This window comes from Staurois parvus, unplaced genomic scaffold (assembly GCF_062004578.1).
Source record: "Staurois parvus isolate SC_StPar_1 unplaced genomic scaffold, SC_StPar_1.0 ptg000175l, whole genome shotgun sequence".
NCBI classification, from domain to species: Eukaryota; Metazoa; Chordata; class Amphibia; order Anura; family Ranidae; genus Staurois; species Staurois parvus.
The window spans coordinates 7,257,941-7,330,029 of record NW_028317971.1 but is presented as its reverse complement, the minus strand read 5'-3'; the positions used below and the strand labels follow the sequence as shown (position 1 = coordinate 7,330,029).

The following is a 72,089-nucleotide window of genomic DNA, read 5'->3' as shown; positions in this document are numbered from 1 at the left end:
TGAAAAAGGGGGGATCAGGGGGCCACAGACAAAATGTCAGGCATGCAACAATAGAACCCATGGTGCTCAGCACATCACCAGTGGGAAGCAAATGCTCCAGGCTGGACTACACTACACGATGGCGCAGGACTCCTACAGCTAAAAGGCAAGAGGGTGCCTTGATGTGTGCTCCAGAGTGGAGCGCACTGCAAGTAAGCACATGCGTCTGAATCAACAAAGCTGGAGCCAGGTAGCTTGTGCACTGATGCCCTCTCTCCTATCTAGAGCACATTGGTTTTTTTCTTGTCATTGACCTGTTATTTTGATATAGTGTGGAGTGTAATAGAGTACAGAGCTATTTTTAGCCCATTGTATGCTGTTTTTCACTTTTTAATATATCCTCTTTCGAAGAGCTGGGCCTGTAACTTCCTCCCTTCTAGCTCAAACTTAGCCTTGTCTGTACAGAGTTTCCTGCTGTCTCTTTTCTAAAAAGCGTCACACTGATTTTACCATCCCTATACATCCAGGAAGGGTAGCTCGGTATTACTATGATTTACCGTAAAGGACAAATTACATTTATTCCTATTGATGAAAACATAGAACTCCATGAAATTTTGACTACTACTAAACTAAAAAAATTAAAATGTCATCGATATACCTGTGCCACCCTAGCACGTAATATATATGTAGATATATATTATATCCCTATGCAATTTTGTAAGCTGTTTATTTCTGATGTTATGTTTTGCCAACTGTGCCACCCTAGCACATGGCACAGGTACATTGATGCTTTTATGTTGGATATGAGGGAAAAGTTCTATATTTTTGTTGTAAATATTTTATCCCTAGGCAATTTTGTAAACTATTTATTGCTGATGTTATGTTTTACTTTTGTGAACTGGTGTTTTCTTGTATGGTCTTATTATTTATTTATTTTTAAATTGTACATGCACAGGTCCTCTGAAGGTTGCTTTGGTGGTTTTTGAGGCAAATGGGGAGTGGACCTCCGGTCTTTAACTCCAGGAGGAGAGGGGAGATTGCATGTGGAGGGTTGGGGGAGGTTTATTCTTTTTCTTCCCCACTTTTATTTGTTCCTCCTTTGCCTCCCATAGCCTCCTGGTCCCCCCTTTTTTTTGGCAGGACAGGAAGTCTGGATATGTAGTGGGCTAGGCGATTGCCCACAGATATGATTCCACTTGGTCCTGGACCTGGTGCTAAGAAGATGGTGCTGGCGGCAAGCGCTCCAGGCTGGACCACACTATACAATGGCACAGGACTCCCACAGCTGGGAGGAAAGATGGTTCCTTGGTACGTGCTTCAGGGTGGAGAGCATTGCACGTAGTCACATGCGCCCTGAAATTGCAAAATAGTAGCTGGTGCACTGACACCCTTCTCCCTGATTTAGGGCATGTTATTAATCAAAGAAGGATAGCTCCGTATTACTATGAAAAGTAAAAAAACTAGTAACGGACAAATTATTTTTCTTCCTATTGTTGAAGTCACAGAACTCAACTGCCAGACCAAAAAATCTAAATGTTGTAGATGTACCTGTGCCACCCCAGCATGTGGCACAGGTACATCAATTTTTTTTATGGCATATATGAGGATTAGGTTCTATTGTTTCTGTTTTATATATTATACCCCCATTCAGTTTTGAAAGCTATTTAGTGCTGATTATAAAGAAATTAATAAGAGTCTTTATAGGGTGAGAAACACAGAGACTCATCTAATACCACAACAAGGGGGTACCACATCCCATGTTACATACAGAGACAAAACTAGAATAGTTGAACTATTGGCATCTCAAGGATTCAATTTCCTTACCTGGCTGAGTTCCTTTTTTTATTAGGTACCTTAGCTGTGCTACTGATTCCATCTACCTGGAAAGTTAATCTTGAAACCACTGAAGGTTGCTTTGGTTTTTTTGGGGGCACGGGGGGGGGGTGGACCTTTGGTCCCCAACTCTAGAGCCTATTTAAGGGGGGGAGGGAGGATTGTGTGTGGCTGGTTGGAGAGATGTTCTCTTTTCCACTCCCTCCCTTTTATTTCTTCCTTTTTTGCCTCCCATTGTGGGTCCCGGTGATGTGCTGGGCACCTCACCATAGGGTGTGTTGTCACCTGTCTCGCATTTTGTCTGTGGTTCCCTGGTCCACCCTTTTTCAGCAGGACAGGAGGTTCAGATATGCTGTGGGCTAGGCAATTCCCAGTGAATGTAACACCACCTTTTCCCGGGAAGATGGCACAGGCGGTGTGCTAGGTGATGGCACAGGATTCCCACAGCTGAAAGGCAAGATGGTGTCTTGAATCGGGGGGAGGGGTATCAGCTCATGAGCTACATGGCTCCAATTTTGGAGCTATAGGTGGGAACCAGAGGCCATAGTGGCTTTTCCACACTGGATGGTCAATTATGAAAAATTATTTTTATTTTATTCAATTTTTTTCCTTTCCTCATTCCATGTTATATGCTTTAACAGACTATTTCACCTCCCATTCTTCTACTTGTAACATCTTATACGTGTTCCCCACTCTATGCTTACCAATGGATAGATCTGTACATTGTGTAGCCATAGTTTATTGAAATTAATTTGCTGAATTTTAATGGTATGTATTTCAAGAGCTTTGTGACATATTTTCAGAATATGTATCTCAATCTGATGTGTTTCTATGTTGTATGGATATATATATATAAGTCACATATTTATGTCCAGATCTCTGGATACTATTGTACTGCATATAAGCTTATTAATTGAATCACCTTCACAAATCAGTATGCTGATTTCCCTTGCCCTGAGGAAAGAGGAGAAACCTGATAAATATGTAAATGTATGGGATAACAGGAAGCTCATTCTCATGAGATTGTGATTATCTTATGTTTAGTTGTTTGCACAACCAAGCTTAAGTGCTATATATTTTATTTAGTTGCATAAATTGTGATTTATTAATGTATCCAGGGCGATACCAGATGGGTTTTAAAACAATTTGGATTTTTTATTGATAAGGTGGAAAACCTCATGACATTTTTTGGTAGTAGATATTTACGCTAAAAAAATAATGAAAACCAATACAGCCAACAACCTAACTAACCACCTTAGGACTGGTGCATCGTAGCTTTACTTCTAAAATTCAGCTGCTCTGCACAGGATCATGTGAAGGGGGTGCTGCCATTCACTACAGCACATGTCAATCAGCAGATCCAAGCCAAATGATTCATGACCGGGATCCAATGATCAGCGAAGCAAATTCCAAAGAGAGATCTGTGTTGGTAACAACCCAGATCTCTCTGCTTACAGCTGTGATGTGCTGTTTTTTGTCTCCCTGCAAAGCAGGGAATAAAAATCAGTACATTGCTTAGAAAAAGCACCACACAGTTAACATATTAACACTTTTTAGGCCCATATTTGCCTCAAATGTTATCCCCTTCCTACCCAGTGTCATTAATACAGTGTCAGTGCATTTTATTACCAGTATTCACTGTATTAGTGTTACTGGTGATGTCTGTGTTAGTTAACCAGTGTCAGATTGCCCACCATACTATCACAATCCCACTATAAGTTGCTGATCGCCACCATTACTAGTATATATATATTAAAATAATTACAATATACAGTATATATATTGTAGATGCTAAAACTTTCACGCATCAATTAATATACACTTATTGAGATTTTTTTTACCAAAGACGTAGCAGAATACAATTTGACCTAAATTTCTGAAGACATTTTTTTTTATTGGCTATGTTTTATAGCATAAAGTAGAAAATATTGTTTTTTTCTAAAAAATTTTCAGTCTTTTTTCGTTTATAGCACAATAGATAAAAAACCCAGTGGTGATCAAATACCACCAAAAGAGAGCTCTATTTGTGTGAAAAAATTATATAAATTTCATTTGGGTACAGCATTGCATGACCTTGCAATTGACTTATTGTGGGTGCAATACTTTGCAGTCTCCTGTGTAAAAAAAAAACAATAAATGCATATTTTTGTATCTGCAAAGGTGAACTTAGCTTTTATTGTTCAGATCTGCAGGACAAGGGAGGTGAAAGGTAATATATTGGTCACTGCGGAGACAGAGATCTAAGATATACAGGAGAGGATGGTGGTGAAAATGTAAAAAATATTCACAACTTTCAATGTTTGCTGCAGCTGCTGCTGATGTTTATCTGGCACTAATGAATGATTGAGTCATTCATTTATTAGTTCCTACATTGTTTCCATTTGTGGTTGTGATATTCACAGGGTACAGAGCCACCCAGATCAGCCCTGTAAACTTGCGTCTGACCTGTATGAGGACAGCTCAGCTTGCAGCTTTTAATAGGCACATTGACCATCTGAGGGTGATTTATGCAGTGCCATTTCTAAATGGCACTACAGACATAAGTGCCCTATCACTTTGCCATTTGTAGATAAGTGTTTAAAGATGAATTCCAGGTATGGACATTTTATACATAGTTATATTGGTGCAGCTTTGACCTAACTATGCATATACCATACCTGGCTGATCTCTCTGATGGCTAAAAATCACTGACATCACAGGCCCACCTCTCCATCTCATCCACTCAGTGAATGCTTAATAAGTTATATTTAACAAAAAAATAAAAACATTATATATACAGTGTATATATATATATATATATATATATACACACTGTATATACATACAGTTGTGGCCAAAATTATTCAACCCCCACTGAAATTGAGTGTTTTGGCCAGTTTGACATTGCTTTTGATCATTCAGTCATCTTGCTTACATTTACATTAAAGAGGCACTTGTAGGTCAGACAAATATAACATAACAGTTATAATGAAATAACCACAAATGTCTTTTCTGTGCTCACAGCATTATCAGTTTTATTCAACCCCCAAGTGACATTCAATCTTAGTACTTAGTACAGCATCCTTTTACAGTTATAACAGCTTTTAAACGTGAAGCATAGCTTGACACAAGTGTCTTGCAGCGATCTACGGGTATCTTCGCCCATTCTTCATGGGCAAAGGCCTCCAGTTCAGTCACATTCTTAGGCTTGCGCACTGCAACTGCTTTCTTTAAGTCCCACCAGAGGTTCTCAATCGGATTTAAGTCTGGTGACTGCGATGGCCACTCCAAAATGTTCCAGCCTTTCCTCTGCAACCATGCTCTAGTGGACTTGGAGGTATGCTTGGGATCATTGTCCTGTTGAAAAATCCAACGTCTCCCAAGCCTCAGGTGTGTGACGGACTGCATCACGTTTCCATCCAATATCTCCTGGTACTGAAGAGAATTCATGGTACCTTGCACACGCTGAAGCTTCCCTGTACCTGCAGAAGCAAAACAGCCCCAAAGCATGATTGACCCTCCACCATGCTTCACAGTAGGCAAGGTGTTCTTTTCATCATAGGCCTTGTTCTTCCTCCTCCAAACATAGCGTTGATCCATGGGCCCAAACAGTTCTAATTTTGTTTCATCAGTCCACAGAACACTATCCCACAACTTTTGTGGTTTGTCCACATGGCTTTTGGCATACTGCAGTCGACTCTTCTTATTCTTTGGAGACAGCAAGGGGGTACGCCTGGGAGTTCTGGCACGGAGGCCTTCATTACGCAGTGTGCGTCTTATTGTCTGGGCTGAAACTTCTGTACCCACATCTGACAAATCTTTTCTCAGTTCCTCAGCAGTCACACGGGGACTTCTCTCCACTCTACGCTTCAGGTAGCGCACAGCAGTCGAAGTCAGCATCTTCTTTCTGCCACGACCAGGTAGCGTTTCAACAGTGCCCTTTGCCTTGAATTTGCGAATGATGCTTCCTAAGGTGTCTCTTGGTATGTTTAACATCTTTGCAATCTTCTTATAGCCATTGCCCTTCCTGTGAAGAGAAATCACCTCTTCTCTTGTCTTCCTGGACCATTCTCTTGCCTTCACCATGTTTGTAACCACACCAGTAAATGTCTAGAAGGAGCTGAGTATCACAGTCATTTTAAAGCTGCCTAATTGGTGCTTATTATGCTTGATTGCTGCTCGGTGACATCCACAGGTGTTTTCAATACCTGATGGAAAGCACCTGTATGAACCTCTGTTCTTCAGAGTGGTAGTCTTTAAGGGGTTGAATAATTGTGGCAATGAAGAAACCACATAAGAACCATTTACTACTGTATTACATAAACAATTGATGTCATTTTAGTTGCATTTGGGTAGTTACAACGTCCTTGTAGGATTTGATTCTGAATACAATTCCAAATGTACACTATAGTCCCTAAACCCCTTTACAGCATTGGGGGTTGAATAATTTTGGCCACAACTGTACATACATACACTTACCTGTTCTGTGCAATGATACTGGCCTCTTACCTTCTCTTCGGCAGTCCCCTGCTGGCTCTATCAGCTCCTTCTTCCTCCGGCTGCCCCCTCAGCAAACGTGTTGCTAAGGTGGACGTGTTTAGGTTGGGGGGGAAAGGAGAGCAAGTAGTGGGGTGATTTTTACTTTGCATACAATATTCTTACTGCTGTGATTGTATTATAGATCTGGTATATCCCTCTCTCTTTCCGAAATACGTCGGGATTTGTCCTGATGATCATACCACGACTGACCAAGTTTAATGGTTGTTGGCAGTTTCCTTAGGTATATCTCAGACAAGAAGAGCATCCCTGATTATGCACTGCAATATATTGTACTTTTATGTAATAATTTTCTATCTTTTGGCATAATTTTATTGATCTCATTCTGTGCTCAGTCCTCCCCCCCCCCCCCCCATTCACAGCTGTGTCATAGCCCCTTAACTCTCCTCCCTCACAGGGACACACAGTGGAGGAGGGTGGGAGGCACAGCAGCACTGGATGGATGGAGGGAGCTGGAGCTAACTTTTCATATTAGCCATCTGGTAATTGGTTGCTAGGACTGCCCTGCGTCAATGCAACCAATCACCTGTCAGTTAACTTGAAAAGAAAGCTTAGGCAGCTCCCGCTTCCACCCTCCTTCCAATACTGCTGTCCCTCCTGCCTCAGCTCTGCTGTGAAAATGACAGCGATGGAGGGTGGGAGAAAGAGCTGGCTCCTACTACACAACCACCCTGGTCCAGATGGGACAGTGACATGGTCCAAATCTGGACCATGGTCTGACATTTAATGATGCCTGATCTAGAGCCTAGGATGGACAATGCCATATCAGTAATAGACTCCCACAAACAGGACATTAATACACTAAAACTGGTTCAATAGACCATCTTATCTAAACTTGCAGACTTAAAAAATCGTAGTATGAAAGGAAATGTTAGAATTCATGGCCTTCCCTAGTCGATAATGGACTTAACTTCTACCGTAACAGCTCTTCTACAGGATTCCTTCCAGGGGGTTCCAATTAGAAGACTCAAGTTTAACAACGTACACAGAGCATTGAGCTCCAAAAAATCTGATGGCCATCCATGAGATATTATACCCACAATCTGCAGAAGCTGTCATGCAAGCACTCTGGACCACAAGAGGTCTAACTTTTAAATCCAATAAATATCGCCAATTAATCTCAAATCACCATTGTAAACCGGCAACAGATGAAGCCCTACAGCTCAGCCATGCTGGCTCACTGGATCAGATAGCGTTGGGGCTCCCCATTCAAGCTCTCCTTTTATTACAAAGGCTGCAGCCATGTGTTATCTACCTCAGATTAAACCCAATTGTGCTGTCTTTGCTCTGTCTGCTTTCCATGGGAGAGACACAGCAGAGCCTGGCGGGCTCTAACACCTCAAGATCTCCTGCCCCGCTGTCTGCCCCTTCCTCTCCCCAGCACTCCATCTGCGACTGGCTCTCCTCGCTCTGACTCTGGCTGAATGGGGCCTCTGCAGGCTGTAAGTACTCTCTCCCTGGCCTTTCTGGGGTCCTTTCCTGCTTGATTTCAAGCCCTGTCCCAGTTCCAGGGATACTGGTTTTGGACACTTTCCATTACATTGTGAACACTCACCTGAGCCCCGTCCATCTTTCTCCCCCCCTCAAACACCTGTCCCCTCCTTCCCTTCTCCCTCATTTCCCCACCTCTGCTCCTGTACCTCCCATCCTTCACTGGACCACAGGCCACCTAACCCTCCGCGGGGTCAACACAGCTGGACCAAATGGCCCTCTCCACGTTTCTGGACGCACCTGAACCTAATATCCATCCTGGATGTGAGGCCTTCCAACGAGCCTACCATCACTGCTAGGCCTTGGGACTGTTCCCACACTTGCTTAGTCTTGCCTTCCACACCCCCAATCTTCTGGAAACCTGGCTCCAGGACTGTGGTCTCTGACCCATCACCCTTTTCCTGGTCCCCCTTTACTACCTTCCAACAGCCCCCCCATACTCCCATCAGAGGACCCTAATGTTATGGCTACATTCTCAGCTGTCCATACCATGAACATTTTACTTTGTATAACCAGTGCTGAAATGTTTGGGGGGTCATGAGTCCAGCCACTGGGGTTGGCCGGCTGGGGCAGGAGGCGGCCTGCCCGGTCCCTGGGCACTGGTTTGGGGTTTTGCATGGAGCCCCTGCGGGCCTTGCCTGGTCCCAACCCCATTTTAATGTTGTTCATAGTGTTGTACAGTACTTATTTTGCTATCTACTTGTTTAATGTTTTTGTTGGCCCCTCTATTACTGGCTTTCTCACCGCCCCCTCTAGGGGACCCCTTCCCCACCTGAACTGTGGGGCTAGGCCTCTCCAGTGGAGGCGCTGATTTAAACCCTCCAGCTAACCCTCATTCAAAGGGCGGCCAAGCTATTTACTATTCACTGGAGACATTGTTTCACACTTACCATATTTATTACCATGGTGGCTTGTTCCCCTCCTGTACTGAAAATCCTTTTTGATGCTGTTCTTTACCCCTGCATTTGCCCTTTTATTGATCCTCTATCCATATGTTTCCTCAGTCTCCCCTCCTAGGAGGTGGGAGACCAGGAACATCGCTTTGGTACCCCACCTATCCCCCCTTCCCCTATTTTTTTTTCTCTTCCTCACCCCTTCTGTGACCCTCCTACTCACCAGACGGCCATACTGGCATAGTATCCTTATCTGGGAGGTGGTCCAGTCCTGTAGTGGCAGTTGATTGTGTCCTCTCCCCCCCTCTCCTTCTCTCTTCACTTTCCTTTCTCTCTATTGCTTCTCTATTTCTTACTCTGGTCCCTGTGAGTCATCCTCATCCTGTTGTGGCCGTCTTCTGCTGTGGGACAATGAGGCCCCTACGTTGGACACTGACAGTGCGGCTTACCTTCATCTCTACACTATGACTGCTAAAGGTGTACTCTCACAACGTTCATGGGTTCAACTCCCTAGTTAAACGGTCTAAAGTATTTCACTCCTAATTTTTCTCCTTCAGGGTAACCTCAATGGGCAAGAAGTTACCTTAGTCACATACTACGGCCCTAACTACTTCCACCACAAATTTTTCGCTCATCTTTTATAGGTTATTTTCCATCACAGCTCTGGGACCCTCCTCCTTACGAGGGACTCCAATGTGGCACTAGACTCCATGGTGGAGAGATGGTATGCCCCAGGGACTACCCCGTCACACGACCAAATGGTCGAACCCAAGAAAATTATAGAGTCCTTTGCTGCTTCCTAATTTCTCTCTACTGATCTGACTGATGCCTTTTTTCAAGACTTCCACCTTCCAACGTTACCCACGGCACCCCGAGATACGCTGAATGTCCCCGAACTGGAAGTGACACTAGCCATCAAATCCACCCACCCTTCGAAAGATCCAGGCTCTGATGGCTTCCTTGGCCTATACTACCACAAATTCTCCAAACCACTGATTCCCTATCTAACAGCTTACTTTAACGCTTTGTGTGAGGGCGAGAAGCCCTCCCCCGATGCATTACGGACGGACATCTCTATGATACCAAAATCTGAGTTTGAAGCCCACGACCCCCAGGCTTTCCGCCTGATTTCCCTACTAAATGAGGACATGAAACTCTAGGGCAAAATCTTGAGCACCCACTTCAACAGGTATTTGCGCCAGCTGATCCACAGGAACCAGGCTGGATTCATCCCTGGTCGCCAGGTAGCAAACAATTTTCGTAAAGTGGTGTATCTTATTTTCCTAATGAACCAACGCATGATCCCGGGGTTCCTCCTTTCATTTGACACCCTCTCCTGAGACTACCTCAGATATGTGCTACACTGGGGCTTTGGGGACTGATTTTCAACCTGGCTCCCAGCCCTATGTTTCTCCCCTGAAGCTTCGGTTTGCTATGCAGGCTTCTCCACTGCCCCTTTCTTCATTTCCCAGGGACCCCATCAAGGGTGCCCTCTCTCCCTGGTCCTCTTCATCCTTGCCTTAGAACCCCTGGTGGCAGCCCTCCACGCCGAACCCAACACCACGGGGATTCCCTATGCTGGGGTGTCCTAAAAAAGTGTATTTGTTTGTGGATGATGCCCTCCTAGCTCTTTCCAATCCTAGCACCATGTTCCATAATCTGCATGCCCTACTGACCAGCTTTGCACCCATTTCCGGCCTCCAAATCAACCCCCATAAAACAATAGCCCTGAACATCTCCCTTCCAGATTCTATGGTCTCTCATCTTCAGTCTTCCTTCCCTTATTGCTGGGCAACCTCATCTCTGGACTACCCAGGCATCTGGCTGACCCCTTCCTATCCTTCTTTTTATTGCAGCCAACAATTATCCCATCATTCACTCCATCTCTTCCCTCATGACCTCCTGGCACTTTCCCTCATTGTCCTGGATAGGGCATATACACGCAATTAGGATGACTGTGCTCTCTAGACTCCTGTTTTTCTTCCAGACCTTCCCGATTAGAGTCCTGGCCTTTTTTCTGTGCTCCCTCCAGAACAAGATCCTGGCCTTTATTTGGGCCCACAAATGCCCCAGAGTGGCCCGCACCACCCTTTTTGCCCACACGTTGAAGAGGGTCTCAGGGTCCCAAATGTAGCTACATGCGACTTCAACTTTGGACATTCTCCTGTGGGTGCTTTTGGAAATTCCTAATTGTGCCCCTGTCCTGGTCTTGACTATCCTTTGGCCCCCCCCGCCTCATGCCCTTCCCCCTTAGCCCTCTTATGCCCCACAGCTTGCGCCTTTGGGACTCGGTCCACTACTCAGCCAACCTGATGTCCCCCTTCCTCCCGCTCCCCCCTTTTGCCTGATGGCCTGCCCACAGATTCTCCCAGGTTTGCCACTTCTTAGGGTCCCTTTCTTTTCCTTATTGGGCTTTTATCTCTGAACATCACAATGAACCTCCAGCAAAGTTGTACCGCTATCTTTAGCTGTGATACTGGATTTCCACTCTCCGTCGCAATTCTTATTTCCCTTTCCAGAACATGGCCTTTGAGCCCATCTGCCTACATTCTCCAGGGACCCAAGGCACTATTTCCTACATTTATGCCTCTCTATCTGCGGGGAACTCATCTCACTCCCACCCGTACATCTCGAAATGAGAACATGACCTCACAACCTCCATAGATTTAGAGGACTGGAACAGGGCCTGGTCTGCTGTAAGCAAATGCTCTTTCGACACAGTCACCATGGAGGCGGCCTATAAAGTCCTCCTCCGCTTGTACTGGGTCCCAACTCATATAGCTCACTCGAACCAGTCATGTAGTGATAGATGCTTCAGGGGCTGTGGCCAACATGGAGTTGAGATCCATATATGGTGGTCCTGCCCCCGCCTGGTGGGCTTCTGGTCATGGGGGTATGGCCTCTTTTCGACCCTATTTCACACATCCTTTCGCAAGGACCTCCAGCATGCACTTCTCCATTGCCCACTCCCTGCCCTCTTCTCCTATAAGCAGATGTTGGCCACATACCTCTTCATAGCGACATAACGCACCATTGCCAGGGCTTGGACGAAGCCCTCTGTTGGGATCGGGGAGGTGCAGAACATATTGGCCACTCTTACAGTTCATGAAAAAATTACTATAATACTTCAAGACACCCTCTCCAAAATTTCTAAAGTGTGGAATCCATGGTAGTCTTATACTCTCCCCACTCTTCCCTAAACTAGCCTGAGTATCCCAGGCTGCTAGGGGATGTTTTAACTCATAGATATTGCTTCTAGTTTTTACCTGACTTTCCTTTTTCTCTTTTCCCCCTGCTCCCTCTCTTCCTCTCGTCTTTTTCCCTTCCCCCCCACCCCTCCCCCCTTTTTTTTTTTTCCTTTCCTTATTAGATCACCTTCCCCCCTACCTAGGACAGGGAATACCCATCCCCTCCACTTTGTCAAGCCCTGGGTCCTTGCACTCAGTCTTATGTTGTCACTTCCGGTACTGTTTGCTGGATGCTTTTGCTTCCCTTTCCTTGGGATCTCCCTGAAAATAGGCTTGTTTGTTATCACATTTTTATTCTTGTTTTGAACCTGCCCCCTGCGTGGGACTTCATCACTCAGTTTGTACTTTTGATATTACTCATTAAAAATCATTGTACCAGAAAGGTCAAAACATTGCCCTCCTGACCACTACTAGCCAACCAAGTGCTCAAACATCACCTCACAGATCTTCACACTTCACTCTGCTGTGGCTACCCTGCAGACTACACGGAACTAAGAGCAAACCTTGTCTGACATCCAAAAAGACACAGCTGGAGGAAATCTAACTCTAAGCACTACATTTCCCATCCTTACAGGACCTTCATGATACCATTTAGGGGAATAAATCTTTATATAACATCTATTTAATTTCTCATTTTCAATTTAGGAATCCCATGTGACCTTATCCTACACACTTACCCTGATTCAACCTCACTCTAATTGTTATCATGGTAACCTAGAATGCTCAACTTGTTCCTTATTACATTTGGGATAGCTTCACTTTAGTTACATGTTAATCATGTTATATCCTTCTTTACCCTTCCCCTTCAATTCAACACTTATCAGCCACTTTATCAGGTACACCTTGCTAGTGCCAAGAAAATATTCTCCACAACATTACACCACCAGCCTGAACCTTTGATGCAAGGCAGGATGGATCCATGCTTTCATGTTGTTTATGCCAAATTCTGACCATTATGTCACAGCAACCAGTCTGCCATTCTCCTCTGACATAAACAAGTCATTTTCGTCCAAACAACTGCTGCTCACTGGATATTTTCTCTTTTTCGGACCATTCTCTGTAAACCCTAGAGATGGTTGAGTGTGAAAATCCCAGTAGATCAGCAGTTTTTGAAATACTCAGACCAGCCAATCTGGCACCAACAACCATGCCACATTCAAAGTCACTTAAATTGCTCTTTCTTCCCTATTCGAATGCTCGATTTGAACCTTAGCAAGTCATCTTCATCACGTCTAGATGCCTAAATGCATTGAGTTGCTGCCATGTGATTGGCCGATTAGCAGTTTGTGTTACCATGCTATTGAACAGGTGTACATAGTAAAGTGGCCGGAGTGTGTATTTTCCTTCTCTCATTCTCCCTAACACCAAAGTGAGATACTGTTAAATGACCCTTTTGGCTTTAAAAGACTTCTATCACCTGGTTAACATTTACAGGTCTAACCTTACTCATTGTAATGTTGGGTTTATACCTTTATGCTTTTCTGAGACTACCTTGTCCTCCAAAATTTCTACATTTCAGTCAAAACTTAATAGAACCTAATGATGTTGGCATTTTTTCATGTTGTAATTTGTTTCCATAAATGGATCCATTTATGGAAACAAATAGATACAATGTTTCAACCGCTGTATGGAAGGACAGTCCCAGAACTGTCATTAATAGTCTATTTCTGACAGTTCTATGACATTCCCTCCATACAGCGGTTGAAACAGCTGTATGGAGTGAATGTCCCAGAACTGTCAGAAATAGACTATTTCTGACAGTTCTGGGACATTCCCTCCATACAGCGGTTTCCGGCAAAAAGTGTATGTGCAGAGTTCCTCTATTCTGCAGATACACTTAGAGGAGCTCTGCAGATACACTTAGAGGAGCTCTGCACATACACTTTTTGCCGGCTTGGAATTATTCTTATTTTCATCCTACTTCTTCTTCTTCTTCTTCATCCTCATCCTCATCCTCTTCTTCTTCTTCTGAGGATGAGGATGAGGATGAAGAAGAAGAAGTAGGATGAAAATAAGATTAATTCCAAGCCGGCAAAAAGTGTATGTGCAGAGCTCCTCTAAGTGTATCTGCAGAATAGAGGAACTCTGCACATACACTTTTTGCCGGCTTGCAATTATTCTTATTTTCATCCTACTTCTTCTTCTTCTTCTTCATCCTCTTCTTCTTCTTCTGAGGATGAGGATAAAGAAGAAGAAGAAGAAGAAGAAGTAGGATGAAAATAAGATTAATTCCAAACAGGCAAAAAGTGTATGTGCAGAGCTCCTCTAAGTGTATCTGCAGAATAGAGGAACTCTGCACATACACTTTTTGCCGGCTTGGAATTATTCTTATTTTCATCCTACTGCTTCTTCTTCTTCTTCATCCTCATCCTCAGAAGAAGAGGATGAGGATGAGGATGAAGAAGAAGAAGAAGAAGAAGAAGTAGGATGAAAAGAAGAATAATTCCAAGCCGGCAAAAAGTGTATGTGCAGAGTTCCTCTATTTCTGACAGTTCTCTCACAGCTTCTTCACATGTACAGCGGTTGAAACATCTGTATCCTAAATGGAAACTAATAGATACAAATTGTATCTATTAGTTTCCATTTAGGATACAGATGTTTCAACCGCTGTACATGTGAAGAAGCTGTGAGAGAACTGTCAGAAATAGAGGAACTCTGCACATACACTTTTTGCCGGCTTGGAATTATTCTTCTTTTCATCCTACTTCTTCTTCTTCTTCTTCATCCTCATCCTCATCCTCTTCTTCTGAGGATGAAGATGAAGAAGAAGAAGAAGTAGGATGAAAAGAAGAATAATTCCAAGCCGGCAAAAAGTGTATGTGCAGAGTTCCTCTATTTCTGACAGTTCTCTCACAGCTTCTTCACATGAACAGTGGTTGAAACATCTGTATCCTAAATGTAAACTAATAGATACAATGTTTCAACCGCTAAACATGTGTTCCTTCTGTCAGAGAACTGTCAGAAATAGCGGAGCTCACTGCAGGGACACTTTTGCCGGCTGATCGGGAAATGTTCGATTCGCGCACCCGAAGTAGGCAAAATTTCGGTTTCGCCGCGAATCGAATATTTCCTGAAATTCGACTCGAATTCCGGTTCGCCTGGTTCGATTCGCTCATCTCTAGTTGAGGCGGTTGACACTTTTTTGCACAGTTGGAAGAATCAGGTATAGAAACACACGTGATGCCTTTGCTGCCTTTGTACTCTTGCTGGGCATCAAGTGTGTCCCTGTGCCTTTAAGGAAGGGTGGGCTTCCTCCAGGCATACCTGCCCTTAGTCTATCCATTCTTATATGTGCTCCTACTATGGAGGCTCAGGAAATTTAGAGCTTGGACCGCAGTATGCACAGAGGTCCCTCGAGGTCCCTCGATGTGTGTTTGCAAATGTGTGCAAACAAAACTCTGTTTTTAACACAAACTGTTAGACAGGGCCACTTTGGTTGTTTTGCAGGCTGGTTGGTAAGTGTATGATGCTCTCCACCTCTGCCTGGCATTATCTGTTACCAATTGTGACCCAGATGGAAGTGACAATTCTGGTGCGGCCATGTGACATCGCTAAATCTTGTATTTGCAGGTCAGTATTATTTGTTTTTGTTTTCTTGTTTACCTACTCCTTTGTTCTAGCTCTAACATTTTTTACTACTTTTTCTCTTACCTTCTCCTCCTCCAGCAGGCTCTGAAGTTACCTGTTTTTCTAGTTCACTACATGCACAGGCCCTGGGTCTTGATTACAAGAATTATGTATACCTTCATAATGGCTGCTGCAAAATGCACCATTATAACACCCAAACAAAACTTCTCAATGACCTCCTTTTACCTCATAACTTAATAGAGGCCTGCAGACACTTAAATTTTAATCTATGGACACTCAGAGCCGGCTTAGGAGCAAGCACGCATGAGCAGCTTGCTATTGGGCGCTGAGTGCCAAAATTATCCAATGCCAAAGCCGCCAAGCCAAAATTATCCGAGAACAATTAGAGACAGAGTGTAATTATCATCTGACTACATCTTTAAATAAAATGGTAAAAAAGGTAAAACATAATTAAACCTTCTAAATGATAGAGCTGAAAAACAACTTAGGTGGACAAGACTGCTCTTTTTATGTACCAGCCAATAAACAGGGCTCTATGATTGTTAACTTGTTTAATACACATTAGAAACTTCACACCCATTGGACCTCATTTGCCAGATGATTACTGCCAATCTCACTACTATAGTGAAAATGTTCACCTCTATTTTGACTAAAGTGTACAGTACATCCACCCCATTCCAATCAGCAGCTGAAGATAAGTTGTTCAGAACATTACTTTTCCTACTTTATCACATACTATAATAGAGAAAACATGAGCTGAAATAACAATATTAGAAATCCTCTTGGCCAGTGGTCTCCAAACTGCGGCCCAGGAGCAAATGACAATTCTCCAAATTCTTCTTTATATCTATATTGCATGCTCCCTATCTCAGTCCTAACTTTTAAACATAGATCTTTTCAAAATTGCATTATTAAATGTATTTGGACAAACAAAAGACCTTTTCTTTACTAAACACACAATGTATATAAGTGCCAAGGAAGAATGGAAGTCCCAGATTTTTGCAAATATTTTCAAGCATCTCAAATGATCTCATTAATCTCCTATTTGTCCTGTTTTTTTTTTTCTTTTTGTTTTTACTGTTGTTCAATAGTGAACATTCAAGCCCTCTCTTAGCTCCTGGCCAGATCACTTGCTCAGTCTATCAGCTTTTGTTAAAATATAATTTCACAATCTGGGATTCTATGTAGTTTTTAGATAAACTAATTTCACCACATCAACCTTCACTTCCAGTTTTAGATAATCTGCTATTCATCCCAGACTTTGAATCACCTGGGGCATTTCATTGGTGGAGCTCACATAAATGTATACAGTATATTCCTTTATTAATATTAACTCTATATATAGCTGGGCTGAAATTAGAGAAAACATTCCAAGCTCCTCAACTATTGGATCACGTCTTTTACTTCGAGCAAATATTTCATAACAGCTATCAATTTTTGAACATATATGTCATCAAACACTTTTCGTTCCTAAATTAAAGTGTATGTGAACTCTCACTTTGGAAAGCTATTCAGTTTAAAATAGAAAAGCAAGGCAAAACATTTGCGTATATTGTATTAAAAAAAAAATTAAAAATACTTTTTTTTAATAATTTTTCTACAAGTGATCACATAACCTCTGTTCTCAGCTGCATAAGGGGTTTACAGAGGTGAAGGAGGAGACTGCAGAGGGCATGTCAGCAGGAGGCAGAAATCCAGCAATACACTGATCTTCCAAGTGAAGAGTTGTGCAGTAGACTAGAGGGGTGGACATGTCAGCACAAGTCTTGGCCATTGGAGGACAAGCAAACTGTGCTCTCAGCACAGCCAGACAATTGACCACGCTGAGAAGGATGTAATTCTATTCTTAGTGTGGTCAGGTTGAAATAGGAAAACAGGGGGACTGGCAAGATCACCAGGTATCTCACCCAAAGGAAGAAATACAAAGAGAACAGGATTCTTTTTAACACGAGTATATGGTACAACACACACATATCAGCAATATGAAATATTGGGGTAACACTTTAATGACCATAATATCTTGGAAAGCAATCTTCTAATTAAATCATCTGGAATCATACATTTCAAAACGAGAGAGTGACCTCAACTTCCTCTTTTACCAAAACACAATTCAAGCTAACTACATTTGTACTTTTATCAGCTAAACAAACAATAGCTAAGGCATAGAAAATACAAATTATATATTTTATGGATGTCAAACAACACATAAACCTGTTCTTTAGCAATGAAAAACTAACAAGCATATTCATGGATAGCGCCAAAAATGTTTCAGGGTATGCCGTGCATCCAGTATGCTCACACCTCGCATCTACCTAAGAGTTAGGCCCCTTTCACATGGCTGTCCCAGTCAGGTCCACCTGTCAGTTTTTTAGGTGGACCTGAACGGAAGGTCCATTCATCCCTATGGACAGGTAATCAATTTGGGTCTGTTAAAAAAATATGGAATTTGATATGTCCTCTTCTGTTTAGATGGAGCGGGTTGGAGGATAGCTGGGTGTAAATGGATAGTGGAGTCCGCTTACTCCTGGACACCCATACAGCAGAGCAGGCTCTGTCTGTGTCTGCTCTCCAGAAACTAAGTAGACAAAGATGTGTCATCTGTTCACTGCAAACAGCAGGGGATCTGTTAGCTAAGCCCCTGCTGATCGGAATAGAATCCGGCTTTGTGAAAGGGGCCTCATACCTCTTTTTAAATACTGACCTAGGGAGTTACACTGTGGAAACTCTAGAGTCTGCCCCTCCCTCTGGCCTCTTCCTCTGTACCTCTCTATTTTGTTGCTTTCGTTACTCCTTTTATCTGCAAGGAGTACACTGCAGTTTATATACTCTCACTAGAACAGTTACCAGCTATCCAGAACTGTGGTACGTAGCAGCTGCACAAAAAGCACTCTGTAAATGTCCCCTTTTCTAATGTAAACATATTGTTGTGGGGAATAACCAACACAACGTTTTATACTATACTTTTCAATAAAAATGATTGACAGTGAAAAAAAAATCTATTTTATTCAATTGGATGCAACTTTTATATAAGTCATGCTGCCCACATATTTATTTCAATCCCAACAAGGGAATTGTTAAATTATCCCTTGTAGTGGGGCTACACCCTCACTGCAAGGGTTTTTTTGCTCATTTTGTCTAGAGAGATGAAAACATTTTTACTTACTTGATCCTCCACTCCCTTGGCCTATGGCGCTCTCCTATGCTCTAGCGGTGGACTGTTCCTCAGCGTCATCACGTCCAATGCAAGAAAGACCCTGCTTTTGTCTTTGTAAAGCACATTGCCCAGACATTGATATATACTGAGTGAGGTAGTTATAATTTGAAGGTTGAGGAGGCCACCATGGACCTAACATGATATCACCCTCACCTTCAGTGCCAGGTCTTTCCCTCCAGGTGCAGCAGCCAGTTTCCTGACAATCTTGGAGGTAGTGCTGTTTTTAAAGGCCAACGTGTGGATTGCTCAGTGTTCGAGCAATGTGCCCACATGCTAGTAGGTGGATACCCTTTGCTCACCAATGATCCAGTCAGTGTTTCTTTAGTGCTTCTTTGTATTGCCTCTATTTTCCTTGTGCTTCCAGTCTTGTGTACTCTTTCCTGTGATCTTGCACCTGTACCAGTGTCCCTCACTTTCCCTTGCCTGTTTCCTACCTTAGGCAGCCCATAGAAGGGTCAGTTTTGTATTTTTTTTAATTCAACCAACTGGTTGAATGAAAAAAACTGACCTGAATCTTCCATCCACAAATTCGAGGTGGATGAGGAAATCCCTCCACTTTGTCTTTGTATTATGGGAGCGGGAAGACCTCCCTGCCATGAGAATACACTAATCAGGACTAGAGGGTATAACCTGCAGCACTGATTGAGTGGGGAAAATCCAACAGAACAGGTCTACTGATCAACTTCTGTGCATGGATTAAAATTCGGCCAGTCCCAGCTGAACTGGCCAAATTTTGATCACTGTATGGCTGGCTTTAGTATCCCGTGCATTCCTGCCAGCATCTCGTCTTTTTTCCCCCTCTGTACTTCCGCTAGTTCCTGTTTATCTGCTCCAGTCTGTCTCTGTCAGTCCCTTAACCCTTGTAATCTGCATTCCCAGCCTGTGTTTCTCCCTTGTGTCCCTGTATACACACTACCCCAGTGACACAAGAGAGTCTCTGCTCAGGTGAGTCGGGTACTTCAACCCGAACACCTGCAGCACAAATACTTCACCTCTAGAAGCTTTTGTGAAGACCAGGCAGTGTCTCCTTTTCTTCACCTTGCCCCTTTTTCAGAGTTCTCTATCAAGTGTGTGGCCAGCCAAGTCCCACATTTCCACTCTGTGGCTTTCACCACCATCCACTCAGCGGCTGCACCTGATTCTGGCCAGCCAGTGTGCCCCAGTGAGACTGGATTTCAAAGTCCTGACACATGAGATAAGAATTGCACCATATGTTCCAAATTTTAATTAATTTTAGGGGAATAGTTTCTATTCCAATATGTAACTTTTTCATAAGGAGATAATCTGATTATCCAATGATTTCTACTGGGCTACAGTAGGAAAGGATGGACCCATCCATTTTGATAGCTATGGCATTTATACATTTTCTCACTAGAATACAGTGGTCAATATTCTTTGTCTAGTATATAAAAAAAAAATTATATATATATAAACACACTCGCAAGTGTACAGGGAAGAGGGAGTTGCAGTAAGGTGGTGAGCATAGCAACTGATTCTAGAATTTGGACATAATGGGGTTTATTTACTAAACCTGGAGAGTCCAAAATCAGACTCCCTTCTGCATAGAAACCAATCAGCTTCTAACCTCAGCTTGTTCAATGAAGCTTTGGCAATGAAACCTGGAAGCTGATTGGTTTCTATGCAGAAGTGAGTCTGATTTTGCACTCTCCAGCTTTAGTAAATAAACCCCAATGTGACAATCCCAAAAGAGATGCATGAAATCTGACCGATGTAACATGTTGGGGGTAGCTAGATATCCCAGTTTGTGCAGTTGAACAGGAAATAGGTCTGTTTAGTGTATAATATACAATTTAATTATCAACTGCTGGTGAAACCATCATTTGCAAGAACCATATATAATTTCATTCCTCTGTAGACATAGTACAGGTGAAACTCGAAAAATTAGAATATCGTGCAAAAGTTCATTTATTTCAGTAATGAAACTTAAAAGGTGAAAATAATATATGAGATAGACTCATTACATGCAAAGCAAGATAGTTCAAGCCGTGATGTGTCATAATTGTGATGATTATGGCTTACAGGTCATGAAAACCCCAAATCCACAATCTCAGAAAATTAGAATATTACATGCAATCAATAAAACAAGGATTGTACATAGAACAATATAGAACCTCTGAAAAGTATAAGCATGCATATGTACTCAGTACTTGGCTTGGGCCCCTTTTGCAGCAATTACTGCCTCAAAGCGGCGTGGCATGGAAGCTATCAGCCTGTGACACTGCTGAAGTGTTATGGAAGACCAGGATGCTTCAATAGCGGCCTTCAGCTCTTCTGCATTGTTCGGTCTCATGTCTCTCATCTTTCTCTGGGCAATGCCCCATAGAGTCTCTATGAGGTTCAGGTCAGGCAAGTTTGCTGGCCAATCAAGCACAGTAATCTCACGGTCATTGAACCAGGTTTTGATGCTTTTGGCAGTGTGGGCAGGTGCCAAGTCCTGCTGGAAAATGAAATCAGCATCCCCATAAAGCTCGTCTACGGAAGGAAACATGAAGTGCTCCAAAATCTCCTGGTAGATGGCTGCGTTGACCCTGGACTTAATGAAGCACAGTGGACCAACACCAGCAGATGACATGGCTCCCCAAATCAACACAGACTGTGGAAACTTCCCACTGGACGTCAAGCATCTTGCAGTGTGTGCCTCTCCATTCTTCCTCCATATTCTGGGTCCTTGGTTTCCAAATGAGATGCAAAAGTTGCTCTCATCAGAAAAGAGGACTTTGGACCACTGAGCAACAGACCAGGTCTGTTTTTCTTTAGCCCAGGTAAGACGCTTCTGACGTTGTTTGTTGTTCAGGAGCGGCGTGACAAGAGGAATACGACATTTGAAGCCCATGTCCGGGATCAGTCTGTGCGTGGTGGCTCTTGATGCACTGACTCCAGCCGCAGTCCACTCCTTGTGAAAGTCCTCAGCACTTTTGAATGTCCTTTTCCTGACAATCCTCTCCAGACTGCGGTTATCCCAGCTGCTTGTGCACCTTTTTCTTCCACACTTTTCCCTTCCACATAACTTTCTATTAATGTGCTTTGATACAGCACTTTGGGAACATCCAACTTCTTTTGCAATTACCTTTTGAGGCTTTCCCTCCCTATGGAGGGTGTCAATGATGGTTTTCTGCACAACTGTCAGGTCAGTCTTTCCCATGATTGTGATTCCTACTGAACCAGACTGAGAGACCATTTAAAGGCTCAGGAACCCTTTGCAGGTGTTATGGCTTAATTGGCTGTTTAGAGTGGGACACTTTGAGCTAGAATATTGCACCTTTTCATAATATTCTAATTTTCTGAGATTGTGGATTTGGGGTTTTCATGAGCTGTAAGCCATAATCATCACAATTATGACAAATCACTGCTTGAACTATCTTGCTTTGCATGTAATGAGTCTCTCATATATTAGTTTCACCTTTTAAGTTGCATTACTGAAATTAACTTTTGCACAATATTCTAATTTTTCGAGTTTCACCTGTAGATAGTAGGATCGGGGATTTGGTCTTAAGGGGAGCTTTATCCACTTTAGTGTATAGCAAACAGAGATAGAGAACGAATTTGAACCCTCTGGGGCCGTGACACTCCCTTTAGTGGGTATTCAGAGATGGGTTTATCCTGGTCCCTACATTGGGACTCCAAGCCATGACGCAGTTGTAGGAATCTATAGAAGCTACAGAGTGATGTCTCACCTGTGATCACATGACTACGTATATTTTTCCCCAGTAAATGTCTGGAAGAGTTACAATACTATATGATTTACATAATGCATTGTGTTGGGAGTGACTTTTGGGGGTGGGAGGACCCCTGTATCATCTTCCCAAATCCCTCTTATGTGTAAAGGCACCCTGTGCCTGTTAGGGGGTACAGGGTGCTCTGTCCTGATATTGTGTAGGCATATATAGGTTGGGTGTGGGGATTGTTCATTGTTCTCTGCCATGTGGCTGCATCCCATGGTTCTACCAAACTATTATGGGATGTAATGTTTGTGTATTGGTGTGGGGGTTGTCCATTGTTCACTGCCAGGTGGTTGTCCCTTGTTCTATTGTAAGTCTTGGTTTGGTGGGGGGGGGGGGGGGGGTGTTTCCTGCAGCCTTTCCCCCTAATGGGAGGGTCTGGTGCTGTGTTTCCTGTTCCTGGTTGTATTTCCCCGCCCTGTGTATATATCTTGTGTTTGTGTTAAAATAAAGCAGTTGACTTCCTGTCTTAAGAAGAGTCTGGTGCTGTCTTATTTCCTACATGATCAGCGGTGGCGTCCGGGGATTTGTGTTCGGACAGGGAAGCTGGAGTATAACAGAAATACCCAAGTGCGGTCTGGTTCTGTTTCATGCATTATTTGGAATTTCACTAAGCTGTGCTAATATAGGGTTGTCCAATAAGGATAAGTTTTCTGAAAGTTCTTAAAGTGAAGTGAGGCATATAACCTCACACCACACCATTTTGTCTCCAGGAATATCAACATTTGTTTGCTGCCAAGTATGCTTCCGTCTTATAGTGAGCTACCATGTGTTTTAGCTGTCCTGCTAAGTAGTATAAAAACTTAGCCAGCAGGGCCATACCATGTTCCTCCTTAGACCTTTTAAGTATAGCTAGTTTCAATTAGAGCCGATGGTAAAAATGAGAATAGAGTATAGGCCTATTCATTCAGTTATTTTCCTAATGGTACTGTCTCTAAAGCACTCCATTTGTCAGATGTTAATAGCAAAGATCTCTATTGCTATAACAAAGAGGAGGTGAGGCAGAGGGAAACCCTGCCTAATACCGTGTTTCCCCAAAAATAAGACACTGTCTTATATTTTTTTGGCTCAAAAACAAAAAAAAAAACAAAAAACACACTAGGTCTTATTTTCGGGGTAGGGCTTATTTTTTTAATGTACGGGTGTGGACAGGGGGTGCAGAGGTGAGCTGCAGGCAGTTGTTGATGAGGGTTACTATAGAGAGGGCCGGCTGATGACAGTTGTGAGCTGCATCAGGTGTTGCAGAGGTGAATTGACAGGTGAGTTTCAAACAGGGTGCAGAGATGAGCCACAGACAGGGTGCAGGGGTGATTTGCAGACGGGATGCAGAAGTGAGCTTCGGGTCCTCTTCTCACACAGTGCACTAACCACTCCGCCTCTTCTTCACTGGCCAATGATCACCCCTGGGGCATTGGCTTCCATGAATTAGGCTGCAGGATGAGATGCCCCTCCTCTAAACAAACTGCACCCTCAGATATCTGTTCCTTCCCTGTCCCACAGTGAGTACAGAGGTAGGGGGGTTCTGTAGGAGCAGATAGTGCTGTTACTTACAAGAGGGATTGTCACTTGGAAACACAAAAGCTGCACATCTGTGTTTATAGGAGACAGTAGATATTGGTGTACACAGAGCCAGTGCCAGAGGTGGTGGAACAACTGATCACAACTAGGTCTTATTTTCAGGGTAGGTCTTATTTTCGGGGAAACAGTACCACTTAAAAGAGGGAAGATAAATTAGGTCAAATTTAGACTTTAGGTTGGTGTAGTAATTTTGGGCAAAAGCCAAAGCATTCCAAACACGCATGTAAAAAGAGCCATTCTATAGAATCAACAGCCTTGGCAGTGTCTAAAGATGCCAAGGCACATGTCTCTGGGATGTGTCCTGATAGCTGAGCCACAGTTTAGGTCCTGTGGATATTACTGCTGGTTGACTTTTCAGGCCTAAAGCCTGTGTTATCATTGTGAATGATAGAAAGTAGGACAGTATTCTGTCAAGTAGCCAATATTTTTATTATTGTTTAATCAAGACTCAAAAGGGATAGAGTCAATAGAGAAAAGAATTTATAGAAGACACATTCTACAGAATCCTTATCAGGTCTCCACAGAAGTACAATAGTAGCATCATGCTTATCAGTAATGCCCTATGTCTAAAAGCTTCCCCACACCCATTTAAGACAAAAGTATGAATATCCAAATATCTATTAGAAACTTCTAAAGGCAGTCCATAAGGGCCTGACACTTTACCAGTGGCAAGATCCCAGATCACCTGTTTAATCTCGTTTTCTGTGATTTCTTTGTTCAACATCTGCGCTTAGGCTGTAGACAATTGAGGGAACTCGAGTGGCCCTAACTAAGATTGAATGTCATCTTGGGTTTTAGCAAGCATAGAGGTAAACATTTTTCAATAGAATTAAAAAAAAAAAAAAAAAAAAGATTAATATACCTTCAGCATCAGTGAGAATTGGACCCTATGTGCTACAAATTTTAAAGTTTAAAGCAGAAGGTTGACTAATAATTTGTTAGCGTGGTAGCCATACTCAAAATACTTCTGTTTAGCAAAGAACAGTTTCCATTCAGCAATCTTGTGGAACCTGCCCTTCTATAGTTATAACATATTCGCCAAAGCCATATGATTCAATTCATTGGGGTTCACTATGAAAAGAGATTCAATGTTAGCACAGGCCTTCCTTGGCTTGATGAAGGGATTTTTTTTTTTATTTTAAATAAAAGAAAAAGTGGATTTAGGTGCATTCTAAAGAAATTCCTTAAACGTGTTCCAAAAAGCATTGGTTTTCAGGTCTTTACAGGCTTCTAAGAACAATTATAGCTGATCTGGGATTCAGCCATTAAGCCCTATCATTTTGGGCCACTGATTTTAGTCACATAATTTAACTTTTTGACTAAGAATTTCATTAATGCAATGCTTATATAATTTAGCGGAATGGTATAGCTTTAAAAATCCAATTTTTAATTCAGAAGGATTTTTTTAATTCTTCTTCACATTAAAACTGTGTTGCATACAAGCAAAAAATTATTTGTGTGCACAAACTGTTAGCGACACATTAAAGCGTCTAACATCTACACTTGGGCTGTGAACAAGCAGCTTGCTATGGAGGCACTCAGCAGGGAAGAGGAACCAGAAGTGCTGGCGGGGGACCTGAGAACAGGAGGATCGGGGGTGCTCTATGCAAAACCATTGCACAGAGCTGGCAAGTATACCATGTTTGTCATTTACATTTAAAAAAATGGAGCATTTACCATAACTTTGAGATAAGACCTAGTTAGGTTTGCATAGACAGAATGGGCACAAGAACTATTTTCTAAGGTATAATAAATACAAATGTCATGAAAGAGAATCTGAAGTCTTGTTGAGATGTAGAAAACAACAACAGGGAGATTGTTTTACATTTTTTCCATCCTGAGAGGTTTGAATCAATAAAATTTAGAAAGACTTGATCCAACCCTCTTATGCACCTCTACAGTAGCAGATGGCTTAGAATAGTAAACTTGCGCACCATTATCAGCATGCTTGATGTCATCAGCAAAGACTAGTAAAAGGTATCAGAATTATAGCATAGTTATGTGAATTACAGATATTTTCTCTTCTGTGCAGATATGGGGACTTTGTTTAACACACCGTTGCTTCAGGAAGGCAACTACCTGGCTCAGCATTTTCCAGTTTAATATACAAAATATCATTGCTCCATTTTGGTCCTCGGGAAAAACATACCGACACCAAGTTAACAGAATCTCTCTTTATTGCAGGTTGCTTTATTTATTTTTTTTGTAACAGAAACTGTACAACTTGAAGCATAAGTCTTACACACAGCTTGCTGGCAGAGAATTATTACCATTTACAGAGCTCTGCTCTATTGCCCATATTACCAGTACAGCCAAGGTGAAGGGCTCATACATAATAAGCAGTGACAGATGCGTCTTCTGCTCCACAAGTGATGACAGACTCATATTGCACTGTATAATGCTTACAAGTGATGGACCAAGAGTCTGTAGATTTAGCTGTGAGAGCCAAGTTTAAGAGGTCTGGTATAAAACAGAAGGATTCTAGTCTTTGAAGCCTGACTTCATATGAACGCTGCAGCTTATGGACCAACACTCACCTAAGAGTTGGAGTTAAGTCCTTAAACCATTGGGATATTTCTCATTTCAGGACATTGACAAAGTTCTGCTATGTCTACTAAACACCAATACTCCCCCCACAACCCTACTGAGCTTCAATATTGCTCCCCAAATTTTCTTTATTAAAAGTCTTGCACTCAAACATAAAATAATATACAGAATATACAAAAATAAATTATATACATATTTACACAAAAACAAAAATAAATTTAACAAAATCTGCTGTCAGACAAAAGCAAAACTCTCAGACATGAACACGTCATTACTGGAGGAAATAAATCTTACTACGACTCACATCACTACACCAGACATCAAACCTGAGAGGTCAAGAAACAACCCCACCCCCATTATGCATGCAGCCCTTCTTCAAAAAGAGGATCTTAACCAACAAAAACTAAGGGAGTGAAAAGAACAAGCATAAGAAAAGGCAGGTCTGATATTCCTCAACACCCTTATCCAGACTGCCTAGGTTCCCTGCCCATCTCAAGACCCCAAATCTTCACAACTTCACCCAGATTATTGTGCACCACTACCTCAACAGGGAGGACTTTCTTCCACAGGGTAATCTGACACCGTGCATTCCATGTGAAGGAACAATTATACTAGCTAAAAAAAGTGAATGCAAATCAAAATTCCAGTGAGTCAGGAATGCCCCATCCACCCAACGCATGGGGAGGGAAAGGGATGCCTAGAACCCTTCAATCCTTTTATACACCTCTATGTTAAAAAGGGACACTAGAGCATAAAGTGGTCCATACAATCCACTTTACCAACACACTCTGCTCTAGGACAATCACAATCAGCCACAGGGTGATGCTTCAGGTTCCTTCTCGCATAGAGCCTTCCATGGAAAGCGAGCCAGGCTTGATCCCTAAGCTTCAAAGGGATTCTCTCCAAATTAGTCGCAACCCCTCCCTCATTACAGAGCCTGGGCAATACTTGAAGGCCAGTGACACTGATAGCAGAAGCCAAACTCCTCTTCTCCAGAAGCTTTCTGGGAAGGGACCTGATATACTCCACTGTCACCTGCCACTGCCGAAGTATATTCAGAAATGGGAAAACATAAGCTGGGAGTTTGCCATATCGGACTCTCAGACATTACATTGGCCCACTATCTTCCCAGACATGCAGAAAAGGCTTAAACCAAGATTGAAAAATACCCACCCATCCCAGCAGGGTCTCTGCTAACATATTACCAAGATTGTACTTTAAAAAGAGCAAAGAAAAGAAAACTGTCCGGTTGACCATTCCAAAGCCACCCTCCTGCCTGGACAGGTAATATTACATGGCGTTTGATCAGGTTCAGCCTATTTCCCCATAAATAACTGTAGACCCTTAAATAGAGATTCTGGCAAGATACAGATGAAGCTGACATATAAATAGATTGGGATGAGGTAAGTTTTGATCAAGTCTCCCTCCAGGAAAGCCTCCATTTCTTTCAGCTTGCTACTTTGGCATTGGCACCCACCAACCTGCTTCCCCAATATCGATGACCATAGTCACCAGGACCAAATTTGATGCCCAACACTTTAATTTCCTGCTGGGGCTCCGGGAAGGCATCCAGAAGTTTGAAGCTTTCACCCTCCTCACCCATCCAGAAAACTTCACTCTTTTCATGGTTGACTTTAAAACCAGAAGCCTCCGTGTACTGCTTTAATCGTAGAGACCACCTCCTCAGTCCCAGAAATATTGACACATTATCGGCATAGTCCACAACCTTCAAAGGCGGCGCACCAGCAAGGCCGAAAGAAACCCCGCACAAAGATCCACCCTCTAGCCTTCTTACAAAGGGGTCGATTGTGAAAGCATATAGCAGGGGGCACAAAGGAAATCCCTGGCACACACCAGAGCCAACCTCAAAAGGCCATCAAACCCAAGCTCTCAGCCCCTCTATATAACGCTTCAGACAGACAATCTATAAACCTCCCCTGCAAGCTGTATCTACCAAGTAGCAACCACAGATATTCATAAGTAACTCGATCAAAAGCTTTGTCTGATCCAATGCCAGCAAGTACTTTCTCCATCCAGCAGCCCTGCATCGCTACAAAGTTTCCCGGACAGCTAAAACAACTGAAAAGGTACTTCTACCTTGGACTGAACAATGCTGATGGCTGGACAACAAATTGCCTGCTACGTACAAATGCTAAAAAAGAAAGAATCTTTGGCAAGATCTTTCTATCAACATCGAGAAGACTGATGAGGTGCCAGTTCTCAATCATTGAGGGGTCTTTACCTTTTGACAGAACCACAGCGGATTGCCTCATGAAGGGAGTTGTCAGGGACCCCAGGCTTTACCGCGGCGCGCGGGTTGCCGGGGCGCACTAGCGTGCGGGCACTAGGACCTGGGCGCCCACGACAGCGCTCGCTCATGCGCACTCACAACCGCTCGTCTGGCACCAATGGGAGCGCAGGGCGCCCTATTTAAACTGGATCTGACTGTGCTCAAATTGCCATATGGTCTTTTCCTGTATCCTGAGAGATTGCCTTGTTGCCGACCCTGCCTAACCTTGATTCGCTGACTGTCTCCTGCTCTGATCCCTGGCTTGTCTGACCATTCTCCTGTCTAATCCTGTACGTTTGTTCTCCTGTTACTGAACCTGGCCTGTGACCCGTTTATTCTTCTGCCTGCCACTTGTATCATCCTGCCTCCACCGTTACCAACCTGGCCTGTCTGACTTCGCTCATTCCGCCTCCTCACATCAGGCTCACACGTGCTGCATACCACCGGCAGGTTTCTTCTACCACAGCTGGTTGCACCCTGGGGCTACGACCTGGTTTTGCCCTGCTCCAAGTCCATTCCCACCATCAGGGGCCCTGGTGAACAAGCAGGTCGGGGCTTAGATTCCGCGCCCTGGGGAATCCCGGTCTGTGGAGCGCTAGAGGCTACCGCCAGTTGGTCCATAACAGAACCATACGGCCATCACTGAGTCTGGAGGAGGACCCTCTCTTTGGAAAGAGATGTGTCAACACCTGGCGGCGCTCACTCAAGCCGTCAAAATGCTAGAGGAAAGATATAAGCATCTGGAGGGATGTGTTCAGACCCTAGCCGCACCTGCTACCGTCGCATCAGACCCGGTTAGTTTGCCGCCTGCCAGGGGTATCGCAGAACCTTCCGCTGGAGCAGTGTTCACCATTCCCCCACCAGAACCTTGAGTGCCAATGCCCGAGTGTTTCAATGGGGATCGAGGGAAGTTCAGGGCCTTTCAGAACTCTTGCCAGCTATATTTTGATCTACAACCCCGGACTTTTTCATCTAAATCCGTGAAAGTAGGGTTTATTATATCCCTGTTGCAGGGTGAACCCCAGGGATGGGCTCACCATCTGATGGAAACTCGCCATCCTCACCTGAACTCTGTTACAGCCCTTTTCAAAGCGATGGCGCAACTTTATGATGATCCGCATCGAGCTGCCTCGGCTGAGGCAGCCCTCTATACCTTACAGCAGGGACGCCAGGCTGCAGAGGACTATGCAGCCGAATTTAGGTGTTGGAGCGGAGACACTCAATGGAATGACGCAGCCTTGCATCATCAATTTCGATTAGGGTTGTCTGACCCGCTTAAAGATGAGCTGGCAAGAGTAGGGGTACTTGACTCCTTGGAAGACCTGATAAACCGGGCCATCCATATTGACCGAAGGTTGCGGGAACGGAGACAGGAGAGGTCCAGCCAGGGGCCAAGACCCACCTGGATGCTGCCAAGGGTACCAGTCATGCCAAGGACCACAGTCGAGAATCGGAGTCCAGAACCGTCAGATGGGACTGAGCCCATGCAGCTCGGTCTGATGCAGCCTTCCCTTTCAACAGAACGCCAGAGATGTTGGTCGAACAACCTGTGCCTCTACTGTGGAGCAGCGGGCCACATGGTGCGCTCCTGTCCAGAGAAACTCTGTAAGTGCTCTTCCTTTATTTCTGCTATGTCTCCTGCATGCACAGGTAACCTCACTCACTTAGCTGTGCCTGTTTCTTTTCAGCTCCCCGGAAAAATCGTACAAGTGACAGCTATTATTGACTCCGGGGCGTGTAGCTGTTTCATTGACCTTAGCTTTGCTACCCAGCAGCAGATTCCATTACTCACCAAGGAGCATGGCCTGAACATTTTCTTGGCCAATGGGTCCCGAATAAGATCGGGGATGGTAGATTGGGAGACCCCTCCTATACACACCACAGTGGCAGGCCATCATCAAGAACTTCTCCGTTTGGACGCCATTGCGTCTCCTCTATTCCCAGTTATTTTGGGGCTGCCCTGGCTATGAGCTCACGACCCCCAAATTAACTGGAAAGCCAGGTCAATCCAGTTTCACTCATCTTATTGTCAGGAGCATTGCTAACCAGGTTACCACTAGACACACCAACCTTGTTATGTGTAAATACCGAATTAGCCCAAATTGTGCCTTCTGCCTATCAGTTTCTTGACGTTTTTAGCCCTCGGGGAGCAGATATTCTTCCCCCGCATCAGGCTTGACTGCCCCATTGACCTCCTCCCGAGATCGGAGATACCCTTTGGCCGAATCTTTCCCGTCAGAAAGAGAGTTGGGGGCATTGAAAGAATACATTGATGAAAGCCTTTCGGAAGGGCTTTATTCACCCTTCCACATCAACGGCCGAGGCAGGAATCTTTTTTTCTTGAAAAGGACCAGTCCCTGAGGCCATGTGTCGATTATAGGGACTTAAATAAGATCACAGTCAAGAATCGCTACCCCCTTCCCTTAGTCCCCGAGTTATTCCAGAAATTCAAGACAGCTTCTATTTTTACGAAACTCGATCTCAGGGGCGCTTATAATCTGGTCCGTATACGCGAAGGGGACGAGTGGAAAACCGCTTTTCGCACCCGGTTTGGGCGCTTCGAATGCTTGTTTATACCATTTGGGTTATGTAATTCACCGGCCACGTTCCAGCATTTCGTGAATGATATTTTTAGAGACTTTCTGGAAATTTTTGTGATTGTATATCTAGACGATATTCTGATCATTTCCTCGTCTCTGGAGGCGCACTGAGGGCATGTCAGGGGTGTTCTGGAGCGACTTCGCCAGCACGGGCTCTATGCCAAAACTGAAAAGTGCAGTTTCGAGCAACACAGTATCTCGTTTTTGGGTCTAATCATTTCCACCACTGGGATCGCTATGGACCCCCAGAAAATCACTGCAATTTTAGAATGGCCGGCCCCCACGGATAAGAAGGGGGTTCAGAGGTTTATCGGTTTTGCCAACTTCTATAGGAAATTTATAAAGAATTTCTCAGGCTTGGTATCCCCCATCACCCAACTCACAAAGATGGGGGTACGTTTTCAGTGGACTCCAGCAGCACAGACCGCCTTTGAGACTTTAAAGAAACGGTTTACGGCAGCTCCCATCTTAAGCCACCCCCTGATGCATCATTACCATATATATTAGAGGTGGACGCATCAGAAGTTGCTGTAGGAGCAGTATTGTCACAAAGGGTAGGTGTAAAGGAACTTATGCATCCGGTAGCTTTCTTTTCTAGGAAGCTCTCCACTTCGGAAAGGAATTATGACATTGGGGATTGGGAATTTTTTTTGACAAAGGAAGAAGAGGGGAATTGGTCTTGTGCCCCGGGGATCAGGTTTGGTTGGCAACGACCAATCTGAAACTGGCATGCCCGTCAAGGAAATTGGCACCCAAATTTGTGGGCCCTTTCCGAGTGGAACGTAAAATCAATGAAGTTGCATATAAGCTGGCACTTCCCGAATCTTTTAAAATTCATCCGGTTTTTCATGTGTCCCTGTTGAAACCCGCAGTACCAGATCCTTTTTCAGATCATAGATCTAGACCCCCAGAGGCCATAGACATTGATGGAGAGGAGGAATTTGAGGTAGAAGCGATTGACTGCAGGAGAAGGGGTGGTCAAACGCAATACCTCATCAAGTAGAAAGGCTATGGGCCAGAAGAGAACTCGTGAGAACCTGATCAAAACGTCCACGTCCCTAGATTGATTCAGGAATTCCTTCGCAACCAACCTCGAAGAAGTCAGTTGGGCATCCGGAAGCTGCCTGTAGGGGGCAATGTCAGGGACCCCAGGCTTTACCGCGGGTCTGCACATGCACGGTATGCTGGGGCGCACTAGCGCGCGGGCACTAGGACCTGGGCACCTGCAATGGCACTTGCGCACTCCTGGCACCAATGGGAGCACAGGGCGCCCTATTTAAACTGGATCTTACTGTGCCGTATGGTCTTTTCCTGTATCCTAAATTCCTGAGAGACTGCCTTGTTGCCGACCCTGCCTGACCTTGATTCACTGTCTCCTGCTCTGATCCCTTGCTTGTCTGACCATTCTCCTGTCTAATCCTGTACGTTTGTTCTCCTGTTACTGAACCTGGCCTGTGACCCTTTTATTCTTCTGCCTGCCACTTGTATCATCCTGCCTCCACCGTTACTGACCTGCCCTGTCTGACTTCACTCATTCCGCCTCCTCACATCAGGCTCACACCTGCTGCGTACCACCGGCAGGTGCTTCTACCACAGCTGGTTGCACCCTGGGGCCACGACCTGCTCCAAGTTCATCCCCACCATCAGGGGCCCTGGTGAACAAGCAGGTCGGGGCTTAGATTCCGCATCCTGGGGAATCCCAGTCTGTGAAGCGCTAGAGGCTAGTCCATAACAGGAGTGAACCCTTTTCTAGACAGCTGTTAAAAACCTCTGCTAAAAAGGATGGACTTATAACATTTTTAAAATTCAGCTGTCAATCCATCTGGACCAGGTGATTTTTTGGTAGCCAGCTTATCTATAGCACAAACTACCTCATCTGCTGAAATTGGTTCTGTCAAATCCATCAAAAGCAATATGCCATTTCCCAATCCTGGAGTAGAATCCAGAAAGCTTTCCATCCTGTCCAAACTAAGGTTCTTTCTTCCCAGAAGGTCTACGTAATATGACCCAAAGATCTCCAGGATCCCTGATCTGGACTTCAGGGAACCCGTACTATCATTCAAGCCTATGAACGTCTTAACTGCTATGCCTTACTTACAGTTCTGGTAAGGGTCAGGCAAGTGATATTTCTCATAATCCCTCTCCAGAACCAAGAAGGCATGCTGGTCATATTGACACTTCCTAAGAAGCTTCACCACAAAGATCTCCTCCATACGAGACAAGACGTTCAAGCTTACTCCACAAATGCTGGTAGGCAATATACATACCAAGCTGCTTCTTCTGACTTCTGTTCTTGAAAAGTCCAATTGCCCTTTGTTTCAAAAACTCCCACCACTCAGACCTACTGCTGCAAAATAGAAACCTGTGCATTAAAAAAAATCCTCAAAGACTTGTCTTACCTCTACATCTACCAGGAGAGTTGAATTCAGTTTCCAGACACCCCTTCCCAGGGGTGCAGTGTCCGAGACATTCAGTCACAGACAACATGCAGTGGTCAGAGAACTCCACCACCCTCAACTCAGGAGCCAAGAAAGCAGTTCTCCTTTAAAGAAAACTCTGTATCCTACTCGGACTATTCCCTCTCTGGAATGTGAAACCCATGCTGCTAGGGCAGTGCTTAACCAACTTCCAGTCCGGACACTTTTTTCCCCCCTTCCTGTCCAGGCCAATTTTCAGCTTTCAGTGCTTTATCTTTTTAGTTAAAAAAAAATAACCCAAATTAGTTTATAACCAAAAATTATAATTTTTAAAGTTTTTTTTTTTTTTTACATACTGTCACCCTAGCAGTACAGTGTCACCATGGTGACACTGTACTACTTGTGGGGGGTGATGAAATTTTTTTTTTTTTTTTACACTGATTGCTTTTACACCCATAAAAGCAATCATTTCTCCTCTCTAGCTGCATTCTTGCAGCCATTGAGAACTACTGAGTGAGCTGTGATTGGTCACAGCTTATCACATGGTACAAGGCTGTTGTCAATAGCCTTGTACCATGTGACCTCTGTGATCATTCACAGATTTCACACGTAGTAAGCAATGTCGTCAGAAGTGACATTTTGCTTACTACTCTGCATGTGATCACTGATTGCCCAATCAGTGATCACATGATCGGGACCTCGCACAGAGGTCTCGTCCGACGATCGGTGTTCCACTGTATGCAGAGGACATAGCAGGCACTGGATCGTGGTGCTGCGCGCTCCCAGAGAGCGTGCACAAGCAGGGTGCGGGGAGGCCATTTATAAACAGCCACCCGACCCTGCACTGCCACCATCCGGCCGTTTGTATACAACGGCCGGATGGGAAGTGGTAAATATGCACATCTACCAGGCCTGCCTGTCTAACCATACCTCTAAGAAAAACACTATCATAACCCAGCCTATGGAGCCTCTCCAGTCTTTAGACCTAATTATGGTGTTAAAGTCACCTCCAAAGAGAACCTGCTGGGCTGTAAAAATGAAGGGCTTGATCTCTGTGAGGAGGCATTTCCTGCCCCCTAACAGAGATGTCTAAGAGCATTTTCCCATTTCTACCTCAATTATCCACTGCCATATTACCATATCAGTTTTAAAAAGCACCGCAACTCCGCTGCAAGGCTCAGCCGTAAGACCAAAAGGAGGGACCACATCTTCACTCCCTTTTTTCTAGATGGACATCAACCAAAGTATTGAGCCAGATCTCTTGCAAAAACAAAATCTCAGCATCAAACGTGCTGAGTAACGTTTTTTAACTCCCCCTTTTCCCAGTCACTGTCCCCTTCCTCTGCCCGAGAACAATATAATGAGAAGCAAAAACAAAAGAGAAGTGCACCAACCTTGCGTATTACCTCATTAGACCAAATTTTTATTGAATACAAAAATATACTCACAAATAATGAAGTATTTCAAGCATGACAGTTCTCAAAGTAACTATGGAAAGGTAAGACCTGCACGAGTCCCATCATAGGGGTGGACACTCAGGGAACAGCTGACGTGTTTCGAAGGATGTTCCTTCTTCATCAGAGCAAGAACAATATAAGAAAACCAGTACAGACCTCAGATCAGCACAGACATACACAGTGGTGTCTCTCCTCCTCCAGTGTAGATGTAGACAGCAGAGAAGAGGGAGGTCGTTTTGGTGTGCTCTGAAGGGAGCCAGTCGGGGACAGAGCTGCGGATCAGTGTAGCTGGGGCAGTGTCAGCTCCAGTGCCCCTGACGATGGACCCTGCTTCAGCCCACCTCCCCATTGCACACACACAATGAGCAGAGCTGAATGCTGGCCGCTCCCAGTCCCAGCACTCAGATCACTGTGTCCTGTGCCCCCCCTGAAAAATTCTGCCCTGGGCAAATGTCTTGTTTGCCTCGTGGTAAATACACCCCTGCTGGCGACATTAACTGAGTGAGAACTGCCATCAGGATGATTGAAATAGTTGTTTCTTAACCTCTACCACACTCATCACCCGAAACAGCTCTCTTCAGACTATGTGACTCCCACTTACCCATATGTGATAAAGAAATAGATAAATCAGACTACATCTCATCACCTGACAAAACTGAAAAGGTGTTGCCAAGAGGGACCCCTCATGGGTCTGATTCTGAGAATGAAACAACAGCTGCTATCATCCTTTCTTTCCCTTTACTCCCTCCCACCCCTCATCAGATGAATACCCTTCAACAGGTGAGACATGGGATAAGGACACCCCTCCCTCAGCCCCATTGGCTCCACCCCCATGCAGCACCCATACTATCCTGACCACGTTTGCACTGTCAAGGGACAGGTACTTGAGATGAAGTAGGCCGAGAGGGAAGATCCACTATACCTGCCCCCCCCCCCAGCAGCTTTCACTAGTCTGGAGGATCTGAGCACAGTAGGATTAGGAACATGAGTGACAGACACAGGGACCACATCACTAGGGAAAACAGAATCTGACAAAACAGATGGAACAGACACTGGAAGGGCAACAACAGTTTTCTCCCTAGCATCAGCAGCCTCATCTTCTTTATCCAGCCTCTGCAGTTCAGCCTCCAATCCTGGCAGGTTGTGCAGTGCCTCTGAGCACTGACTATACAGATGACCCAGCTGCTGCCACAAATTGAATCGAATCTGGGTGCATTCTTCATCCAAATGGCCTAAATCCTGGCACAGGGAGCACTTCTTGATGGTACAGAACGATGCAAAGTGGCCTCTCTCCACATTTATTAGAAACCTTAGGCTGACCCTGATAGAAAATGGTCAGTCTATCCCTTCCAAGAAAGGCTGAGCAGGGCAGGTGCTGAAACACATTGCCCAGCAACCTCAATTGCAGCAACATTGTCCAGGCCTCTGTCCATATCCAATGCTCATCAAGGACCTTCTGCAGTGGGATGAGGACCTCACTGTATCTGTGTAGCCACACTACCAAATCAGCCTCTGGTATTGATTCATTACGGACCAGGATTGTCACTGATTTTATCAAAGGCTGCCTTGAAACCACCTCTGGCACCAAACCTCTCTACTGCTGAAGGTCCATGCACTTCCGCTCTCCCAAAAAAGATTCAAACCTTCAGGTTTCACAAACAATAAATCATATTCAAAACTTCCAACTGGGCAAATTAAAGCAAAAACATCAGAGGCTGTAAAACCCATCTCTAAAATCAGCTCAGCCAGTTACTACCCTTTCCACCTCAGCTGAACAGCATTCCTCCTCCTGTAGCCACTAACCAGCCCCCCACCAAACCTCCCCAAATTGTGACCATTAGAATTTCCAAGATTTGCGCCACCCTCTTTGGTGCAACTCCCTAAAGCAGAAGCATAACTCCCCACATTCCTCCAAAAACATTTATGTATTTGGAAACATCTGATACAACTCTAGCAGATACCGATTGCAGATTCAAGTTTGGATGAATCCTCTCTCTGCTAAGCAAAAATGACCCCCTCACCACTACCCACCACCACATCCATTGCTTTACCAGTATCACAATTCATATTATCTGCTGACACATTCATAGTTTTCACAAGTGTCCGTACTCACTGCTGCAACCATAGAAACTTCAGCTCCACCTGTCATTTTCTCCTCCAGGACTGTCAGAGATCGCCGCGGCGCTGCCCTGCACGGGGATACGGGCACTAGGTCCAGGCCGGCTGCGGCGACGAACTAGCGCATGCGCACTAGGGTCCACAGGCACGCACCTGGCACCAATGACAACGCAGGGCCCGATATTTAAATCCCCCTGAGCTGTCACTGGTTGCCGTTTGGTCTTTCCTGTTCCCTGATCTGTGTGTACCTGTCTTCTGATAAGTTGCTGACCCGGATTGCTCCTGACATTGCTGTACTCTCCTGCCCTGACGATTGGCTTGCGTGACCTCTCCGTTGGTTCTCATCTACTGTTGCTGACCTGGCGTGTGACCCGACTATTCTCTGTCCGCTGTTTTGTACCTCGCAGACCCCACGGCTCCCGACTCGGCTCGTTTGACCCTGCACCTGCTCAGCCATCCATCCCGTCGGGATCGCCCGACCTCCTCATATCAGGCTCTTACTCTGCGGGAGCCCTCAGCAGACGCTTCTACCATTGGTAAGTGTGCCCAGTAGTCGCAACCTGGTCTCGGTGCGCTCCAAGTCCACCCCCACCATCAGGGGCCCTGGTGAACAAGTGCTCCAGGACTTAGATTCCGCACTCTGGAAGCACCTGACCAGTGGAGTGCTAGAGGTACTGCCGGGCGGTCCCTTACAAGGACAGGGCTTTCAGCTGAGGAAAGTGCAGTCTGTTCAGACACAGCAACAAGTGAAACATTACTGACATTGGAGACCTCCATGGTTGCTTGCAATCCACATGGTGCACTGTGCTGCTCCCCTCCCCCGCCAGCATCAATCAACTGTGCAACACAGGGAGATTCAGGTGAAGCAGACTCATAGCAGATGGCAGCCATCTTGCCTATAGAGGGAATACTGGTCTCAGCAGGAACAGGAGCAGTAACATCCATGTCTGGGGTGTTTGATGCACGTCTATCCACATTCCTCTGATGGTCTGGAAACATCTCTGCAAGGTGCTTTTCCTCCATGTCTGCAAAGGGTTTCTCCACAGCAGCAACTTCCACAGGTGGTTGTTTGCACAGCGCCTTATCAGCAATACTCACCACGGCCGGAGGGGCACAAATGTTGGAAGGCAACTTGGTGTACTGGGATTTCTCCACCAGTACTGTCTTTGCTGGTCTATACCTTCTCAGGGACTGACAGATCACCAGAAAAGGCAAACCTGTCTGCAAGAAAGGGGTGACTGTATCTGCTGGATGAAGGCAAGGGTGCCATGTTCACTCTCAACCCCCTGGCTGGTTGCTCCTAGTGATTCCTCAGCCTGACATAGGGGAGAGATGCTAAAGTAGATGGAGCCGGGTTATCCATTACCTGAGGCTGCTTATCCACAGAACTTGCTGATGTTTGGTTGGTAAATCTTTGTCAAACTTTTCTGTAAATGCTACACTTCTTGCTTTCAACATTTCCAATAAAGATTGTTTCTTCACCTTTTGCTTCGTTATAACTCTGGCTTCATGGCCAATTGATTTTTACTCTAGGCCTGGCAGTATTTGGCTCTGAAAGATTTATGATCAGCCTTAAAAACCAAGTTTCTCCACCTCTCTACCAACCGATAATCCTCTTTCTGAAGACATCCACATCCTCACCAGGACCTGGAGCCACAGCCAGGTCCTCCACCACCTCCTCCTCATTAGGCCCTTTGTCATCAGGGATATCCCTCCAGAGCATCCCCCAGGAACAGGTATGGTTCCTGAGCCAAGCCAGCAGGCAGGGCCTAGGTGTGAAAACACTGGTTCTCAGAGAGAGCTCCTTCAGTGCGTCCTCCTTCTCCCACTGACCACCAATGTAAGAAACATGTTTCCCCTCCTTAGCCATCCTACGGAGCACCAACACTCCACCCCGCCACCCTACTGAGCGCCAACACTCCCCCCGCCACCCTTCTGAGCGCCAACACTCCCCCCGCCACCTTGCTGAGCGCCAATATTCCCCCCCCCCACCTTACCGAGTGCCAATATTCCCACCACCACTCTACAGAGCACCAATATATCCCCCACCACCTTGCTGAGGCCCAACACTCCCCCCCCCCACCACCTTGCTGAGGCCCAACACTCCCCCCCCCACCACCTTGCTGAGGCCCAACACTCCCCCCCCCACCACCTTGCTGAGGCCCAACACTCCCCCCCCCACCACCTTGCTGAGGCCCAACACTCCCCCCCCACCACCTTGTTGAGGCCCAACACTCCCCCCCCACCACCTTGTTGAGGCCCAACACTCCCCCCCCCACCACCTTGTTGAGGCCCAACACTCCCCCCCCACCACCGTGTTGAGGCCCAACACTCCCCCCACCACCGTGTTGAGGCCCAACGCTCCCCCCCACCACCTTGCTGAGGGCCAATACTCCCCCACCACCTTGCTGAGCGCCAATATTCCCCCACCACCACCTTACTGAGTGCCAATATTGCCACCACCACCCTACAGAGCACCAATATATCCCCCACCACCTTACTAAGCACCAATTTTCCATCCCAATGAGCATCAATGTCTCTTTACCTCCCACAAAAAAAAACAATGTCCCCCCCACCCCTTACTAATCCGCAATTCCCCCCCATCTACCACAGACCCCTTTTACTGAACATCAGATCCCACCACCAATACCTCGTCGACAAGAACTGTCAATAATAGCCGACGTAGACATGTCTAAACCCATGATACGTTTCCTGCCTCGTGTACACCCCGCCCTGTCTCTCTATAATGAATGATAATCTCGCCTCACGTACAGCCCAGCCCCTTCCCGTCTACAACCCGCACCACGTGGGATAGACGTCACGTGACGCTACAGGCAAGAACTACATTGTCCGGCAGCCTTTGCTCTTCGATTGGCGTCAGATGCAGATCAGTGGGCTGCGGGAAACAGACCTGTGTAATTCGATGTTGTCATGGAAACCGGCGCAGCGCCCTTCACCGCCCCTGCAGATCTCAGGAGCCCTCTGATCGGAGACATCGGTAGGAGCTGTTTCCTTGTAGGGTAACTGAGAATGTGTGACCAGGAGGCGATCATGTTCCTAGAAGAGCATGGATGTGTAAACATGGAGCAATGCTGGATGTTTACTAGACCATCTGCAGAATGACACATGCCATCGCCGGGGACTTGTATGGGGAGATACAGAATGTGACCTCTCATGACTTTCAGCTGCATGTGTACACCTTCTTGTTGTTTTGATCTGTAATGTCTCAATATAACTTTTTATTCATGTTGTTTTATTTACAGGGATGCAGGAAAAAACTAAATGCAGAACTTTTTTTGGTTTTCGATAGAGTAATGGTGGCCACTTGGATCTTATTATGTGATCGATGTGTGATCCATCAAAACGATCCACTCTGTGTGGACAATTGAATTGCCATAACTTCTCTTCCAGTCAATTTAGATCAGATTCAAACTATGCCATTCAGCTTGGAAGTAAAATTATTGCACCAAGATACTTTGTTTATGAATATGATGGAAATTTCATGGTGGAAACAGCTACTATTGATAACTTACCATTACAAATTACAGTTTTATAACTATTGAAATCCACTTCTCTGTGGTTAGGGATGAGCTCAGGCATCTCAAGTCCGTAATAGAGGAGAGAGAGGTGCACCAGACTAAGTGTAGTGAGGAGGTAACAGTTTATAGCACACAAGATTAAAAACTCACAAGATGTGGGTGTATATCAGGCATTAGGTAATAGATGGAAGGACATCATTCGGACTGGACATCTGGAGCGGATGGCTACGGTACCAAGGGTCAAGGCTCCCGTAGTAGCTGGCGCTCCTTAGCGGGTCCCGATGGAGGAGCGAGGAGGGCAGATGAGTGTCCAGGGGGTCATGGTGCAGGGAAGGAACCAGACCTCTGCACAGGTGTGCCTTGCCCCTCACACCAGCATGGGTCAGGTCACATATACAGAGCCAGCCTGGAACGCAGCCAAGATGGCACACCTGTCCAGAGACCCGCTAAGGAGCCTTGACCCTTGGTACCTCAGCCATCCGCTCCAGATGTCCAGCCCAGATGACGTCCTTCCATCTATTACCTGATGCCTGATATACACCCACATCTTGTGAGTTTTTAATCTTGTGTGCAATAAACTGTGACCTCCTTACTACACTTAGTCTGGTGCACCTCTCTCTCCTCTATTTTCTCCACACAGAGTTCTGGTTTACTCTAGAGAGTGCAGCCTCACAACGGTGTTTTACGTTGCAGCTATTTTTAACCAACCCCCCTACTACCTGAGTTACAAGACCCCTCCACCCCCAGAACTACTAATGCTGCATGACCCTCACCGTACCACCGAATACTCTTTTTTACTCTTATTGCCCCCATCCTTCTCCCCCCCCAGTCTCGCGGAGAAGTCCCCATGTTCTCCTATAACTGAACTCCCTCCATCGCCTTTAAGACTTTAATGAATTATATACCTACTACTACCTCCCCTGCGCCAATACGCACTTCTGTCTATCACGACTCCGTACCCTCTGTGAGCCATCTTTCCAGGAAGCCGTCAAAGCTGACAGCCAATCAGAGGAGGAGGCATTCTCTGCCCTGCAGCGGCATGTATACACACCTGTAGCACCCTCCTAGATAGGTGATAGGATTAGTTAGATTTAGTGCTGGCTCACTGTGTTCAGTGGAGCTGTGTTTTGGTGTGTTATGTAAATTTAGTTGTGCTCACTGTAATCAGTGCAGCTGCATGTGATTAGTTAGGTCTGCTCAGTGTTTCAGCTGCTGCTGGTTTGACTGCTTCCTCGTCTTTCTACAGTGCAGTGGAATCCTCAGGAACAGTATGAATATTTATACAGCCCTTGGCAATCCCAGGTAGGGTGATCCTGAAGGCTGCTGGGAATCTGTATACATTTTCTGGGACACAAAGCTTCTGGGTCTTTGCCCACAGAGGGAAAGTTCAGCCTGGAGGGTTTGCTGTTCTCTGGGCAGCACTGCTATGTGCTTGCTGTTGGGCAAGGCTTCAGGTGGGGGACCTGAGGGCCTGGATTCTGAAGCTTCAAATAGCTGACTGAGGGGCTGTCTTCCAAAGATCTAGTCTGGTATCACAGGAGAAAGGTGTCACATGGATGTTGGAAGGAGGCAACCAACTTTCCCTGGACATTTGTGAATTCAGACTACTGAGAGATCTTAGAGACCTTTGACCAGCTGCCACCCCTCTTGTGCTAAAGAGTCAGCAGTGTGTTTGACCATAGGGGACATCACATGGTGTCTTGAAGAACCTAAGTCTATCTAGTTCTTTGTGAAGGGACTCTGCTCTGGTTATTCTAAAGAAAGAAGCCCACTTTTAACTGCTTCTACTACAATGTCAAGTCCACAGTTTGCTATTGCAAGGACTTCTGCTTCAGCTTTTCAGAAAGGACTTTACTGTCCTCAGCCTGTACATAGTTCTCTTTTTGGAGTATCCCACTCAGTTCCCTCAACCCTATCCCAGTTACTCCAAACATAAAAACAACAAAAAGAACACCCCCTTAGACTTGTTACTGAGCCAAAGAGTGACTGTGATCATGTGCCTGGCTGTGGGGCAATCTACTGGGCAAAGAACCAGGGCGATTTGCAGCAGCTCCTTCAGGGGTAGCGCTGCAGACCCCTTGCATATGTGCAGCTGCATATTGAGGAAATGACTCTGCCGACTCTGATTGATTAGCAGCTTTTTGGTCGGATAGGTCAGGCAGTTTCGAACTCTTATCTAAACAGATCTGAGCTGATCCCTTTATGTGGTATATCAAACAAATGGGTTGTTGGGTATAGATCAAGAATAGCTTGATCAGTAAATAAATTATTTATTGAAGTATGTATAGCCACCATAAGGAAGGGTAATAACCGTATCAGTTTTTTTTGCCATGTGTTAACGGCATTGGGGAGAATTCTCTTCCTGTCCTGTCACATAACCAAAGTAAGAAGAAATCCTTCCAAAGCGAAGGATTCCCTGGTTGTCACCAGAACTAGTGTCCCCACTGGAAGATTTCACCTCTATTAATGTTCTGGTGACAACCCAAAAATTGGAAATATTAGTGATAGGACAAATTGAGAGAGAGTGAATCTCCCTACCAGGTACACAGACAGCAAAAAAAAATTGACAGGTGTTCTAATCCTTCTCCACTCTATCCAAAACTAAAAAAATTGCCTTCAGTTATACTTTAAGCAGTATCTACAAATCTAAGAATAAACAGATTGATCTAAGCATCCCCTACAATTACAGCGGAACTGAAGATGTTCTATCTGCAGCACGGAAATTCATTATACAATATTAAATTCGACCACTAGATGGAGCCCACAATAAATGTACTGTTTTACAGAAACTAGAAAGGTAAGAGCTAAGAGTTAATAAAAAATTCCCATCATTCTGAGAAAAAGAGGCAGATGCATTTTGGGAGCTCAGACTCCATCTTAAAGCGGAGTTCCACCCAAAAGGGGAAGTTCCGCTTTAAAGATTGGTCCCCCGCTCCGCATTAAGGATTGGCATCTTTGGGGAGTGAGGGGGGGGGCGGGTACCTGAATTCGAAAGGTACCCGCTCCCACTTCCGCTGCGATCGCCTAGGCAATCGGAAACGGAAGTTGTCCTCCTACCCTTCCTCCCCAAAGTCTTGTGGGACATGTGACAGGTCCCAGAAGACGATGGGGTCATTAAGGAAGTGCAGCGCTACTCACGCATGCGCAGTGGGCACCCGGCTGTGAAGCTGCAAGCTGTCACAGCCAGGTGCCCACACTGAAGATGCCGGCCTCATGGAATACGGTGAAATAGGCGGGGGCAACGCGGGATCGTGGAATAGGTGAGTGGCTGTTTTTTAAAAGTCAGCAGCTACAGCTTTTGTAGCTGCTGACTTTTATTTTTTTACAGAGTGAGTGGAACTCTGCTTTAAGAACTGAGGGAAAGGAACCAGACATAATTCTCTGCAGCACATGTCGTGGACTGAGCTTACATTCCCTACAAGCAGGATTGCTGGTGAACATGGACTTGTTGCCATCCACAACCTAATAATTTCATTGTGTTTGTATTTTTCATTTCTTGATCATATGTACTTCTTATCTGTTTTTCCTAATAGTTTAATTCTACCCTTTTTGTTAAAATAGCTTCAAGATTCCATTTAATCTGGCTTATTGCAGAAGGAGGGTTTAGCTGCATGTCGAGTTATACACTGGGAAACATGTAGCGAGGACAGAACAGAAGGCATTTAACAAACGACTGAGAGCAAGCAGGCTATTATGGCGGAAACGACATGCAATGTCTCTTCTGCCAGATCATGGTCTTCTGCTGCTTCTAAGCTGAGCTGTGCATGTGCAGCTCAGCTTTCATTGTGTGCAAAGGCCCAGTATGCCAGGATGACTGTGTATGCACAAGAGTTAAGCTATCCTGCTCCAGCCAGTGGAGATGCCTGAAGACCAGCACCCAGGGAAAAGATACCGGCACTGTTAGAAAAGAGGTAAATTTAGTACCTTTAATTTTGCTTTAAACTTGGCTTTGCTGTAGTCTTACTGAAGTCCTGTTATCTACAGTGTGAGGCCATGTTCACATAGCAGGAACACGTGTCATAATTCTTTTTGAGCAATAAGCATTCATTTCTGCTTGTCATGCATTGGGCAGCACATTCTGCAGAAGAATCACGCTGCGTTTGGGATGCCATTAAGAATGAATGGCATCCAAAAGTGTGTCCTGTGTTTTCCACAATTTTAGCATAATATGGAATTGCAGTCAGAAACCCAACAGTAGCTCATCGGGATCAGATTCCTCCACCCGCTTTAAATATGTGGATGGTATAATGGGGTAATTTTTTTTTTGTTGTTGTTCAACCTGCTGGTTGAATGAAAAAAAATGACTCATGTATGGGCTGCCCTACCCTTACCTCCTATTCCATTGTCTAATTTTTTATTTTCTTCTTACAAACAAAATGGAAACGATTTAGCTGAAGTTTTTGTCGTTTGATTGATTTTATGGATTCCTCACTCAGGTAATTGGGCAGACAGGACACCGGTTCATGATGCTTCTAGAAGTGGCCAGGTATGCCAGCTGAAACAATTGATTGACAGTGGTGTTTGTGTGAACTTGGTTACTGTGGACTCTATCACTCCTCTTCATGAAGCTTGTCTTCAAGGCCACATTCAGTGTGTCAACTTGCTGCTTGTGGCTGGTGCACAGGTAAGTGATCCAGTATGCTTCATCAACACAAGATAAAACTATGGTATTAGTATAGTTTTGATTTTATAATAATAATTTAATATGTATAGATGTCCATTGTTTGTGTATATGGGATTCTCTTTAGATCTTTTAGGGCCCCTACACACCAGGTGCGTTGAGAATGCTGTGCTGGGCAGCCTTGCTCAGTGCAGTTGTAAGGCAAAAAAGCATTGTTTCCTATCAGGCCGTTCACACCACTGTGATGCGGTGGTGTTAGCTGAAAAAAAGTATGGCATACAATGTGATGTGATGCAATTCAACACATCACACTGCACTGTGGCCTACAGAACGCAATGAAATGTCACTTTATGACATTCTGATAAAGTTCTGACACACACAAAAAAAATAAATGGTGCATTTGCAACACTGCCATCACTCAACGCTTGGGGTCCTGTGTAGTGTGCTGCCAAATAAACAATTTTTGTGGGCCTTAAGAGTAACCACTTCTGAAATGTAAAGATATTTTACTTCTTAGTTTAACCACTGGAGCTCCAGAAGGTTTTACCCCTTTTTTGACCAGAGCTTTTTTTTTTTTTTGCTATTTAGCACTGCACTACTTTAACTGGCAATTGCGCGATTATGCAGCACTGTACCCAAATGAAATTTGTAAAATATTTTCACACAAATAGAGCTTTCTTTAGGTGGTATTTGAACACCACTGGGTTTTTTATTTTTGCAATATACATGAAAAAAAGACTGAAACGTTTGAAAAAGAAGACATTTTATACTTTCTGTTCTAAAACATATCCAATAACAAAATCAAGTTTTTTTTATAAATTTAGGCCAAAATGTATTCTGCTACGCGTCTTTGGTAACAAATCCCAATAATTGTATATTCATTTGTGCAAGAATTAAAGTGTCTACTGGAATTTACTGTACATAACTATGACACTATACTGTAATGGCAGATAAGCGACTTATAGTGTTACTTTGATAAGGTGGTAGAAAATCTGGCGTTAAGAGACAATATCTGGGATGGTCACTAACTGACATTGACATCACTAGTGATACTAATGCAATCATCTGTGATAATACTGTACACTGGCACTGTACTAATGACACCGGCTGGGAAGGGGTTAACATCTAGGGGCATCAAGGGGTTAACTGTGTGCCTAACAATTTGTAATATGTGCTGCTTTTACTTTACTATCTGCCTGTTTTTTCTTCCTGCTTTACTGGGAGAAGAAACAAGCAGATCGCTGTTCCCTCTACACAGAGTTCTGTGTTTTTCTAAACACAGAACTCTGTGTGTGATTGGTCACAGCCGATCAGGTGACTTCAGCCAAAATCATTGGCTGAAATCAGCTGCCAAACTCGTGTTGTGTTCAAGCACAGCATGGGTCGGCAGGGGGTGTGCGCATGCACGCCCCAAACGCGTAAGAATGGTCACGGCATACCAGTACATCTCTCTAAGCAAAGAAGGAGAGTGTATATAGTCCCGCTGGTGCTTAGGAATTTGGTGCTGGCACTACTTTGGGTGGATGGCAAGCAGTTAAAGAGCAATTTGCGCCATGACTATATTATACATAGTTGCATTTGTCCAGCTTGGACCAATGTAACTATGCATACACCATACCTAGCCAATGCCCCGGGAAGCTGGAAATCACTGAAGTAGGCATCGTTACTCTAGTGATCTCGGCTTGTTTCTGGGTCCCACACCCAACGGCTGCACTCTTGTTGACTAACACAGGAGGTCAGCCGCTCGGTATGGGCGCCATTTAGAGAATGCATTTTCTGAATGAATGCAGGTTCTCTGATTGAACGTGGCAGAGAGGTGGGATGGTGGTCACCTCATTGTATCAGCAAACACTTTACAATTATTCAAAAAATGCAAAGCCTTCTTTGAATGGTGCCAGTGTCAAGCGGCCGACCTCATGTGTTCACAACACATCAGGCCGGCAGCTCAGCACAAGACCGAGAAGCAAGTGGAGATTACTGGAGTAGCGTTGTCTACTTGATTTCCAGCTTCCAGGAGAATCTGTCAGGTATAGTATTTACATAATTACATTGGTCCAAGCTAGACTATACCTGCCATACCTGGAATTCATCTTTAAATGAGTGTTGGGAACACACCTTAGCATTTATACTGTAGCTGTACAGGTAACACAGTCACCACTGAGTCATGAAATATGTCAAGGTATATGCAGATTATCCAAGGATATTATGGGACTTGTAAAAGTTTGCGAATCTAACATTACAAGTACTGCTTTATGCGCAAATAAAGCAAATATGTTACCAATATGATACTTTCTGTTTCCATTAGGTGGATGCCAGGAATATTGATGGCAGTACACCCCTATGTGATGCCTCTGCTGCAGGCAGTTTGGAATGTATAAAGTTGCTCTTAGAATATGGTGCTAAAGTGAATCCTCCACTTTATACAGCATCGCCCCTTCATGAAGCATGTATGAGTGGTGAGTGTGCTGCAACAAACGTGCTTCTTCTGCGTCTTTTCTCCTATTCCCTACTAAAAATACTCTAGCCAGGCTCACATGGTTGGTCTTTTTGTGTCAGTGTCTGATTTCTGCTGGGGTGCAGGTGATGAGGGTGTTTTTTTTTGTTTTTGTTTTTTTTTTTGTTCCTTAGACCAAGCTTTCGTAATTTAGTGCCTGTAGCGTGGAACAATACAGGAAGTAAAAGAAGGGGTGGGGGTGACAAGTCCCATGGGGACACCTCATTAGAAACACGCCCAGAAAAGTGTCATATTAATTACTGCAGAAGTAGACAACATGAAAGAGAAGTCATTTAGTTAAAAAAACACGAATTTGCATTTAAACCCTAAGGCTGGCCATACATTATACAGTTTTCTTGAGATTTTTGCTTTAGATTTACCAAAAACCATATAATAAGAGGTTGAACCTAAATGACACTTTCAGTTGTATCGAATTAGGCAGGCCTTTGCACTACATAGTTGAAGGTAAATCTAAAGGAAATTGGACAGATAATTGTGTAGTGTATGACCAGCCTTAGCCACCTTAAAAAGTGGTTTGCTTCATTGGTCACTGTTTAAAGTTTCTAACTTTTTCTAACTTGCTGTTTTAGGGCTTGAGACAGTCAAACATATTTTTAATTGCAGTACAAACCCATATGCAAGAAAAATGAATGTGTTGCAATGGGCCTACTTTACACCATTGCAGTCCTTTTATGTGCGTTTAAAAAAGCACATCATGCTGCATTTTTTTTGATTGTGAATGTATCTGAATGCACGTAAACACACTGCAAACATGCAACTTGGTGAAAAAAAAACCACACTGCAAACATGATGCAAATGTACTGAAAACACATTACACACATATGGAACTGCATACTGAACACAGGGATTGTGGTGTAAATAAGCCTAAATCAGGACTAAATCTATTCATTTATTGGATTCCCAAAACAGTTACATTCAAGGCATGCTATGAAAGATAACTATTACAGTTGCTTATGCTGTAAGCCGAACTGTCAAGCCATGAAATGGCTGGTGTCATAAATGTTCACATGTACAACACCATAGCAACTGCACATCAAACAGGCAAAGATGTCAGCTTCCTTGGCTGTAAAGGACAGGAGGGTTTAGTGCCATGTTAACTATACTATAGTTATTACATAGGAGCACAGGGGTGTGGAAATTTAAAAAAAAAATACTTGTCCAGGGCCTAAATCTGGGTCCCAATCTACTTGTCCTGCATGACAATCTACTTGTCCAGATAAAACAAAAATAATCAATTTTTAGTCAAAACCATATTTAAATCTGAGGCTGGGGCTTTTAAAATCAAATGTTTAATTTTTTTAATATTGATCTGTTTATCTCCTCCTCCCCTCCTTGCCTGTCTCCAGCACCACACCTGGGACTAGCAGGGAGGAGAGAGACCTTGCAGTGTAATGAGCACCGATTGGGTGCTTGTCAGGAAAGGGGAATGTCAGACTTATCCTTTATCCCTTTCACTGCCAGAGCCGTGTTTGCATTTTTTTGCACACATTTAAAAAATAATTTTAGGCTTGATGATTACACAAAACCCCCAAAACATTATATATTTTCTGAAGGCAAAGACCCTAGAGAATAAAATAGTGGCAGTTCCAATTTTTTTTTGCATGGTATTACCACAAAGGTCTAATTTCAGTAAAAAATAAAATTATTTTTAGGGCACAAAAAAGCAATAAATTACCCTATTTTTTGGTAAAATATAAAAGATGAGGTTTCACAGATTAAATAGATATCCTACTTGTCAAACCTTAATTTGCGTGCGCTCGTGAAATGGCAACGAACTTCAAAACCCTATATTTTCTATGGGTGACAATTTTAAAGCCCCTTATAGGTCATCAGTATACAGGTGAAACTCGAAAAATTAGAATATCATGCAAAAGTTCATTTATTTCAGTAATGCAACTTAAAAGGTGAAGCTAATATATGAGATAGACTGATTACATGCAAAGCAAGATAGTTCAAGCTGTGATTTGTCATAATTGTGATGATTATGGCTTACAGCTCATGAAAACCCCAAATCCACAATCTCAGAAAATCAGAATATTACATGCAATCAATAAAACAAGGATTGTACATAGAACAATATTGGACCTTTGAAAAGTATAAGCATTCATATGTACTCAGTACTTGGTTTGGGCCCCTTTTGCAGCAATTACTGCCTCAGTGCGGCGTGGCAAGGAAGCTATCCGCCTGTGGCACTGCTGAAGTGTTATAGAAGACCAGGATGCTTCAATAGCGACCTTCAGCTCTTCTGCATTGTTAGGTCTCATGTCTCTCATCTCTCTCTTGGCAATGCCCCATAGATTCTCTATGGGGTTCAGGTCAGGCGAGTTTGCTGGCCAATCAAGCACAGTAATCCCACGGTCATTGAACCAGGTTTTGGTGCTTTTGGCAGTGTGGGCAGGTGCCAAGTCCTGCTGGAAAATGAAGTCAGCATCCCCATAAAGCTCGTCTGTGGAAGGAAGCATGAAGTGCTCCAAAATCTCCTGGTAGATGGCTGCGTTGACCCTGGACTTAATGAAGCACAATGGACCAACACCAGCAGATGACATGGCTCCCCAAATCAACACAGACTGTGGAAACATCACACTGGACTTCAAGCATCTTGCAGTGTGTGCCTCTCCATTCTTCCTCCATACTCTGGGTCCTTGGTTTCCAAATGAGATGCAAAAGTTGCTCTCAACAGAAAAGAGGACTTTGGACCACTGAGCAACAGACCAGGTCTGTTTTTCTTTAGCCCAGGTAAGCCACTTCTGACGTTTGTTGTTCAGGAGCGGCTTGACAAGAGGAATACGACATTTGAAGCCCATGTCCAGGATCCGTCTGTGTGTGGTGGCTCTTGATGCACTGACTCCAGCCTCAGTCCACTCCTTGTGAAAGTCCCCAACACTTTTGAATGGCCTTTTCCTGGCAATCCTCTCCAGGCTGCGGTCATCCCTGCTGCTTGTGCACCTTTTTCTTCCACACTGTTCCCTTCCACTTAACGTTCTATTAATGTGCTTTGATACAGCACTTTGGGAACATCCAACTTCTTTTGCAATTACCTTTTGAGGCTTTCCCTCCTTATGGAGGGTGTCAATGATGGTTTTCTGCACAACTGTCAGGTCAGCAGTCTTTCCCATGATTGTGATTACTACTGAACCAGACTGAGAGACCATTTAAAGGCTCGGGAACCCTTTGTAGGTGTTATGGCTTAATTAGCTGATTAGAGTGGGACACTTTGAGCCGAGAATATTGCACCTTTTCACAATATTCTAATTTTCTGAGATTGTGGATTTGGGGTTTTCATGAGCTGTAAGCCATAATCACTAGAATTATGACAAATCACGGCTTGAACTATCTTGCTTTGCATGTAATGAGCCTATCTCATATATTAGTTTCACCTTTTAAGTTGCATTACTGAAATAAATGAACTTTTGCACGATATTCTAATTTTTTCGAGTTTCACCTGTAGTGTTACGAAAGAGGTCTTAGTAGGTGCTAGAATTATTGTTCTCATTCTGGCGCGTGTGTATCGCAATGAACATTTTCATGCGTAGGTGCCCCGGCGCATGCTTTTACTTTTGTACGTGTATATACAGTTGCAAGAAAAAGTATGTGAACCCCTTGGGATTACGTGGAGTTTTGCATGAATTGGGCATAAAATGTGCTCTGAACGTCATCTAAGTCACAACAATAGAAGAACACAGTCTGCTGAACATAATACTACACAAACATTAGATGTTGCCATGGTTTAATTGCACATAACATGTAAACATTCACAGTGCAGGGAGGAAAAAGTATGTGAACCTTTGGACTTAATAACTGGTTGACCCTCCTTTTGGCAGCAATAACCTCAACCAAACGTTTCCTGTAGTTGCAGATCAGACCTGCACAACGATCTGGAGTAATTTTCGACCACTCCTCTTCACAAAACTTTTCAGTGTAGCAATATTCTTGGGATTTCTGGTGTGAATTGCTCTCTTAAGGTCATGCCACAGCATTTCAATCGGGTTGAGGTCAGGACTCTGACTGGGCCACTCCAGAAGGCGTATTCTGTGCTATTGCAGCCATTGTTTTGTTGAATTACTTGTATGCTTTGGGTCATTGTCCTGTTGCATCACCCATCCTCTATGGAGCTTCAGTTGGCGGACAGATGGTCGTACGTTTTCCTGCAAAATGTCTTGATAAACTCTGGAATTCATTTTCCCATCAATGACAACAATCCGTCCAGGCCTTGAGGCAGCAAAGCAGCCCCAAGCCATGATGCTCCCTCCGCCATGTTTTACAGTAGGAATGAGGTTTTGATGTTGGTGTGCTGTGCCTTTTTTTCTCCACACATAGTGTTGTGTGTTCTTTCCAAACAACTCAATCTTGGTTTCATCTGTCCACAGTATATTTTGCCAGTAGTGCTGTGGAACATCCAGGTGCTCTTTTGCAAACTTCAAACGTGCTGCAATATTCTTTTTGGACAGCAATGGCTTCCTCTGTGGTGTCCTCCCATGTACTCCATTCTTGTTTAATCTTTTCCTTATCGTAGATGTGTCAACAAAAATGTTAGCATGTGCCAGAGATTTCTGTAGGTCTTTAGCTGACACTCTGGGATTATTCTTTACCTCATGCAGCATTCTGTGCTTTTGCAGTCATTTTTACAGGATGACCACGCATAGGGAGAGTAGCAACAGTGCTAAACTTTCTCCATTTGTAGATAGTCTGTCTTACCATGGACACATGAACATCAAGGCTTTTGGAGATACTTTTGTAACCCTTTCCAGCTTCTTGCAAGTCAACAATTCTTGATCGTAGGTCTTCTGAGAGCTCTTTTCTGTGAAGCATGGTTCACATCAGACAGTGCTTCTTGAAACCAGTAAACGCAAAACAGGTGTGTGTTTTTTAAGGGCAGGACAGCTGTCAGCAACACATCCAATATCATCACACTGATTGGAGTCAAGGTTGGCTCACTCCTGGCTCCAATTAGCTCTGGGAGAAGTCATTAAGCTAGGGCCTCACATACTTTTTCCTCCCTGCACTGTGAATGTTTACATGTTATGTGCAATTAAACCATGGCAACATCTAATGTTTGTGTAGTATTATGTTCAGCAGACTGTGTTCTTCTATTGTTGTGACTTAGATGAGGTTCAGAGCACATTTTATGCCCAATTCATGCAAAACTCCATGTAATCCCAAGGGGTTCACATACTTTTCTTGCAATTGTATGTGGGGGTAGCTCAATTTTTTTTCCTTTTTTGAGGGGATGTTATGTGCAACTGTGATTTTTTTTTTTTTAACTGTTAAAATTTTTTTTTTTTTTGTTACTTAACTTTTTTTCCTCACATGTGATGATATTTTGGTATTTATGTTCTCTTTAATGAGACATCCAGGGTCTAAAAGACCCTGCATGTCTCCCCTGAATGTAACCGGGACCCCCTGATTCTGTGAACCGGGACCTGGAAGTGACATCAAACGTCACTTCCGGGTCAGGACAAGGAGGGTAGTAGACTTGTTCACTCTCCTCCCTTCCCTCTAGCCGCCGACGCACACTAAGTTAGTCCTGGACCGCAGATGGGAAAGCGGAGCCTGGCAGACTTGGTGAGCAGGATAAGGTTCACACATGGGGGGAACGGAGGCTGGCACAGTGGTGGACTGTGTGAAAGCAATAGGGTTTCAGCGCTGCCATCTGAATGCTTTCACCTGAGAGGTGAGCCCTGCTGCTTGCCCAGGCTACCTGCCGGACGCCCAGAACTACATGCCCTGGGCGATACAAATTCAACATCCCTGGGAGCAGTATCAGAACTCCTTCCACATAATGGGGTTTTCTATAAAGGAAGTTCTTAACAATAATAAGAAAAGAGCTTTTATTAAATATAAAAATGAAGGAACACTATCATCGTTTAAAAATGACAAAGAATATAACAGAATATGCAAAAAGGAATCAAAGGCCGCAAAAATTGAAAACGAACAACAGACTGCAAAAGATAGCAGGACAAACCCCCAAAAACTCTTCAAATATATTAATAGTAAAAAGGTCCGGTCTAAGCATGTAGACCCTTTACAAAATAATCTAGAGTGGGTGACTGGGGACAAAGAGAAGGCACATTTTATTAAATACCTTCTTCAGCTTTGTGTATACAAAGGAGCATGGGGGAGCTCTTGTCTATAATGGGCATGATATTGACACAGCTCCAGAATATCCACATTGGCTCACAGTTGATAAGATTCAGAATTGTTTAGACCGAATAAAGGTGAGTAAAGCACTTGGATTGGATGGCATACACCCACGGGTCCTTAAAGAATTGAGCTCTGTCATTTCAAAGCCATTGTTTCTAATTTTTAGGGACTCTTTAAGGACTGGCATAGTACCCCTGGATTGGCGATATTTAAAAAGGGGTGAAAAGCTTTACCAAGTAATTATAGACCTGTTAGTTTAACATCTATAGCTGGGAAGATACTGGAGAGTTTAATAAAAGACCACATACATGAGTTCTTGCTGGAAAAAAATATTTTAAGCAACAGACCACATGGATTCATGAAAGATAGAAGTTGTCAAACAAATCTGATTTCTTTTTACGAGGAGGTGAGCAAAACCTTGGACAGAGAGAGGGGTGGTGGTAGACGTGGTATACTTGGATTTTGCAAAAGGATCAGGGATTAAAAATACAAGCCGACCTCAATGCACTGTTTACTTGGGCAACTATGTGGCAAATGAGGTTTATTCTTGATAAATGTAAGGTTATGCACTTTGGAGCTAAGAATATGCATGCATCATACATACTAGGGGGGGTACAACTGGGGGAATCAATGGTGGAGAAGGATCTGGGAGTTCTGGTATATCATAAGCGTAATAATGGCATGCAATGCTAAGCTGCGGTTTCTAAAGCGAGCAAAATCCTCTCTTGTATTAAGAAGTATAGACTCCAGAGAGAGATATAATTTTACCCCTGTACAAATCATTAGTAGTACCTTATCTGGAATATGCAGTTCAGTTTTGGGCACCAATTCACAAAAAGAACATTGGGAAACTCGAGAAAGTACAGAGAAGGGCAACCAAACTGATACGAGGCATGAAGGAGATCAGCTATGAGGAAAGATTAGAGGAACTGAATTTATTCTCCCTTGAGAAGAGGAGATTAGGGGGATATGATCAACATGTATAAATACATCAGTGGTTCATATAGTGAACTCGGTGTAGTGTTATTCACCTTGAGGTCATCACAGTGTACAAGGGGCACTCTTTACATCTGGAGGAAAAGAAATGTAATCTCCAAATACAGAAAGGTTTCTTCTGTGAAAATGTGGACTAGACACCCTCAAGAGTTAGTTCTGGCCAGCTCAGTGGATTGCTATAAAAAAAGGCCTGGATTCTTTCTTGGATACACGTAATATAACTGGACACTAACATTTATAGGTAAAGTTGATCCAGGCAATATGCCTCTTGGGGGATCAGGAAGTAATTGTTTCCCCTGCAGGAGCAAATTGGATCATGCATTTTGAAATCTTCAGTGGTAAGAACTGTCTGTACTTCTGGTGGATTGATCTGTTGGGTAGAAAAGCCAATTACAATATGCCCAACAACACCTTGACATGCCTCACTTGGCTTTTTTGTGGCATTGGTGCAGTAAAGGCTTCTTTCTGGTAACTCGACCATGCAGCTCATTTTTGTTCAATATCATTATATTTGGCTCCTTAAAAACAGCCACACTGTCTTTCTCCAGAGCAGCCTGCATTTCACCTAAGGTTTCCTGTGGGTTTTTCTTTGTGTCCCGAAAAATTCTGGCAGTTGTGGCTGAAATCTTTCTTGGTCTACCTGACCTTGACTAGGTATCAAGCGATCCCTCAATTCTTCACTTCTTAGTAAGTGATTGAACAATACTGACTGGCACATTCAAGGCTTTGGATATCTTTTTATGACCTTTTCCATCTTTATAACATTCCATTATCTTGTTATGCAGGTCTTTTGACTGTTCTTTTCTGCTCCTTATGGCTCAGTGCATCCACCTGAGATTGTGTTGGCCTTGGACCCTTTGGGGTTTATTTACTAAAGCTGGTTCACTCAGAATCTTGTGCACTTCTGTATGAAAACCAATCAGCTTTCAGGTGTCATTGCTAAAGCTTAATTGAACAAGCTGAGGTTAGCAGCTGATTCGCTACCATGCACAGCTGCATCAGATTCTGAGTGAAGCAGCTTTAGTAAATCACCCCCTTTGTTTCTTAGGTAATTTTTACAATAAAGCATTGCTGCCCAGATGCCAGGAGCATGAGACATTGATGTAATTTCTCTAGGCCCAAGGAACAGAGTCCCAAGATATTAGACTGCTTAAAGCAGATAAGAACTTGTTTGTGGGATTAAACATGTTTATGACATCTACATAGAAATGTTACATTAGACTGCTTAAATTAGATAAGAACTTGTTTGTGCAGTTAAAGATGTCTACTTGCTTGAGAAGTTAGAAATCTTTAAGTTTAGGATTGATATGAAGCTGATTTGAAGCAAAAGTGTGATATTCTTAGATAACATTGTTTGTTCAGTGTAGTGGCTGGACGTGACTCTGTTATTCTCATGGAACCTTTTTGCTAGCTACTCCTAGAGTGGGAAAGCCACCCACTTCGGGAAAGCTGCCAGAAAAAGGGTTTAAAACAGGGAAGCTTAAGTTTAATCAGTTGGAAGCAGCCTTGCTAAGCAGACGAGTTCGCCCTGATGCTGGGACTCTTGCCAAGGCTATATGGGCTCATCAATTGGTCGCATTTACGGCTTCCCTGTGACTCCTGTGCATGATGGTTCTGATGGGGTCTGTTCCTTCCCGTCTTCCCATAGCTTTGGTAATGTATTAATTCTTAATTCAAAAGATGTATCTATTTCATGCTGTAATGCTCAGATTATTATTGGTGTGTGTTATTATGCAGATTGTGATGACTATAAGATATATCCTCATGTGTGTCGTGTGATAATAAAAGTGGAGGTTTTGACAGTGCAAGAATATTGCAGTTGGATTCTGTTATTTTTTGGAGTGCCGAGTGACTGCTATGATGTGCCAGGGTAGGTGTTCATTTGGTAGAGGGTCTTTCACATGCTAAGAATAATTAATGGTGTAAATGCTGGTTAAACGTAATTGTGTGTGTATATGACTTGCATTTAGTTATTGCATCCAGCATTGCATTACAGTATGTAAACTTTTGATCAGGGCCATTTGGTTGATTTTTGTTATCTTTATGATTTAAAAAGGAGCAAACAACTAAGTGCTAATAAATGGCTTCAAATAATCACTATCCTTAAATAAAAGACAATGTTTGGCATATTTATAACATCCATGCCAAAATTTCACAATTTCTTCCAGGGTATGCAAACCTTTGAGCACAACTGTAGGTAAGAATATCTATGAAAAATATGTTTTGCAATATCTGAATCATATATCTTTGTAATGTGGAGATGTGAAAATATTTTTCAGGCAGTGCTGACTGTGTGAAGCTTTTAATTGAAATGGGAGCAAATCTGGAAGCCCATGATTGTCATTTTGGAACCCCTTTACATGTAGCTTGTGCAAGAGAGCACTTGGACTGCGCCAGAGTTTTACTTGTTGCAGGTATGTGCAGAATTTATTAATTGTTGATGCTTTAGAAAGACACTATTACCAACATGTAAAATTGCATGTAACTGCACAGAAAATTGCATATTTTAAATGCTTACTAGAAGCTTTTTCTCTTTCCATAAATTTTTATGTTATTTTTTTATTTATGTGTAAATTGCCTTTGAACTTGCTAGAAAAAATGCACTACTAGCAGTCTCTTCTTATGGGTGTGTCTGATTACTCTTTGTGCTGGCCCAGCATCTTCACCCCTCCCCTCACCTCTCTACATGTAGCTGCTGGGAAAGGAGTGATAGGTAATACCTCTTGAGTGACTGCTGTGAGTCTGCCGGCTCTGCTGACCTCACATTCAGGATGGTGATGCTAGGCTGCAGTCTCATAACTTTGTGGTCTACACAAGTGAGGCTTTTCCATGTAAATAACATGCATAACATATGATGCACATATAATCATATGGGAAAGTTTTTGAAATGAATGGTCTTGTGACAGGGTCTCTTTAAGAAATGAAAACTGTTGTAAAGGCTGTTTTTTTTTTAACAAATATGTTATACTTTCAAAATTATTGCACAGAGTGGCCCTGAACCTACTCTGCTGGGATCCCCCTCTGGCGCTCTTGGCTCCTCCTCTTTTCCCTGTGCCCCATTAGCAAGCCGCACACATGCAGACTTTCTCCCGAGCTGGGTCGTGTGCATCCATAGACACAAACAGTGATGCTCGGCCTTGTTCCCTGCTCACCCCTCACATGTTTTGACTAACCACAGCAGGAGCCAATGACTTGTGCTGCCCTCAGCCAAGCATGTGAGAGCATAGAGTGGGGAGAGAAGACTCTCCCTTGGTATATGTTTAAGGTGAGTGCTGGGGGCCACTGGTATTGGAAGATTTTTTTACCTTAATGAAGAGAATGCATTAAGGTAATAAAACTGTTACCTTTACAACCATTGTAAGGGCATCACATTGTAATAAATGAGCTTTACTGTGGTGATGAAAAGTGCATTGCATTGGAGGTATTAAAATCTAATACTGAAACTATCTGGACAATTTTTAGTAGTTAAACCATGTTACTAAAAGCAATAGCAATTACTTGCTAAGATTTGCTATTCAGATGAAACAAATGGCTCCCTGTGGTGTAAGCTATATAAGTAACATGTGGTAGGTAGTAACCTCACACAACTAAAACATGGCAAAATCATGTCTGAGTAATTGATACTGCATGCTGCTTGTGTAGCTTGCACTATAAGAAGCTATTTATTCTGTGTGTTTAGTGAATGGTTGAGTTATACTGATTTTAATACTATGACAGAGCTAGTAAAGAGCGTCACCTCAAGCCTTCGTCACCTAAAAATTGATATTTTACCAAAATATTTGTGAAACCCATATACACTCACTTGCCACTTTATTAGGTACACCTGTTCAGTTGCTTGGTAACAGAAATTGCTAATCAGCCAATCACATGGCTGCAACTCACTGCATTTAGGCATCTAGACGTGGTGAACATGACTTTCTGAAGTTCAAACCGATCATCAGGGGGAGAAAGGGGATTTAAGTGACTTGGACGTGGCATGGATGTTGGTGCCAGACGGGCTTTTCTGAGTATTTCAAAAACTGCTGATCTACTGGGATTTCCATGTACAACCATCTCTAGGATTTACAGAGAATGGTACAAAAAAGAGAAAATATTCAGTAAGTGGCAGTTGTGTGGACCAAAACACGTTGTTGTCAGAGGAGAATGGGCAGACTGGTTCAAGATGCTAGAAAGGCAACAGTAACTCAAACAACCACTCGTTACAACCAAGGTATGCAGAATACCATCTCTGAACACACAACACGTTGAAGCAGATGGGCTAAAGCAGCAGAAGACCACACCGGGTGCCACTCCTGTCAGCTAAGAACAGAAAACGGAGAATACAATTCGCTCAGGCTCAACAAAATTGGGCAATAGAAGATTGGAAAAATGTTGCCTGGTCTGATGAGTCTCACTTTCCCTAGAGATGTTTCTGCATGAAAATCCCAGTAGATCAGCAGTTTTTGAAATACTCAGAATAGCCCGTTTTGGCATCAACAACCATGCTACATTTCAAATTCACTTAAATCCCCTTTCTTCCCCATTCTGATGCTCAGTTTGAACTTCAGCAAGTCGTCTTCACCATGTCTAGATGCCTAAATGCATTGAGTTCCTACCATGTGATTGACTGCTTGATAACAGAAGTTGCTAATCAGCCAAACAGGTGTACCTAATAAAGTGGCCGTTAAATATATTTGAAAAAGGAATTTCAACAAACTTCAGCTGTTCTAAAATCTGAAATTTCACTGAATTTACCTTAGCCTCTTTTCTCCATAATCCTTAGCATCCATATCACACACAGACCCCCTCGAAGGGTCAGTAGGACAGTAGGCTTCAGGTTTTCTGTTTGGAAGAGGCAGCTAGGATATTGTTCTATCATCACAAGCAGGTGTGCTCTAGGATCACCAAATTATTGGTAAAAAGGAGTGTGGTTGACTGGAGCAGTATAGCAATGCCTGGATAAAAAATGATGTGCGGAGCAGCTAGGCTATGTTTCCTGTGTGTATTTTAAGGCTTCATTTCAATTTTGGTTGGAGCGTGACTTTGTGTTAGGTTGAGCACCAGAAGGTTAAAGCACCCATCTTTGTAAGACACCAACTATAACATCTCTACACTGGGGTTACTAGCATCAAATGACTCCTTTTGGCCGCAGCTATATAATCCAATAGACTCATGAGTGAATTTTCCATCGAGCTCCTCTCAAGACTCTTCAAGGTAAATCACCAAAACTGTGTAATTTTCTTGCGCTCCATAGTGTAGAATTCTACAGTATATACAACCTACTTTTATGCCCCATTCACATCTAGAGCTGATTCATTTCAATGGCCAGAATAAATTCATATTCTGGCCAATGAAATTAATGAACGCCCAAGGGCTTGACGCCTGTGGACACTTTTACAAGCAATAGGCGGTTTTTCTGCCACAATGTTGCTGCCAAGAGGAGGAACGTTTTTAAAAATGTCCTGTGTGCATGAGGCCTAAAGCAGCTGGTTTGCTCTTTTATATTTTCTTGCTGTATAAAAAAATTGTTTGGTAGTATTAAATAACCATTGGAGTAATTTTTTACTATATAAAGGAAAAAAGACCAAAACATTTGAAAAAAAAAAACTGTTTCCCTTACTTTCTGTTAAGTAAAAATGCCATTGTAAGAGGAAGGAGAGGGATAATAAATGTAAACACACACTGTTTACATCATGTGATCACTGTGATTGGTCTCTCTATGACTAATCACAGTAATCTGAACGTACACAGCCACTCAGATCGGCTCTGTGCACAGTGCCTGTAAATGAGGTTTTTCAAGAGTAGCTTAGTTCACTGGTATCAACAGACAGAAGAGCAACCCGATGGTACTTTATCCAGTGCCATTTATGAATGGCCACTTCAACATTTTTATTAGTGCAGCGGCATAAATGTAGTTACTAGTACAGGGCTAACACTCTACCAATCTGCTTAACAGCTAATGAGTTTAAATATCAGTCATAGAGAGAACACATTTTTTCAGTGACTTAGTTGACTCGTATTGTAAGAATTAGTAAATCACATCAATTAGCTTTGCAAAACAGGAAGCAGAGCCTGCATATACAATGGGCAAATATGGCTGTCCAAATTGTCCCTAGTATATGTATGTACTATGAATGTGGGTTAAGAACCTTAGATTGTGATAAGGGACTATGGTTTATAAGCACAGTAAAGTGCTGTGTAAAATGTCGGGCTATAAGTGTACCTATAATAAAAATATAAATAAATAAAAAATATAAGCAAGGAAAGGTTGCAGGACAAAATACTTCTCTAATCAAAAAAACAAGTTTGTTACATGATTTAATGAAATTGGATGCCGACTGTACGCATATATGGTGCCTCACGGAAGTGGGTCTTTTTCTGTGGGACCGTATATGCATATCTCTCTTTGTGCAGGGAGCACGCTTAAGGGAGACTGGGCTGTCACCAAGAGCCCCAGGTCTCCTACTAACAATTGGGACCCGGTTCCTTGTCACCTGATCACTGTGATAGCTACTGATTGGCTGTCACAGTGATTAGTCACTGTGAGCCCTCCCCTGTGTTTACTTCCTTTTATGAATGAAGGGAAAGATACATTGTACCTTTCTCCTCTTGCAGGAGAGGAAGATATGCATAAACTAAAGTGTGTAAAAAAAAAAAAAAATTAAATAAATTACAAATAAAGAAAAAAATATAACATGATCAAGGGTTGCCAGGGTTAGATTTAGGGTGAAGGTCAGGGTCAAAGGTGAATGTGGGGGTCAAAGTTCATGGTCAGCATATTTTCAGTAGAATTAAAAAAAAAAAGAGTGTCAGTGTGTTTTAGGCAGATAAAAAAAAATGCAAAATGCGTACCATTTCTGGGCCCTACTATGGGTACAAACAACAACTAACATATACATATGTGGTATTGCTGCAATCGTCATGAGTAGGATAATTTATGTTCCATAGTGGTAGATTATGTTAATAAGAAGTAATATACAGCTACATTTAAATATATATATTATATATTTATATATATTTTTATTTATTTTTTTAACTATTTTGGTCAATTTTTACTTTGATAAAATAAAAAAATCAGGAGCTATTCATTACCAATCACCACCAAAAGAAAGCCAAATTTGTCCCAAAAAAAAACTAAATATAATCCACCTGGATACATAAAGTAGATGAGACGATATGTACAGGTTTACTAACACATGGCAAAGTTGCAAAATTGTGCTTAGACATTAACATTTGTTTTACCCTGAGGCCGGAAGGGGTTAAACCAAGCACCAGGTGCAGAGGAATGCCTTTGTCCATCCACTTGTTACCTTGTCCGTGTAGTTTTTTCACTTCCTGCCCAACTGCTTTAGCGTATACCTAACCACTTTCATTTTCTCTCCAGACATCTTCACTTTGTAATCATCTAGATATGTTCTTTTGCACTCTGCCCTGCTGCTTTATAATTTTTCATTTCAGTTGCACTATTATTTGTGTGTTTAGTTATTTAGGTGTTGAATCTCTGGTACTGCAGCTGTGCTCCCTTATTACTCACCACTCTCCAGCCAATAATCAGGTGTCTGCCTCCCTTGCTTTCAGCACACTCTTCTAGTTTTGAAAACTAATTGCTGTGGATATTAAGACCATCAAAAAAAAAAACTAAAAAAAAGGAGTCTTATATGTGAGAATGACACCCTGCCAGTTTATAGGCTGAGTGACATGGGAAGGAGAAATTTATTCCAGTCCAGAGCTTTGAGCGATGTCAAACCAGCATTGCAAACTGCCAACAAGATGTTAAGTTGTTTAATAACGAAACATCAAAATCACTTATGTAGTCTAATCCTTTGAAAAGGTTCCTGCACTACTTTGATGCAACTTGAGTGCCAGAGAGTGTAAAGTCGCATCAAAGTCTCACTGGAAATTGTGTGAATTTGGAGTCCCACAAGTGTAAACAAAGCCTGAAAGTCACATGGGGAATAGGGTCTGTCTGATTTGGCTGATGGTCTTTAGATTTTCAGAGTTTTATGCAGTCATATTGTTAGTACATCAGTCTACTACACTTTGTTATGTTGGTTATCCAGTAATCTCTAATCCTTTTTGTTGCATATCAGTTCTTAATTCAGGGCAGGCATTCCCAAACACACCCATTGCAGACTCGTTATCTCTCACAAACAGAAAGTCTGATCTATCAAATGTTTATACTAAAGTTTGCCATGCACTAAATGATTTTGTGAACATTCATACAAATATTATTATGAAAATTTTAATTATATTTGAAGACTTAACGAATGTTGTTCAAAACTTTTCCAAAATTTCATTTGCTTGTAGCACTTGATTTTAGAACAACATACACTGTATGTATTCATTTATTCAAGAAAAAGTTTCCATATTGCTCCTTCAGACCTTTTGGTCACTGCAGTCAAAAACAGAAATCACTACACTAATGATTGGAAAACCAAACAAATGTTCTTATTACAAAAACTTCAAACAAAATTCTACTAGCGTATGGCCAGCTTAAACCTACTTGGAAGTTTGAATTTGGTGATAAATCAAGCAGAGAGAAAGTCACACTGCACAGAATACAGAAAGCATAGCCACCCACCCCATATGTGATCAGCTGTGTGAATTTAGACTGCAGTGAACTATAGGGACTACGATTAAGGCAAATTGAGTGAATTTTCTGACTTTTACAAATATGCAGCATTTACTGGATAACGGCTGACAGGGGAATGCTTAATTTAATCTCTGGAATCTTTGACAAAATAGACTAAATAAAATAAAGACTAAATTCACCTTTTTTAGGTGGAGCATGCAGTGTAAAAAATAATAAATGCACAAAGATGTGAATTTATTATTTATTTATTTTTTATAAATGGTGAATGTTTGGTGGATCACAAAACGGTAAAATACCACTTGTTCAGAAATATTAAAGGGAAATGGATTTTGTGTTCATCTTTTGTTTGACCATTTTTTTTTTCTAGTACAGAAAAGGCTAAACCCCTTAGGCTGACCATACACTATACAATTTTCTCACAATTTTCTGTTCAATTTCTGCCCAATTTCCTTTAGATTTACCTTCAACTATGTAGTGCAAGGAGCTGCCTAATTGGATACAATTGAAAGTGTTGTTTAGGTTTGACCTTGTATTATATGGTTTTGGGTAAATCTAAAGCAAAATGTTCAAGAAAATTGTATAGTGTATGGCCAGCCTGAGTCTTTTTGTTTAAATAAAAAGGAACACTTAAAAAAAAAAGAAAATTAAAGTGTTTTTTGTTAACTTTAGTTCCTATTTTTTTTTTTTAACCTAAGGAGCAAAGGTAAATGCAGCTAAACTTCACGAGACAGCGCTACATCATGCTGCAAAGGTGAAAAACAAGGACCTGATTGAGATGCTGGTTGACTTTGGAGGAAATGTTTATGCTAGGGACAATCGTGGAAAAAGTCCTTCAGATTATAGCTGGCCAAACAGCCCTACAGCTAAATGTTTTGAATATTATGAAAGTAAGTTGATATAGCTTGTAATGTAATTATATGTGTTACAGATCATAAAACACTTCAGGTCATGGGATACATCAAAACAATAATGAAAATTGTAAACCATATTTCCTAGTTGGCATGCATATGAAGTTACAGTTTGGTGCACAGCAAAGTAAATATGTACTGTATATAGCGGTCCATTTTTTGCGATACGGTGCTGCGTTACTTTAACTGACAGTTGCGTGGTTATGCAATTCTGTACATAAATGAAATTTGTAATTTTTTTTTCCCACAAATAGAGCTTTCTTTCAGTGGTATTTGATTACCTCTGTGGTTTTTATTTTTTTGCACTATAAACCGACAAAGACAGACAATTTTGAAAAAAAAAATATTTTTAACTTTTTGCTATAAAACATCCAAATAAAATCTAAAAAAATCTAATTTCTTCATAAATTTAGGCCAAAATGTATTTGCTAAAAAAAAATCCCAATAAGTGTATATTAATTGGTATACGTGAAAGTTATAGCATCTACAAGTGGCGGTATATATACAGGAATTTCTATTTTATTTTTTTTTTATACTAGTAATAACGGCGATCGGCGACTTATACGGGACTTCGGCAGGCATTCTGACACTGTGTGGGAACTGACTAACTGCCACTGACATCCCCAGTGACACTAATACAGTGATCAGTGCATGAAGTGTCAGTGCTCGGACTGCGTATGCAGTGCCTATGCTCTAAATGCATGTGCAGTGTCTGTGTCCTACTGCACGTGCAGTGTCTGTGCTCTAAATGCATGTGCAGTGTCTATGCTCTGAATGCGTGTGTATTGTCTGTGTTCTGATTGCTTGTGCAGTGTCTGTGTCCTACTGCACGTGCAGTCTGTGCTCTGATTGCGTGTGTATTGTCTGTGCTCTGATTGCTTGTGCAGTGTCTGTGTACTACTGCACGTGCAGTGTCTGTGCTCTGAATGCATGTGCAGTGTCTATGCTCGGAATGCGTGTGTATTGTCTGTGTTCTGATTGCTTGTGCAATGACTGTGTCCTACTGCGCGTGCAGTCTGTGCTCTGAATGCGTGTGTATTGTCTGTGTTCTGATTGCTTGTGCAATGACTGTGTCCTACTGCACGTGCAGTCTGTGCTCTGAATGCGTGTGTATTGTCTGTATTCTGATTGCTTGTGCAGTGTCAGTGTCCTACTGCACGTGCAGTGTCTATGCTCTGAATGCGTGTGTATTGTCTGTGTTCTGATTGCTTGTGCAGTGTCTGTGTTTTCTGTACATGCTTACTGAGGCTATAAAGCAGAATGGGTGTAAGAAGCCTCCAATACTGTTGACAGGAAGCCAAAATTGAATGTTTTCTTTTTATACTATATACAATACATTTAGTACTAAATTACCTTTATTGTTTATCTGATTCTTACTTTTCTGTTCAATTATAGAGATGCCAAGAAGTTTATCTCAGTTGTGCAGACTCAAACTCAGAGAAGCCCTTGGTCAGGGAGTAGTCGAAAAAGTTTATAAATTAAATATACCCCAAAGACTTATGGAATATGTTGCTTATAACTGAGTACAGTACATGTTTTACATTAAATGAAAATCCCTCTGTTCTTGAAAGGACCATGTGCAAATTGACTTAAGAACTTAATGGGCTCATTTTTGAAGGCGTCATATTAAATCCATAACTGATTCTTCGCATGGAACAGAAGCAGTAAGCTACGTATTTAATGCATGGTATAGATGGTCATCACAAAATCCATGTCATTCTGTTTACACATATATTTTTATCTTAAATTAATATTGTTGACCTAATTTTATTTTTGTAAAATAAATTTGTGAAATGTAAAATAATTATAGGATTTCAACAACCATATGAAGTAGAGTAAATACATCACAGGAAACACATATTTAAATCTTCAGGTAGATGTACAAACACAGTCTACTGCAGTTGTGTATTCATTTAAAGGGATTAAATTAAATTTTATATACAACTGGTATATTTATCTGAATTTGTCTTGATATGAGCCTCCTGTCATCCATTGCAAAGCAGACTAGGAGATGGAGGAGCAGCAGTGAGAGCTAATCAGACACTTCTTCAAGTACATGTTCTGCATGGAAAAATGCTGACAGAAGGAAGGAGCAGAGTCTATGATATGATATGTCAGTGTGCTGCTTCTCTTTCAATGTCCAGTCGGCAGGTGGGGAGGTGATCTTATTGTTATAATGTGGTGACATATTCCTAATGTGGTGACACTCCTGGTTGTAGAGGTACTGTATATGAATCAGAGGTGCTTGAGAGAATAACACACATTTTTGCAGATTACAGTTCACATATGTGTATTTCAGCCGTGTAATTAGCTGTTGGGTGTTTTAGCTTTAAAGGTTCATTAAAACACAGAAAATTTTGTGTTAGCCAAGTACATGCCAGTTGCTTATCTCCAGGGCTTCACTGGTAATCGTACCCTTTAGTCGATTCTGGTATATTTGATCTTCTTAATGTAACTTATATGGAGAATGTGTTTAGTACGATTGAGTGCTGTGTTTATCCAAAAGGAAAAAAAAGGGGTTTTCATTGCTCAATAATCTTAGTTCTGGAGCCCTTGAGGAAAGAAAGCAGTATGTACTTCATCATGCCCGCTTGGACCCACCACAGAATTTCTAGTACTAAGTAATATAACTCATATATGCATGTTTTTTTATCAGTTTGTATTAAATATTCAAAACTGCAAAATTGTGACAAGTGCACTGTTGTCAATATGTACAATAAAGATAGAAAATACTGTATGATGACTTTCTATTGTCTAGTATAATTGAAAATACGATATTTGGAAAAAAAATGACGTATTAAGAATGCTCTTGTTAAAGCAGAGCTCCACTCAAAAGGGGAAGTTCCGCTTTAATGCATTGACTCCCGTTCCCCGTTAAGGATTGACACCTTTGGGGAGTGGGTACCCAAATTTGACAGGTACCCACTCTCACTTCTGCTGCGATCGCCTAAGGCGATCGGAAGTGGAAGTTTTCCTCCCCTTCCCACCTCGTAGTCTTCTGGGACACTTGACCGGTCCCAGAAGACTACAGGACTATTTACAAAGTGCAACGCTACTCACGCATGGGCAGTGGGCACCCGACTGTGAAGCCGCAAGCTGTCACAGCCGGATGCCCACATTGAAGATGTCGGTGCCGGGGAGAGAAGATGGCTGGTGAAACCAGCCGTGGTGAGGTCACCGCTGGATCGTGGGACAGATCTGTATTTTTTTTTTTTTTAAATAAGCTGGAACTCCGCTTTAAGTGGTTCTTTGAAGACAAATATTGATAGGTAGAATGTAAATTTGTGATTAGGTACTGTATACTTCAATCAGAATTAAAGAATAAAGTTTGGAGATGTGGAATGTGGCTATCATTTGAGGGCAAGGTGTGATCTCTCATTTTGGGGAAAAGGGGGTGTCTTGGCTACATTGCATTGCAATAATGTAGGTGACTTCGTTCTTTTGGGGCTGCAAATGAGATTTGCCTGAAAGTCTGGGTAAAAGCACATGTTCTGAGCAGTGAACAGTGCTATACATACCTCTGTCGCTTTGAGCTTTTTTGCTGAACTGTTATCTATCTAGAAGGCTGTGGGACATACTTATTTGCATAGACACTGTGTTCAGCTCTCCTCTCCGTTTACAGAACTGTGTGCTCAGTAAAGGACTTGGGTCATTATATCCATGGCATTGCTGCTATTACATTCCTAGCCCAAGTACAAGCTTCCTGAATGAATCAATATCTAATTGATCTTATGGTCACAATGACTTATGTTTTGTACACCTGATGATCCTGTTATGCTTCTTGTTAAGCTTGAGTGAGCTGTGTTGTATTTTGGTTGCCCAGAGCTGTTATAGCATTGTTATTATTCACCTCTGGTTCATTTAACTGATTATGGGTCATCATGATCCTATAGTCTCACTTAATTGGACACCCTTTGGTGGAGGATACATTCAGTCTCTATCGCAAAATTTAATGCTTTGATATATTATGAATGTGCATACTTACGTCTAGACGTTCTCTTTGGTACTAAGGCAACATTGTCTTGTTTTTTTATGGTGGTGGAAGGTGGTTTATTATTTTTTAGTTTTTTTTTTTAATATAGATTTTGGTAAACTTAATAAAGAGTTTTTTTATTATTATTGTGTATCCTTAATTAATCTGTCAATTTATGCTCCGGAGGCTCAGTTATATGGCCCCTTTATATTGCTCTGTATCTTCCTCTTTTTTTCTTCTCAGTCAGTGGAGGGTGCCTGGTCATCACTTCTACACAAAATGCTAATGTTAGTTACAGTTAGAGGATGTGGCCAATTATAGGTAAAGAGTTAAAGGAAGTTCGGTTTTAGTTCAGCAGTGTGTACTCATCAGTTCCAGGAGACCTTTGGGTGGTCAGGTGGTGGCAGTTTATGGGTTCCTGACAGTCATAGGTAGGGGTGTCTGTGTGTGCTGTCTATTGCTTAGCCCAGACCAACAAAACACAAGCACCTGGTCTATGGAGTAAGGTAGAGGTGAAACTGCTCTGTATGATTATAGGGCATGAGTAATTGTAATGGAAGGGGTAAGATTATTCATGTAGTTAAACAGATGTCGTGGTCTTTATGACGCAAAGAATAATCCACCTTGCTGGAAAGCTTAACAGGAGCACATTACATTGATACTTTAGGGTTTATTTAACCTCTTGCCGTCCGCCTGTTGTTTATAAACGGCAGGGCGGAGGCAGTCCAGGGTCGGGTTGCCGTCCATAAACGGCACCCGCCTTTTCTAGCTGTGCGCGCTCCCTGGGAGCGCGCACCACTGCGATCCGGTGCCCGCTGTGTCCTCCAGACACAGTGAAACACCGATCGTCGGACGGGACCTCTGTACGAGGTCCCGATCATGTGATCACTGATTGGCGAATCAGTGATCACATGCAAAGTAGTAAGCAAGATGTCACTTGTGACATCATTGCTTACTATGTGTGAAATCTGTGAATGATCACAGAGGTCACATGGTACAAGGCTATTCACAACAGCCTTGTACCATGTGACAAGCTGTGACCACTCACAGCTCACTCAGTAATTCTCAATGACTGCAGGAATGCAGACAGAGAGAAAGAGAAATGATTGCTTTTACATCCTATATGGGTGTAAAAGCAATCAGTGTAAAAAAAAAAAAAATCTTCATCACCCTCCACAAGTAGTACAGTGTCACCATGGTGACAGTGTACTGCTAGGGTGACAGTATGTAAAAAAAAAATAAATAAAAAATAATAATATAAAAAAAATAAAATAAAATGTAAAAAAAAATGTTTAAAAATTATAATTTTTGGTTATAAACTAATTTGGATTTTATTTTTTACTAAAAAAATAACGGAATAAATTTTGGCTAAGATTTATGATGAAATATTATTTATTTGCAAAATTTTATTTAAAAAAACACTTTTTTTCAAAATTTTTGAACTTTTTCATTTACATAGTAAAAAAAATAAAAATCCCAGCGGTGAATAAATACCACCAAAATAAAACTTTATCTGTCTCAAAAAAATGGTCAAAAATTCATATGGGTACAGTATTGCATGACCGTGCAATTGTCATTCAAAGTGTGATAGCGCTGAAAGCTAAAAATTGCCCTGGACAGGAAGGGGTAAAAGTGTCCGGACAGGAAGTGGTTAATAAAGCTAGAGAGTGCAAAATCAGGCTCACTTTTGCATAGAAACCAATCAGCTTTCAGGTTTTATTGCCAAAGTTTAATTTAACAAGATAAGGTTAGAAACAAATTAGTTTCTATGCAGAAGTAAGCCCAATTTTGCACTCTATACCTCTAGTAAATAAACCCCCTTGTCCTGGCAATCTCTCTCTTTATCACCTGCTTCTCCTCAAAAAACTCAGCTTCCTTGGCCATCATTACTCTGCTTTTTCCTGGTTCTCCTCCTACCCTATCTAAGCACTCCTTCAGTGCTACCTGCAATTTTATCCCCTCCTCTCTTCTTTCTGTAGGGGTTTCATGGCATTGTCCTTGAACCTCTTCTATTCTATATCTACACCTTCTACCTTGATCAGTTGATAACCTTGCATAGTTTCCAATACCATGTCTATGCTGATAACACCTAAGTATCTACTCCTCAGCTCACCCCTTTAGTCTCCTTGTGCATTCCTAATTTACTAACTGACTCATCAGTGTAGATGTCACACCACTTCCTAAAACTAAATCTTTCAAAAATTGAGCTCATAATATATTCTATCCAGCCATTGTGTGGCAATTTTAAGCAGGAAGCAGAGCCTTGTATGTATGAACTGCTGGTGCTTCTCTAGTGTAAGGGTGGCTTCACACTGCTCAGTGGAGTTCTGGGCAAAAGGCAGCTAACCTGTAGGTTTTGTGTGGGTTAGCTGATCTTTCCCATAGATTTCAATGATGCCCTGCAGTTTTGATGCAGTTTGAGAAAGTGCACCAAAAATGCAGCATGCAGGAGTCTTGGTGTGCTTTCTGAAACTGCACCAAAACTGCAAAACCTCATAGAAGTCTTTGGGAACGTGCAGCTAACCCGCACGAAGACCACAAATTACCTGTGCTTTAGCAAAAGCTCAGTGGGGCAGTGTGAAGCTGCCCTAAATATATTTATCTACGAAATCTGCACAGAAGTAAGATTTTTAAAACATTACACACGTTACATTTATTTAACTTGATCTCATTCACATTTACAGTATAATTGGAAATAAAAATACTGTACCCTTTAAAGCTAAACTCCATTCAAATATAAAAAACAGCATTACATATAGTTACATATTAAGCACTTGCTAACCGCGCTATAGCTGAATGATGGCTACAGCATGGTTGTCCAATTCTGGGAGGACGTCCTATGATGCCCTCCAAGAATGCACCCTCCCGTGCGCCCCCAGCAGCACACACCTGGCGCTCTCTGTGATCGCTGTGTCCCATGGACACAGCTGATCACGTAATGAGGTAAAAGTCCAATGACACAGCAGATCGTGGAGTAAATACAGTACGGTTATCAGCAGCAGACACAGAGCAGATCAGCACTGATCATCAGGGCACTGATGATCAGTGCCACCCATCAGTGCTGTACAAGCAGTAGTGTCCAGCAGTGCCACCAGCCAGTGCCGCCAGTCAGCGCCGCCCGTCAGTATGACCCATTAGTGCCTCCTATCAGTGACCTTTATTGCTGCATATCTGCAGCATCATCAGTGCCTCCTCATCAGTTCCACCTCATCAGTGCTGCCTATCAGTGCAGCCTCATTAACGCAAATCAGTGGAGAAAAATTACCAGTTTGCAAAATTATATAATAGAAACAAA

At 42.9% G+C, this 72,089-nt stretch overlaps 1 protein-coding gene across 2 annotated transcripts; it reads left to right on the top strand.

Annotated features, from left to right (window-relative positions):
• The first annotated feature begins 40,362 nt into the window (after positions 1-40,362).
• Positions 40,363-67,558, top strand: ASB13 (ankyrin repeat and SOCS box containing 13). Of its 2 annotated transcripts, XM_089676888.1 has the most exons (7): positions 40,363-40,527; positions 45,505-45,692; positions 47,995-48,145; positions 57,621-57,755; positions 64,609-64,800; positions 65,361-65,414; positions 66,217-66,355. In XM_089676888.1, coding segments are annotated over exons 1-7 (789 nt in total). In that variant the 5' UTR covers positions 40,363-40,460; the 3' UTR covers positions 66,219-66,355. The 2 variants fall into 2 exon arrangements, with proteins under 2 accessions (XP_089533014.1, XP_089533013.1); XM_089676887.1 differs by lacking the exon at positions 65,361-65,414 and having other exon boundaries at positions 40,366-40,527; positions 66,217-67,558.
• Positions 67,559-72,089: the final 4,531 nt, after the last annotated feature.

Bases quoted from the DNA above. Each gene is read 5' to 3' on its own strand.
- ASB13 (XM_089676887.1), top strand. From the start codon at position 40,461: ATGGAAACCGGCGCAGCGCCCTTCACCGCCCCTGCAGATCTCAGGAGC. The intron at 48,146-57,620 runs GTGAGTGTGCTG...AATATTTTTCAG, and splicing joins TCATGAAGCATGTATGAGTG to GCAGTGCTGACTGTGTGAAG. The intron at 64,801-66,216 runs GTAAGTTGATAT...GTTCAATTATAG, and splicing joins ATGTTTTGAATATTATGAAA to AGATGCCAAGAAGTTTATCT.